Source organism: Urocitellus parryii, chromosome 10 (assembly GCF_045843805.1).
Source record: "Urocitellus parryii isolate mUroPar1 chromosome 10, mUroPar1.hap1, whole genome shotgun sequence".
NCBI classification, from domain to species: Eukaryota; Metazoa; Chordata; class Mammalia; order Rodentia; family Sciuridae; genus Urocitellus; species Urocitellus parryii.
Window position 1 is genome coordinate 68,518,491 of NC_135540.1, and position 72,089 is coordinate 68,590,579.

The 72,089-nt window shown below is 36.6% G+C and overlaps 1 protein-coding gene across 1 annotated transcript; it reads right to left on the bottom strand.

The window, feature by feature from the left end:
• Positions 1-10,314: 10,314 nt before the first annotated feature.
• On the bottom strand, positions 10,315-57,971 carry LOC144257156 (broad substrate specificity ATP-binding cassette transporter ABCG2-like). The gene is made up of 15 exons (XM_077803119.1): positions 57,781-57,971; positions 53,423-53,482; positions 35,172-35,286; positions 34,441-34,590; positions 33,400-33,536; positions 30,752-30,903; positions 29,313-29,417; positions 28,494-28,738; positions 23,932-24,014; positions 19,045-19,134; positions 17,757-17,881; positions 15,670-15,824; positions 13,394-13,483; positions 12,293-12,378; positions 10,315-10,462 (listed from the first exon to the last, which is right to left on the bottom strand). Exons 1-15 carry the CDS (start codon positions 57,969-57,971, stop codon positions 10,315-10,317), a joined length of 1,932 nt encoding a protein of 643 aa, XP_077659245.1.
• Between the last annotated feature and the right edge of the window lie 14,118 nt (positions 57,972-72,089).

The following is a 72,089-nucleotide window of genomic DNA, read 5'->3' on the forward strand; positions in this document are numbered from 1 at the left end:
TTAGGGTTCCAATACCTCTCTTTTGAGGGAAGGACAATGTTAACAGATCCAAATATCAACAATATACCACCTATAAGCAATTTGTTGCTATTAAGACATTTACAATTTGGTCACAATGTACAGAAATGTTGAATTTTATTATTATCTATAATATAATCAGTAGGGTTGTAAAAGGATTTACAGTTTCTGATGGTGAACAATGAACCTCAGTGGTGAGGCATAGGATGATATGATAAGGAGGCAGGATGTGAGGATACAGAGTTAGTATATCTTAGAAAGTATGAAAGAGAAGTCTAATGAAGAGGGTTAGTAGCAAGAGAATAGACAGGAAATAATCTGGGGTAGACAAATATGTGGGAAGACAATAGAGTACATAAAACAAACACACATATGTATTAAAAAATAAAGGATGTTTAAATGGTTTTAAAAAAGAATATGCAACACAAGTATAATATACTTTTCAGATAGCTCAGTCTTCAAAGTTCTTAGTTTCATGTATGTTGGGGATGTGAGGGCAGGAAATGGGTGGGGGTGGGGAAGCAAAAGAGAGAAAATAAATCTGGAAGGAAGAAACCAAGATTGTTAATTGTTTTGGTTGGAGACTAGTATCTTTCCTGCTTCCCTTCTCATCCAATAGGTGGGCTTGTCTGTTGTTAGGTGGTCTCACTGCCCTCAGTACTGTGAAGGTAATCAGGGTGGGAAGGCTGGTCCTGGTGTAGGGCACCTGGAAATGAGTTGTGGCACCCACCAGTCCCTGAAGGGAGACTGAACCTCAAGGGTCTCTTTTTGAATCTGCTCATATGACTTGAGTACCTGGTCCTATCTCCCCCTCTTGTCTGAAGATTTTCCAGTTTCTGGTCTCTCTGTTAGTCTCCAAACTGTTGCACCCTCTCAATCTGCCTTAATAATTCCCAATTAAGGAAACTGTCTCAATGGGCTCCATTGGATGGTGTCCTGGTCACATTGTGCACCCGTCCCACTGAGAACTGTTTTGTGTTGGGCAGTTATTATGCCACGTTACTGGCCACTGGGGATTGGAGGGAGTTGGAAACCAGATACCTGGCCAGCTGGAGTTCCAATCTTGGAGCTACCCCCACTAAAGATGGCAAGGAAGGTGACCCAAGATGGAAGCGGGCTCTTTTCAGCACCAGGGTTTCAGGTCAGGTGGGGGAAGCCAGGTGGTGGTGTTGTACAATGTGTTCAGAGATGAGTTCTGTGGCATGCAGTATTGTGATTTGGGCTGTCTTCCGAGCCTGTGAGATGTCCCAAGTGTAGGTGGACTACTGCAGGTAGGGGAATATGGCAGTGGCTGCCATGTGGCAAGATTAAGGTGACTGGGGGAGCCCCATGTTGGTAGATGGAGGTCCTCAGGGGAGAGGTGGCTGGAGTCCCTGTGGGTGGACAGACGCTGAGTATCCTTCATGGGAGCGGAGCAGTGTCTGGGAGTTCTGCACTGGTGCTGATGCCATGATCCTGCTAAGGCATCTGCAAGCCCTGCATGGGCTAGTAGTTGGGAGTTGGGTGCTGGGAATTGGGAGGGGAGTCTTGCTCTAATGCTGAGGCCTGGAGCCCTGTGCTCTAGTTAAGACCCAGGTCACAGATTGACACAGAATGTTGTCTCCCCTTGGCCTGCAATCTTGGATGGTGACATTGTGTTTTTAATTACTCTCTTTTGCCACTATGAGCAAGCCTGTTCATTTAAAAATGGATAATCCCTCTACATATACATCCTGTCTTTTGCACAATTTTTTACTCATTAAAATATAATGTAATCCCTCATAATCTTACCAGACTAAACTTGGTTGAACAAGCACATCATACCCTTATGGCATGCCTCTTAAAACAGAAACAAAAAAATGGGACCTAGCCTCTCTCTCAGGTAATGCACTCAACATGCAATACAAAGATAATACTCACAATTGGTCATCTGCCTTGGATAGGCATTCTACTCCCAAACAACTGTTGCCAAAAATTTATGTAAAATACAGGGATCCACCAAATGCAGGATGGCAAGACCCTATGCTTCTGATAACATGGGAAAAAAGGGATATGCTGTTGTGCTTACACCAATAGGTTCTGTTTGGATTCCAGCCTCATGTATGAGACCTGTCAATCATGATTGGCATCAGAGATTTCATAACCTGATTCCCATGTTTCATTTGACCTTGGAGGAGGATTTCCCCAAACAAAATGATAATCATTCTCCTCGAAAGAGAAAGAACACTAGAAAAGGACCCTGAGATACTCAACCTCCAGTGACTTGGAGGGATAGAAAATCATTAACAGTCTCAGCCCAACAGCTTTTGACTCAATTGAGTTGGAATGTACTTTGAAAAATTTGGTTACTGTTTTTTTTTTCTAAACTTACACAAAACTCTGTGAATGTTTTGATCCTTATTATAATGTTGTCTTGCTGTTGTATATACTCTAGCTGTGGTAAATTCAGTAAAATCAGACTCTTTAATGTCTAGAGCCCACTATAATATCTGGGTTCACCCAGCTGAAATTGTTAATTAATCTGAGATTTGTGTTCACCAAGACATTGATGTGGAAAGTATATTGGGCTCCTATCTTCTTCCTGTGTGCTGCTTTGCACAAAAAATTATGAATATGACAATGTCCTCCAAAATAGGTATCCAAAAGCTCATATCCTACAGAGATTCTTATAATTTGGGAAGCCCTCAACATGCCAAGCCTTCCATGCTATGATGTTACTTACACCCACTGTTGCCTTAATTGCAACTGACACTTGTGCGGAGTTTCACAACTGTATATGCAAATGTGTTTCTTTGGGAAAGCCCCATTTAACTGTACCAAGGTGGAGCTCAATATGTATAGATATTTCATATCCATACATACCTTACCATACATACATACATACATACCCTTACCACCAGGATGGTTCTTGTGGAACATATACCTTCAATTATATCCCTGCTAATAAGTCTCATGTTACCCATCGTTGCATAGCAGATTGATTGTGTTTCTGCCATCCTCACAGGATTTGTTAGGCTACCATCCTGCACAACACATCCAAAAAAGAATATTCCCTTTAATAAAAATTGTGATGATTCAGTAAGGCTTCTCTCTAAGACAGAATTTGCTGCTTTGACATTTTCCAGGTTGGGCATCCCTGGACTGACTGTTGAGGCTTACAAAACATTCATGAAATTGGCCTGTGTTATGGTAGAAAATGTCAATCATATGTCTAGGACAATCACCATGTTAAATGAAGAGCAAAAGCAATACTGTCAAGCCATTTTTGACACTTGTGCTGCAATTGATTATTTATTATTGTTACTTCATAGAGGCTGTAGTGAATTTAACAATATGTGTTGCTTTAACCTAAGTGATAATAGTAAATCTATTTCAAAGGACTTAAATTACCTTAAAAACTTTATTGAAAAGATCCAACAAGATGATAGAGGCTTAAATTTATTGGACTGGTAGCTTCATGGTTACCCAATTTTATTAGATTAAACAACTATTCATAAGTGGGTATTTACTAATACTGGGATTGTTATGTAGTGCTTATTTCTGTCAATCCCTACCCTATTTTTTTGCCTCCACCAATATTAAAGAGAAAACAAGTGTTATTTATCCCAAAGGCCATACAACAAAAAAGGGGAGCTGTAGAGTTCTGACCATGGAAATATATCAGTCAACATTCCTCTGGTGAGCAAACTTCTGAGAGGTAACAGGTGCTCTCTTTCCCATGGTTGGAATATTTTGCAGTCTTTCCCAGGTACTCTTGAGATAACCAATGTGTGCTTGGCCAGAGCACATGTCTAATGAAAGCAAAACATCTTATACTGTGATCAAATGTAACATATTGATATAAATAAAGCCAGCAGCTCAGACAAGCAGCCCTTTTACCACTTAGTCTTTGTTGCCTCTGCATCTTGCTTCTTTCTCCTTTTGCTTTCCTTCCAAGAAGGAATGTCTTGCATATTTCCATCTGAAAAACAAGAGGTTTGGGTATTTCTCTCTGGCCTGATTCCTGTTTATTGTGGATGCTCATGGAGTTTTATTCCTGCAATTTCCAGCTACTTGCACAAGAGTTAGCTTCCTTTAGATTTGGAGAAGGCCTGAAAGGAGAAAAGTAGAAAGTGGTGTGGTTCAGGCTTAAGGAGAGATAGTATCAGAATGAGCTCAGCCCACATGGAACTGCCCACCACAGTTGCAACCAAAAGTGGAGGTGTCCAGAAGAGAAATGACAGTACCAACAGTACTCACTTTTTCCCACCCCTGACATCATTCAGATCCACTCAATTATGTTAAGTCCTTTCTGCAATATTTGAGACACTAATTGTAATTTCTAGAAAATAGCACAGAGGGTTCATGGAACTAGCTGGTTTCTATTGTTGCTGCTAGTGACAGGCTCTGATCACAAATCTTCTCTCCTATGCCTTTCTTTCTAGAAGGTCCTCATTCTTTGCCAGTACTTCAGCTCTACTAAGTTGCTTGCCTGGCACAGTGATCCACACCTTTAAACCTAAGGGCTTAGAGTCTAGGCTCATATGCCCCTACCAGCATGAGGAACAAGTTTCCTCTACAAACTGTATCCATTGTGTGACAGTAACTAGAGCCTTCCAGGTGACAGGGATGACCAGTATTATAATATTTTTTTTTGCTGCTGTTCTAGCAGTATGGAAATCTCAAAGTGACTAAGTGACAGACACTGTCAGATTCCATAGAACCTCTCCTTTATTTCCAGGTGTCCCTGTCCCCTGACTCTTTAGAATTCAGAACCCCTAATATAGGAGGTCCTAAATCTACAGAGACACAAGTATAAGTTATAAAAATTATAATATTATGGAATGTTAATGGAAATAATATTATGAGAGGGAAATATTGCTTGATTCATCAACCTGAGTATTCCAACTATTGGAAAAAAAAAACTATTGATTTAATGTAGAGGCCTACAAGCTTACATAAACAGATTGTAAATATTTTAGGCTTTGTAGGTTATAATGTTCTTTATCAAAACCATTTTGCTATTGCAGACAATACAAAAACATTTTCGGAAAGGTAATACCTCCATAAGTATCTAATGCCCAAGATAGTCTATACATATACATATAAGAAAAAATATATACATATAAGAAAAAATTCTGTTATTGCATGTAATCAACTTGCCAGGAAGTTGAAAGATAATCTGGTCTCCAAAGGTCAGGATTATACTAAGAACTTGGTGTCACCCCCTGCTATTTCAAGCTCAAGCATCAGATGTGGTCATGAGCTCATCAACCTTGGTGAGAGCCCAGCATCATAGTACCTGTGAAAGTTCCATTCCTGCCACCTTGACATTCTGTCATAAATACCATTGAACAAGCACTGGAGTAGGCCAAAGATATTTCATAAATGAATGTTGCTACTTTTTACATCTATGGATGCAATAAATGTTAATAAAATTAAAACTTAAAGATCGTGGAGGATGAATTCAAAGACAAGGAAAGAGGTATATATACTTACATTTCAACATCATTTTTCCAAATATCTCTCTTCAGAAATTTTTCCCCTTCTTCCCTCTCACCCCCAACACACAAGGAATCTTCCATGGCCTCAGTTTACTTGAAGTCATGCTTGACAACCTGACAAGAGTACCTGAACTATAAATAGCAACTAGCATTCATTTATTCTGTGGTTTATTGTGTTCCATTAACAAAATCAACTGGTCCATGCATTCTATATTAAATCTTACATCTAATAAAATGTAAAAAATATTTATAAGAATATATGCATTCTTAAGTAACTTTTCAAGAAGTAACATTTTGTTATTTATCTTATGAAAAATAAACTAACACTTTAAAAATGTTGTTGTAATGAATTTTATTATGTATTTTAATATAATAAAAATATAAAAAGGCAAAATTAAAATAAAAGAGAGGACAAATATAAAATAATATGTTTACATTCTTATTAATTGAAAACATAAGCATTAATAATTCTGTTTTTTCAAGTAGGCATATTTTGTGAATATTTCTAGTAGGCATATTTCTCTCTACTGAAGATGTTTGAACATAGGTATCTGTGAGTGAGGCATGATTATATATTAAAAGACTGAGTCAAAACCAGTAAAATTGGTGGCTATGCACTGCTACAGAACAAAATAGAAAGAACACAAAGGTAGTGGATACCATACCTATGGGGATCTTAATATGTATCATTCTAGGATACTTTGGCAAGTGAAGAATGGTCCTAAAGAGTATCTCACAATAGATGTAAGCCTAACACAAGAAAACAAAAAATATGAAAAACAAACTAACACAACACCCCTAAAGTTCAGCAGCTGACCCCAAAGATATTAAAGTGGATGACATATCAGATGATAAATTTAAGAGAATAATTATAAAAATGATCAATGAATTCCAAGAAAACACGGAAAAACAAATGAAGAAATGAAAGAAGCCAGTACAGAATATGAATGAGAAATTTAATAAGGAGATAGAATTTTTGAAAAAGAACCAAACAGAAATCTTAGAAATAAAAGACACAATAAATTATATAGTGTGTGCAGTTGAAAGCCTCTCTAATAGTGCAGAACATGCTGAAGACATAATATCAAAGTTAGAAGACAAAGTGGCCAGCCTTCAACATTCAGACAGCATTATAGGAAAAACAAAAAATATAACTATGATCAGAATATACAAGAACTCTAGGACAACATGAAGAAACCAAATTTAAGAATCACTGAAACTGAGGAGTACTGTGAGATGCAGGCTAGTGGAATAAATAAAGTTTTTATGGAAATAATAAAAGAAAATTTTCCAAACCTTCAAAGTGAGATGCACATCCAGCTACAGGAGGCATGTAGAAAAGATTAAAAAAATTAACAACCCCTCTATGACACATTATAATAAAAATGCCTAATGCACAAAACAAGGATAGACTTATAAAAGCTTCAAGAGGAAAATGTCACTTCACATTTGGATGCAAATCTATCAGAATAACTTCTGATTTCTCAGCACTCACTCTATAATGGAATCTTCCATGGTCTCAGTTTTCTTGAAATCATGCTTGATAACCTGACAAGAGTACCTGAACTATAAACAGCAACTAGCATTCATTTATTCTGTGGTTTATTGTGTTCCATTAACAAAAATAAACCACTATAACTTGGAACAATATGTTGGAATATGTTCCAAGTCTGAAAGAAAATAACTACAAACCAAGACTTCTATATCCAGCAAAACTACTATTCCAAATCAAAGACAAAAGTAAAAGAATTCCTGACTACAAAATCCAGCACTACAGAACTTACTTAAGGAAATACTCCACATAGAAGTAATAAAAAACAAGCCTCAGAGCTCACAAAAGAACAAATCTCATTGAATAGTTTAGTGAAGGAGAAATGGGACCAAATTAAACATTAGAGATAAGTCAAAATGGAAGGAATTAATAAATATATCTGTACAATAATACTGAATGTAAATGGTTTCAACTCTGCAATTAAAAGACACAAGTTGGGGAAACGGATTAAAATGTTGCTTGCAAGATTTGTCCCTTACAGGCAAAAATAGCCATAACAAAAAAATGGAATTGATATACCATGCAAATAGAATCCAAAAACAAGTAGAAGTGGATACTCTCATATCTGACAAACCAGATTTTACCACAAAATTAATTAGAAGAGACAAAGAAGGTCACTTTTTATTAATAAAAATAACAATCCAACAAGATGTAACAAAAATAAATATTTATATGCAAAATGTGGGTGCAACTAGTTAGACAGAAAAGACACCGCTGAAATTGAAGCCCCAGACCGACCCCATATCATAAAACTTGGTGATCTGAACACACCTCTCTCCCAATTAGATAGGTCATTCATATATTAACTCAGTAAGACTCTTTGGACCTAACAGATCATCTATAGAATATTTCAATGGATCTAACAGATGGACCTAACAGATCATCTACAGAATATTTCATTCAACAACAGCTAAATACAGTTTCTTTTCAGAATCTTAGGGAATCTTGTCCAAAGTAGACTACATTTTAGGCCATCAAGCAAATCTCAGCAATACAAAAACAAATTTGATATATTTTTGCATCTTATCAGATTATAATGGAATGAAATTAGAAATACACATGACAAAAGCCTAGAGAGGCTGTAGAAGAAAACACCAATTCCAAAAACAGTAGAAGGAAGGAAATAAATTAAGATCAGAGCCAAAATCAATAAACTTGAGAATAAAAAAAAAACATACAAAGGATCAATATAAAAAATCTATTCTTTAAAAAGCTAAATAAGATTGATAAGCCCTTAGCCAAGCTAACCAAAAGGAAAACAGAGAAAACCTAAATTAATAAAATTAGAGATAAAAGGAGAAATCACTATAAACTTTTCAGAAATCTAGCAAATCATCAGAGACTATTTTGAAACTATATACTCTAACTGAAAATTATAAATGAATACATTTCTAAACAAATACAATGTGCCAAAACTGAATCAAGAGGACATAGAAAACCTAAACAGACCAATAACTTGTAATAAGATACAAGTACTAATAAAAAGCTTTCCAACAAAGAAAGCTCAGAACCACATGGATTCTACCATTGTTTGTAGATGGTATGATCCTATAACTGAAAGATCGAATTCTACCAAATCTGAGAAGAACTTATGCCAATATTCCTCAAAGTATTGCATAAAATAGAAGTGATGAAACACTTCTGAATTAATTCTATGAGGCTAGTCTCTTACTCATACCAAAATTAGATAAGGACACATCAAGCCAAGAAAACTATAGACCAATATCTCTGTGAACCTAGATGCAGCAATACTTAATAAAACATTAGCACATTGTGTTCAACATATTAATTGTACACCATGATCAAGTTATTTTTATTCTAGAGATGCAAGGATTCCATCTTCATGAAGAACTCAATAGATGTAGAGAAGGCCCTTGACACAATTCAGCACCCATTCATGATAAACACATTGAAGAATATAAGGATCAAAGGAACCTACCTCAATATCAAAGCCTATCTTTGAAAAATTCAAATACAACCTCATAGTAAATGGGGAAAACTTAAAAGCATTTCCTTTAAAGTCTGGCACCATACAAGAATGTCCACTCTCACCACTCCTATTTGATATAGTGCTAGACATTCTAGCCTAGCCACAGCAATTTGGCAAGAGAAGGAAATAAAAGTGATAAAACTAGGAAAGAAAGAAGTTAAAATATCACTGTTTGTAGGTGGTATGATACTATACCTAGAAGATCCCAAAACTCCATCAAACGACTGCTAGAGGTAACAAATTTGGCCAAATAACAGGTTACAAAGTCAGTATACGAAAATAAATAACTTTCCTGTATAAAAACATTTTCATAATACTGGTAAATACTTCCTCATTCCTGGTAAAGGCAGCTTGGGGAGATAAATGAGATATACAAGTGGCAGGGGGACCTTGTGTAGATGGGGGGACCTTGTATAATTATCTAAGTACAACTTATTAAACCACAAGTGTAACGTTTTCAGAGCTGAGAGGACCTTGGATATGACAAAATCTGGTTCTGGTGAGTTCTTCAGGGAGATGTCTCTTCAGGTGCTGCTGTGGTGGGCAAGGCAGGGCCAGACATGTAGCATAGCAAGTCTCCACAGGAGATTTGGATGCAACCTGATTATACACCACTGAACCATGCCAGGAAGTGAAGTGACTTCAGAGCAGAATGTCCCAGAAATGACACAAGAGTCATGTCTCCAGACCCCTGGTCCTCTACCACCTGTAGCCCAAAGCACCCAGCCAAGACTCCTAAGCTCTAACAATTCCATTAGGTAAGTATCAGTAAATTCCATCAAAGACATGTTTTTCAGTCATCATGACTTTTCTTATCCCAGAATAATACTGGTTTTTCTAACATATTTTAGATTTAATACTTCCCATAAAGCATTCATACATCTGTTACTAAACAATGGCAGATTAGAGATTCATAGCCTATTAAAACTGGAGGACTATCAACTGGCTTATTCATTTTGAAGATCAGAAAACTGATACCAGAGACATTAGTAACCTGACAAGCATTTCTAGAATTTAATTTTCCTTTTTTTGTCAATAAAATAGACTATGTTTTTTCTTCCTGGTCTGTAGAGATGAACTAGTATGCAATGCATAATATTAGTAATTTTTGACTTGGGTTCTTTTGTGTATAATGCAGTCTATTGGATTTTTCTGAATGTTTCTATTGAAAATAATTGTTGCTATATAACAGTGTAGTGGCAGCTGACCACAAGACCACAAAAAGTCTTCATCACATACTTAAAATAAATCCTTTTGAAGCGAGGGCAATTCATAGTAAATTAAAGGGGAACTTAAGGATATTTTTTAAGAAATACCAGTTTTAAGTAGGTAATTGTGAGGAAGATAATAATCATACAAGTCAAACTCAGGAGATTCTTCCATAAGCCCCAAAGTGAGATATCGATGCCTTGGATTGTCAAGAGTTCTTCACCAGTACATCTGAAATTCAATAAAACAATCTAAATTCCTAGCATCTGTCAAATTTTACTGAATACATTCCCTTTTCTTTTGTTAAAGAAACCTATAGTTTAACCAAATCATTAGGAGTTAGCCTTTCATATATAATAGCTAAAAGTCATTAAGTGCTTAAATTTTGCTACTATGCCAAGCAACTTGCACCTAATAGCTTAGTTATATCTTAAAACAATCCAAGGGGATATAGATATACACATTTAAAAGAGGAGGGGAGTAGACTTAACAAACTTGACCAAGCCTACAAAGATACACTGTGGAGCAAATTTCTAGCTTCTTTTATTTACAAATCTATAGTACTGCTGTCTTCAAAGGAAATATCTCATCTGATACACTTTCACTTACTTCTAATGGGACACCTTCAGTTTTACCTAATGACACCTATGACCCTTGCTAAGATGATCAAAGCTCCACACAGTTCTGCTCACCCACAAGACAGCCATCCTAAAAACATAGGCTAAGTATTGTAAAACTAGGACAAAGGGGAAGCAAGAGTTTCCAGCCAGAGTCATGTCTGTTGGCTCTTTGACCAAGACTGTGAAGAGCATCACAGATATTCAGCTCTAGAATGTCACCTGCAGTCCCAGGAATCAGACTTAGGGCTGAAGTACCAGCTGGAGCACAGCAGGAAGCACCATTCCTGCCACTGGTAGAAAAGCATGTGATACTAAAAACACCTAGTGTAGCTACAATAATCAACAGCTGCCATTTATGTGCTATTGTTCCATGTTTTGGAATTTAGCAGTTATAAAAACATCTGTGACCTCTCTTTGCTGTAAGAGGAGCTTCATCCTTCCTCTTGTGAGGATAGGGTCCATGTAAGCATGAAGCCTGTGGTGGCTCTTCCTTATTTGTTCCCACTTTCCCTGTCTACTTTATTCTGACAAGCAGCCTTGCACAAATTTTGTGTTACAAAAATGCCATGCCCAGATCAAACAAAAGAGAGTAGAAAGGTAAGGAAAAGTCCTCTTCACAGATTTTCTGGTTGGTATAGAATTATTTCTATACTATTTGAAATATCCAGGAGAGTTTTAGTATTCTAGCATTCTCATTCTCTCTCTCTTTTATTAACTTAAGCATCAAAGTCAAATCATTTTCAATCATTGAAAAAGTAAGCATTATCAAAAATTTGAAGCAAGATACTTTAATTTTTTTAATGACATTATATGAAAATAAGACTTCCTTCTCAATTTACTGAAATAATGTTTTTTTTTCTTTAAAGGGTATTTCCTTTAATAGGTAGTATTCAGTTTACACACACACACACACACAGAGAGAGAGAGAGAGAGAGAGAAACAAAAACAAAAACTGAGCAGCCTTTGATTTCACTACAGCTCCAACATATGTGAACAAAGGGAAGAGCCAGGACCTGGGGGACAATGTTCATTCCCTTGATGCTATCACTGCCCTGTTAGTTCTTACTGCTATCCACAGGCTAGGCTCATAGATACTATATAATCCATTCAGTCCAGAGATTATGAACCCTTGCTAAATTATTGAAACACCCATTTCAACTTCAAATGTTCTGAAAAATAAGAATTCAATCTCATAATCAAAACATTAAAATAATTTTTCAAAAGGGTGAATACAAACATTTCTCCACATTTAATACAACATTGACTGTAGTGGAATACAAGTACAGCATGTTCACATGCACTAGTATACAAGGTCTCACTTTATGAGTGGGAAAACTTACATTCAGAAAGATTCATTGAGCTTGGGCTCTAAACCCAGGGCACTTTCTATATCTTATCATACTGGTAAGAAATCTCATTATGACATGGAATGGAAACTTACATCACATAGCTGGCACAGCCACTGATTTCTGTTGCATTGAGTTCTGGACAGAAGTTTTGTCCCAAAAATTCATTATGCTGCAAAGCCTATATAAGGGGGACAATACAAGATAAAAGGTTGTGAATTTCAAAAGTGTCCAGGTACATAAGTGCATACCCATAATCCCAGATGGTGGGGAAACTCAGGCAGGAGGATGGCAAGTTCCAAGATAACCTGGGCAACTGAAGGTAAGGAGACTTGTCTTAAAAAATAAAAAGTGCTGGGGAAGTAGCTCAGTGGTAGGGTGCTTGCCCGGTATGCACAGGACTCTAGGTTAAACTCTTACTGAAAAAAGAAAAAGTTGCCAAAGAATTATCACAATTATGTCCTCAAGCTTAATCTCCATTACTGTTTCTAAAAACATACCAAGTCTTACATTCACAGCCTTTTTCACAGCATAGCGGCTAATATATTTGCCCTGGTAATCAAGAGGCCTAGGTCAGAGATGTTGCTTCTCATTGTAAAAAAGCGAGATCTCTGGCTATATAAGCCAAGCTTCCTTCTTCTCATTCAATTTTATGATCCCATAAAAACCAAAATTAAAATAATATGATAGTGCTTAGTGAACATTGTCAGTTTATAATAACAATGTTATTATAAATGACAGTTTATAATAACAATGTTTCCTCAGTTGTTTTCATCAAAAACTAGTTGTAATGATGGGAGTTAGAAATTTGGTTATATTGTGTTGAGACACAGCTTCCTTTGGAGCTGATTAACTTGCCAATATGGCTCTGGGTATTAGACAGTCTTCTTATTCTCTTTAAATTCAGCTTTTATTATTAACAATGTGCTCCAGTCTCCCTTCCTCCTAATGATTCCCTTATTGGACTAAAAAACAAAATATGTATTTCATTTATTAGTCAATTTTTTCTATTTACTAGATTTCTCCCCACACTTCATCTTCCTCAAACAGTGAAAAAACTGGGAAAACCCCAGGTGCCTTCCAGAAAGACAATTCCTGGATGGGAGAGGTTCATAGCCCATAGCCATAGATTTGGTTTTATTTTCATTGTTCTCACTTTGGGAACTCTGTCACAATGGCAGATAAGGACATTTTACCGTATACCCATAATGAGGAATACTCAAGTATTCAAGCCAGGATAGCCAAGGTGTCATGGTTCCAAAATTCACTGAAATACCCAACAAAACCTACAAAAAGCAAAACCAAGTGTCAATCAGTTCAGTGTTTTTATGAGGAACTCTAGATAAGACCCTACACAAGAACTCTACAACCTTCAAAACATTTCTGCTAGGACCTACTCTTTCTTGAAATATCTTCCACTTACTCTTAAATACTGATTTTGGTCCTTTACATGTATATACCTCTGTATAGCTAAGGCAGTTTATGATATTTAGTGAAGAACAATATACCTGTAATCAATATTATGTATTCTACTTATTTCAGGAGATTCTTTATTATCAAGACTCTGTCCTTAAATTTCTATGCAACTGTATACAAAGGAAGATTAAGTAGTAAGTTCATCCCTTGGTATCCAAAAGGAATTAGTTCCAGGAGCCCCCAGCAAATCCCATCCACAGATATCAAAATCTGACAATGCTTTTATCTATTATTTCTAAAATAGCATAACCTTTGCATAGAACCCTGCATATCTTTTATGTTTAAATACGTACATTCTGTATATTTTAAATCATTTACATATTTCTTTTGATACATAATACAAGTCAACCATCAAGGAAAAAAATTATACTTTATAGTGTTGGAACCAATGACAAGAAAAGAAAAAGTGTATATATTCAGAGACAAGTTTTGTATTGAAAAATTCTGATTAATGATTGGTTGAATCTTTGGATGTGGAACCCATGGACATGAAAGGCTGATGGTACTGACAACTTAAATTGTACCACCATTATCTTCCCCCTTCATGAACCTGGACATCTAGAACAAAAACCAGAAGAATCCTGAGCATCACATGCTCCTCTCTACTTCTACACAATAATAAGATTTATCTTTTACAAGGGTTTGCATTTTGTGCCCATGCTATCGGAATTATTTAGGATTCAAAATGCTTGCATAAATACTCCAAAGACCTAACACAAAAAAAGAAAGAAAAAAAGAAAGAGTAACATGCTGAAGTTCAGCAGAACATGCAGTCAATACTTCCATTTTAAGCTACCATAAAACAGTCTCATGGTGGAAATGCCAGGAAAAACTGCTAGAGATAAACAAGAGACAGCTATGAGGTTCACATAACACTTATCCTAACTGGTGTGAAGTGCACTGGGATATGCAGAACAATGACTATGTAGAAGTGTGTCTGCATATGTTCAGACTGGACCTAACTAAGTGTTTAGCATATAAGTCAGCATCTCTGAGTTAAATGTGGTTTTATGACTGATTTTTTTATTTCCATATAGAATTCTTTACACAACAATTAGTCAAAGCATCAAATCAAACAAAAGTTCTTCATTTATTGAATGAGGTATTATTTGCAGTATGACGGTATAGAAACTGTAATCAAGATTTATCCCTTTCTCAATGATATACATTGTAGTTGCCAAATTCATAAATGGAAGAATTAAACTTTGGCACAAGATTATGCTAAATATGTATCATTGGAAGATATCTCCTCCTCCTGAACAGAAAAGATGTGTGTATTAATCGTTGATGCAATTGGGAGAAGGTTGGTAACTAATTATATGCTGATTCATCATATTGAGTGCAAAATTTAAGGCATATAAGATTAAAACTAAGTAAACATTAAAAACAATCAAAAGATGTACAGGAATATGTTGATATAGATCATCCAGGAACCCACAAGGGAGGGAACCTAGCACTGTGGACTTTGGATTTTCCAGTGCCTTCAATACTTCTTTTCAAAATATAAGAGGTACTCCAGTTAGACTTCTCATGCCACACACTGTTAAACTCCTCAAGGATCTTCACTTTCATCTTGAAGCCTACATAATCCAACAAATCATCTCTGCTGATTACAGAGCTGGCAATTCTCTTAACACCAGCATGAAGGTCAGGCACAGAACTTGTTGTTCTAATGAGGGAATTGGCCAATCATAATTCTTATGGGTTTTGAGTTTCCAGTTTACCAAGGTTTCATAATATGCCACCCAGAAGTATTTTAAAAAGCTCATTAGTGAGTATATGGTTAAAAGTTATAGTAACAAAATTAGGATACTAGCACAAAAAACTGGATAAGGGCCAGGAGGAAAGCAGCACATTCTCTAATATCAACTGCATGGCCTCGAGAAAACATTGGAGTCCTGTACAAAGTCCTAAAAGCAGGTTTTACAGGACAAGTGAAGAAGCAGGAAGGAACATGGTACAGATTCCCTCTCAAAGCAGTACAATTCGCACTCACCATCATAATCCCCAAATAGACATTCACAAAAATTGTCTCTAGGTCCATCGTCTTCTCACCTGCTCCCAGGACAAGTGCCATGGTACCAGTGGCATAAGCCACTAGCAAAACAATAAACATCAGCATGAAGAAAGCACCCACATCTGGTTTCAACACTTAGAAGGAAAAGAAAGGGTCAGTCCAGCTTCCTAGGTCACCTTGTATTTGAGATTGTTTATTTTGCAAATAACACTAAACATTCTGAAAAACTAATATCAGAATGAAAAATGTCACTTACTCTCCAACTATCATTAGTGTTTCCTTCCATGTAACCACATGAAGTTATCACACAATTTTCTTTTTTTTACATTTACTGCAGAAATACTTTTCTATGTAACATCTATGCTCCTTTATGTGAAACAATGCACAATTTCTGAGTTGCTGAGCCAGAGAGATATAGGCAACACAAATGGACCAAATTCTACTGTCACAGGAAATTTCTCAAGAGCACATTTAAGTAAACTGACATCTCCACATTGTTTATTGTTTTTTTTATAAATGCATTAGTGAAGAAACTGGGATCAGAATTCTATGATGCCACAGTGGGAGGAAAAGGGGAAGTAGTATGGACTGAACAAGAGCAAATTAAATTCTATGATTGTATAATTATGTCTACATGAACCGCAATATTATTTATAATGATAAGGTACTAATAAGACATTAAAAAATACCTGGGGTAAGGAAAAATGCTCCTATAACCTGAGTCCTTCTAGACAGTCTGATTGAAAATGGGCTAAATTAAGTTTCCTAAAGTACTCTATAAATTATACTGAGCTAATGATCTGGGTTATCCCATCTGAGGGTTTTGGAACAGTTGCAAGAACACTGATCAGAAGCCTGGGGGTCTAGATTTCATGATTAATTCTTTTTTTCTTTTTCTGGGGTACCAAGGATTAAACTCAGTGGCACTCCACCACTGAGCCACATCCCCAGCCCTATTTTTATTTTATTTAGATATAGGGTCTCACTGAGTTGCTTAGTGCCTCAGTTTTCTTGAGGCTGGCTTTGAATTCATGATCCTCCTCCCTCAGCCTCCCAAGCCACTGGGATTAGGACACTAGCACAAAAGACTGGATAAGGGCCAATCACACCATGCCCTGATTGATGAATTCTTTATCACACACCTGATTTTCTAAATGGAAGGCTTAAACTCTATCAGTGGTTCTTATCCTGTACTATGCTGTTACAAACAGATATTTCTTGTGTGTGTGTGTGTGTGTGTGTGTGTGTGTGTGTGTGTGTGTGTAAGGGGGTGGTGGAAATTCTGATATAGTACCTGAAGTGAAGCCTGAGCCTAATGCACAAAGGAATCTGTCTACAGCCATCAAATACGTATTTTTATTAAATGAATAAACACCAAAGTTACCAACTTTGTTTCTATGACTAGAGAAGAAGAGAGAGAAAGAATATGTGTGTATATTGATTTTTTAATTCCTCCCATTATATCCCTTTACATAAGGATATTACCAATCTGTATTTTATCTCTACAGAGATATATGTAGATACAGAGAAAATGTTGATAGATAAGCCATATCTTAGCTCCTCTGGCATAGCCACAAATAGTTATATAAATTTATTTCATATTTGTATATGACATATCTCTCAGTAAACTGCAGTTTTATAAATTGTTTTAAATTTGGCTGGCCCAATCATAGGGTGCATACTTGGAATCCCAAGTGTCTGGGAAGCTGGGGCAGGAGGATCCCAAGTTCAAAGTAGGCCTGAGCAATTTATCAGGACTCCATATCTAAACAAAATAAAAATAAAATGGCTGGTGATGTAGTGGAGTGGTATAGCACTTGCCTCTCATATTCACACTATGGGTTCGAGTCCTAGTAGCAATTAAAAAAAATGGTTGGGAAAACAACTTGACAACAATGCCATTGATAAACAGTTATTTTAGAGAGTGAACAATGTGTACATGTACTTCCATAGCTTACATACAGCTTGGTTTGTAGTTTTAATAACCATGAAACTGCTCACAGAGAGAAATGAGCATCACCTCATATGCAAGACTAAAGACACATCTTCTTCATCTTGCTACTTACGTAACATGAAGTATAGTACAGAAGTAAATAAAATAGTTGGAAACAACCTCCTGGGTATTAATTCAGCTAACAGTTCTCCAAAAAAATAAGGCAACACTCTGTAGTATCCACTGATGTGCTCATGTCTGGGGAGGAAAGAAAAAGCTTGCCACACACTCCAGATTAGTTCACGAAGACTCAGCCCAGAAGAGGTGATGCTCTGCAGACTCCTGCTGCCACCAGATCTGACACTGCACCTGCCCACAGGATCTAGTCTGATTTCCCACACCCTTCTCCACCTCAGGTACAGCCTCCCTGGGGCATCAGCCCCCATACTCTTGCTGTGCCCCTCTCTCATGAAGCACCCCCCCTGCTGCCACCCACTCTGACCCATATCAACCCTCCAGGGACAGAGTCTGCACCTCCTCACTCTCCTCAGAGATTCTGTTTCTCTTCTGAGGCTAGCTGTGCCTGAGAAGTGAGGAGCTAATCCCAGTGTAACAGAAGCTTCTCTTCTCCCCACTTTGAGTATAAAGGCCCCAGTGCACCTGAAGACTTTTAAAAACTCTTTATTTCTATTCTCAGGTTAAAAGCAGAAAAAGCCTTCTTCTCAATGATCACACGTCCAACATGCAGCTATGTCAGCTACCAAATCCTCATCTTTCCTCTTCCTAACATCTTTCTCCCATAATTCCAAATGCTTCTACCAGTGTCCTTATTTTTTCCCTCTCTGAGGATTCCTATCCTTGGCATATAAGTATAGGCAAATCTCTTTCATTTTTGAAAAATAAAAGAGATAAAATCAGTCTGCTTCTTACTGTAAGGCTGCCCTCTGAGTCTTTCTACTCCTCCATCCACTGAGGGCTAAACTAAGTCACATTCTTTGCCAATTTTATTTCCCATTTCTTATTTGCTGGTGATACTATCACTTACTTCCAAGCACCTGAAATTTTTTTTGCAAGTGTCACAATGACCTGTTATTCCCTAAAATATAAAGATACTTTTTACTTTGTTCATTGTTTGCTTTTTATGCAGCATTGGGATTGGTTGCTCATATCAAACCAAAAAACTCTCTTTCCTTTAGTGTCTGGATCCACATACTTTTAATTTTTTTACTCTCCTATAAGTGCATTTTCTCAGTTAATATTGGTAATCCCAAGCGGGTATCTCCAAAGTTCACACTGTGCATGGTAAGTATACACAAGTTATGGCAATCTCCAAGATCATATCCTTGTCCTCATTCTGGAAGTGACCTGACTGACCAACAGCTAGCTACCAATGTCCCTTTCTGAAACAGAGAGCTACTCACTTAAACAGTTTCTTTTGGAGCTCAAAGATCTCCCCAGCAGTCACACTGCTGAAACACTGGAAGACAATCAGCACATAGAGTGCCCAGGCCCTGCCAGGACAGAAAAGGAACAAAAGTAAATGGTAAACTCAATGTCATCAGCTCAGTTTTCTACCCACAAACTCTTTCCACAAATGACATAACATTAAATAAATTTTTTTTTCTTTAAAACATTTAGACATGTTCTGGTTAAAACTGAGAGGAAAGCATGTACTCATGAGGTCTTTCCCCATTTCTGTATCCCCACCATGGTGCCCCTGAAATTCCATATTATAGCCCTATTTGCAATTCATGGTCTTAGCTTACTGTGAGCTGAATTGTGTTTTTAAAAATTGATATGTGGAGGCAATCACCCCCAATATGAGGGTATCAGGAAGTAGGTGACTTAGGAAACAATAAGGTTAGATGAGGTCATGACAGTAGAAACCCCAAAATGTGATTAGAGTCCTTATAAGAAGAAACATCACATCATGCTCTACCATAAGAGGGTACAGAGTGAAGGTTGCTACCTGCAAGCCAGGAAGAGACCTTCATAGGAGAATGACCCTGCTGGAATGGAACCCTGAGCTCAAATTTCCATATTCGAGAATTTGAGAGAAAATAAATTTATGTTGTTTAAGCCACCATGTCTAAAGCATTTAATCATGGAATCTTGAGCTAATTCATAGGTTACAGAAATACTACCACCTTCAATTTAAGAAAAATGATATTTTTCCCAATGTATATTTGGAAGATCAATAAAGACCCAAAGTGTTAAAAAATTCACTTAGCCAGTTTGGTTTTCAAGTGGAGTAAAGAAAAAAAAAGGAAAACATGTGGAAGGAAAATGTCAGACAGCAGAGGGAACCCACATTATCTCTATACAACAGACACCTGACCATCAGCAAAGTCTTGACAGTTAGCCTTGACACGGGACAAGCACCCTCCTACCAGGCTTCCAAAGTGCTTAGAAAATAAATCAAACTGATCCTGATTCATGAAAAAAAATTGTGCACCTGTGTGAAAAGGTAGACTTTTAATGCTTCTTTTTAGCAAATTAATTGAGGTTTAAAAAAGAAAATGTCCAGTTAATCTACACTTTGATGGATTTATGGATGTCATGAAAGCAACCACAAGTACTTCAAATGTGAATGGGCTGCACTTCACAACCAAACAGTTTAATTAATATTGAGGATGTTAGTTGCAACTTTTTTTTTAAAAAAAGAGGTGATGTGACACATCATTTAAATAACAAAAACAAGAGAACATATTTAAAATTGTAATCCAAGTGAAGAACCCCAGTTACTCTAAGGTAAAAAATAAGAGTCTGTAGACAATAATTTTACATGAAGAAATAAGTATATAGGCTATTTTAAATGTAAATATTTATATAATGATTAAAAGGAGTAAAAATCATCCAGGCCTAGTAGAAAAGCAGCTACATAACTTTTGATACAGGACTAAACCTAATGTCAAGTTGAAACCTAATTTGAGAAATGAGGGACATAATAAGATTCAGTTTAATTTGTTGTTACATCTAACAGTACAGTAAAGTTAATGATTCTGAAAAAAGGAGACTATGAATTTCCTTCTAAAACATAAGATACTTTATTTTATATTAAAGATTTTTTTTTTACTTTTAGGGAACTTCATTGATTAAAATTCTTTCCAAGTTGGTAAGCCACATCTATATTATCTATTTATCTGATTTATTTAAAATTTTTAATGATAAGTTCACAAAATTATACTTCCATGTTTACAGGTACAAAGGTATAGTTCAGGAAACATAATGTAAAATCATTAAATTGAGCTAATTAAGGTAATATCCACACCTCAAATATTTATCATTTTTATGGTAAGAACATTTGAAATTAATTCTCAGAAATTTTGAAATATATATTAGTATTTACTATATTCATCACATTGTATAATGCATCTCCAAGGAAAAGAAAAACCCTTATTCTGCCTGAGACTTTGTACACGTGACTATCTTCTTCTTGTTTTTCCTATCCCTCTTCCTTTGGCAACCACCATTCTACTCTTTGCTTCTAACAGTTCAATTTATTTAGAATATTTTGTTATCAGCTTACATTCATGATGTTAGGAATGCCAAAATTTATTTCTTAGAGCTGAACAGTACTCCATTGTGTATACACATCTCACTTTTCCTTATCCTTTTCCCTTTAGTTGAGAATGGACACTTAGATTGAGCGCAAATACCTCTGGGAGTGCAAATATCTCTTCAACAAACTGATTTCAACTATTTCATGTCAATACCTAGAACTGATATCCAATTATTTTAAAATACTTCCTAATTCATTTAATAGTCACCACAACATTGTACGATGATGAAGTCAAAGAAACTCTCAGTCCACACAGGATTGAGACCTAGTTCCTCAATTACACAGATTATAGAGAGTGCAAAGACAGTGCTTGATTCCAAAGAAGAACTAAACCATTGGCCTCCCTGACAATTTCAAATGATGAGGCACTGATATTAAGCCCTGAAGAAAGCATTAAGAATTTGGTTCCAGAAACGAAACTGAAACATTGTTTTCTAAAAAAAAAATGAATCATTAATCACCCAAGACAGATTACACAAGCTACACACAGAGTCTATTTTCTCACAGTCCGAGTTTTTATTTAAAAAAATAGCAATAAACTTAAGGCAAAATAAAATTAAAAGAAGGAAATTGTCCAATTTCTCCAGAAAACATCTGAAAAAATTACTGTATTTCTCTGGAGTTTTCTAGTACTTTAATGCCTTGCTTTTTAGTTTGTCTTTAAGTTTCCAATTAAGCATAGATTTCTCAATATTTCTCCTAAATGCTTTCAGGGATATAATAGACAGGAGCACAGTCTTTGGTCCTATTGGATTAAGAAATGGAATCTACACAGGGTACAAACCAAATATTAGCATATTTGGAAATGACCCAGAGATCTAAGCCTCTAAGGATGGTAAAATTATGATATAACTTGGGAAAAAAAATCTCTGTATAATCATATTGCAGAGAAACACTACCTGATTCCACACACAAGAAAACTTATTTTTGCATGAGGAAAAACTTATTTTTGCATGATGTTTAGCCAGGTGCAATGATGCACATATGCAATCACAGCTACTGGGGAGACTGAGGCTGGAGGACAACAAGTTTGAGACCAGCTTAGGCATCATAGTGAACCTTTCTCAAAATAAAAAAAATAAATAGTTCTGGGCGTGTAGTTCAGTAGTAGAGTACCTGTGGATTTAGTCCCTAGTGGAGGAGGAGGAGGAGGAGGAGGAGGAGGAGGAGGAGGAGGAGGAGGAGGAAAGAAAGAGGAGGGGGCTGGGGAGAGGAAAGAAAAAAGAGAATTGACTTTTATGTTTATTCTTTCTTTCAAAAATAATCAGCCTTTAATAGACATCAAAAAAGACTTGATATAACCTTTCTCAAGTGTCCTCAGTAGTAAAATGGGGATAAGACCATGTACCACTCTGGCTCTTGGGAGGGGTACCTAAGGTACTTAAAGTTGTGAATACCAAGCATGGAGTTCAATGTCTAGGAAGAAGTGGTTTGCATACATGAATTATGATGAGAACCCTGAGTTCTGTGGTGTTGCTAAGCACCTATGCTATGAACATGACATAGCCACTAAAATGTCTCATCCTAAAATGATATTTTTGAAGGCACATTGTAATTAAACTAGATAATGATCACAACACTAAGATAAGTGTTATAAAACAGAAAAATAATTTAAAAAGATAGGAAAAGCTGATTCCTACAAATCTAACCTACACTCCCAAATCAAATGAATTATAAAACCATGAAGGAAATTAGCTCACATGTAACAAATGTCAACAAACAAGACTACATCGAATTTAAAAATATTTGTGTACCAAATGCACTATCAAAAAGGTAAAAGCGAACCTACACAATGGAAGAAAATATTTGCAAATCACATATTCAAAAAGGAATTAATTCAATTTTAAAATGAACAAAGGACATTTTACCAAAAATCCAGCAGATATGTATTATTTAGAAAAGGAAAAATTAACAACTTTTGGTAAGAACATGGTGAAATTGGAACCCTTGTTTGCTACTGATAAGAATGTAAAATGGTGCAGCACAGAGAAAGACAGAAGGCAGAGCCTCAAAAAATTAGCAGAATTACCATGTGGCCCAGCCATTGTATTTCTGAGTATCTATCACAAAGAACTGAAAATAGGGACTCAAAGAGATATTTATAAACCCATAGCAACATTATTCATAATAGCTAAAAGTTGGAAGCAACTCAAATTTGCATGAACTGATGAATAGATAAACAAAATGAAGTATATAGATATTACAATGGAGTATTATTTAGCCTTAAAAAGAAAAAAATCCCAATACATGCTACAACTTGGAGGAATCTTGAAGATATTATGCTAAAGGAAATAGGTCAATCATCAAAAGACAAATATTACAGGAGTACAATATATAATAAGGTTCTTAGTCAAATTCAGAGACACAGAATTGAATAGTATCAGGCAGAAGTGAATTTTGGGAATTACTGATTTATGGAGATTCCATTTGGGAAAATGAATACAATAATCTGGAGTTGGATGGTGGTGGTAGCTGCAAAATGGGAATATATTTGATACCACCCAACTATCAACTTCAGAATGATGAAAAGGGTATAAAATTTTAATTGTTTAGTTCACTACTTCATACATACATACATACATACATCTATAAAAATAACTCTTTCATTCAGTCTTTAATGCACTAACTCATCCTACCACAATAAAACAGTGGCATTTATTTACCATAAATTCAAATATTTAAAGGATGTTCATAAGCTTGAAAACAGTAACAGCATTTTCTCAAATTGATATCTATATTTACTTACCTATTCTGGACTTCAGTACAATCATCTTTTAGCATAAGGAAAGTGGTACCTCCAACCAGTCCCAGAATGAATTTGGCAAACATCTTATCAAAAAGAAAAATGGAAATAATTTCAATTTGAGGTAAAATTTTCACACATCATTTATTATTACAAGATATATGGCTACATAATCAAATCTCTCCATTGAAATCAACACTTTAAATGACTTGGCCAGAGTCCCTGGGAAAATAAACAACGTACATTATTAGACTACTTTCTAAATAAATTTAAAATTATCTGTTGTTTGGAAAACTGATGAGACAACAGATAAGATGATTGGGCAAACTAAGATTTCTGTCAGGGTCTAACAAGCTTTCCTGGATTAGGGACAGTTGAGGTCCTGAACCCACAAATGCCATACAGGGTAAAAGAGTCAAGCACACACTAGGGAAGTCATTTTTAGGAAAAAAAAAAAAAAACACTAAAGTCCAAGTGGATAAAGTTTTATACTTAAATGAATTCTCAATTTTTGTGTCCATGAACATGCATAGTTTCATGCTTTAAGAAGTTCAGATGAAAACAAGACATCTTTACTCTGATGATTAGAAATAAATTAAATTTCAAGGCTGGGAATGTAGCTCAGGAGTACATTGCTTGCCTAACATGCATAAGCCAATGGATTTCATTCCCAGCACCATAAAATTAACAAGTCATAAAATTTTAAAATCATATACAAACAATTTCTAGCAATGGAATTTTGTACAAAAAAGGAAGAAGGGTGAGCAGGATCCTTCCACTTCACCTCTGGTAAGACCCCATTTGTATGAGAAAGTACTTTGTCACTGTCACCAAATCACTCAGCCAGCTCTCTCTGGGGGCACCCAAGTGCTTCTATTATTACCTCCTCCACCTCCTCCATCACTGCTTGCCTTCAACCTCAGCCACTGAGGCCTACAGTCAACATGTCCCAACTGAGAGGCCCATCCCCACCCCCCAGGCCTCACCTACCTTCACCTATTCTGTCTGTGTGAATGGCTCCCAAAGAGCCATCACTTTTGTTTTTATGATAAAAAGTTTTAAAAGGATGCCTCAATTAGAAAAGGCTTAAGGGTAATGTATCCAATGTGGTATTTCCTAATGCAGGAATGGTCAGAGGTAAAAGGATTGGTTTATGAGAGCTGGAACTTCATCAGTGGTTTGATCAACTTGATGGATTAATAATTTATAGGCAGGTGGGAATGACTAGAGAAAGTAGGTGACTAGAGACAAGCTCTTGGGATTATATCTTGTTCCTGGCTCCACCTCTGCTCTGCCCCCCACTTCCCAGCCACCAATGGCTGAGTAGCTTTCCTCCACTATGCCCTCCCACTACAATATGCTGCCTCATTTTGGGCCCAAAATAATGGAATTGGCTGAAAATGTAATGAACCTCTAAAGCTAAGCCCACAATAACTTTTTCTCTTCTAATTTATTCTTGTCAGTTATTTCAGTCACTGTGATGAAAAGCAGATGAACAGTTATAATAGAATTTATTGAAATAACTATAATTATTATTATTCATGGGAAAATTATAAAAATTATAGAAAAATATTAATCTAAAGAAAACAAAATATCCCACTATTTATCTTGAAAACTTCAAACCTGAAAATAAAATCTTAATATTACAATAGTTTCAAATCATAAAGTGTCCTGTAACAGACATTCTAGATAAGAAGCAAGCCAAAGTAGAAAAATGGACTCATAATCAGAAAAGATTGGTTTGTGAAGACCACAGCCTAGAAGAATATTATTTAAATGTTTTCTTTGCAAGATGTCTGTAAACATCCCTTTGCTAATAATAGAGAAATCCTGAAGAAAACTCCATTCTGCATATCTTCATTACTTTCAGAATAGACTCTCTTTCATGTCAGCAGAGCAATGTTCCAAATCAATGTCTATTGCTCTGCCAACATGCAGCATGAACATGTATATGAGTCTGTATTTTCATATGGTATACTTTAGAATATTTAGTGTTTCAAACTAGACTATGCATTTTTTGTTTCTTAGCATTCAGACATGACATTTTATACAGAATGTTATTATTGGAATGTTTCTTAAAAGTTTCAAAGCTTTTAAACTATATTTTAGTCACTTTCAAACACATTGACAAATCTCTGAATACTGTAATCATGTTATACTTTTATGAGGTGTCCATGTGTAATTTTTCTTGTATGAAGAAAAAGCAAACCAGTAGGCAAACTAAATATTGCAAAATTGGGCAAAGGATACTCTATGAGTTTTGTACATGTGGCTTCTGTTTTTAACAGAAGGATAAAAAAATAGATTCCTGAACAAAGTTTTTTTGTTTTTGTTTTTGATTAAATGTGTTTAACCAACATTTCTCAAGGTGTGTTCTGAGGGATGTTTTTTTTTGTTTGTTTTCACTAATAAACCAAAGGCTTAATATTCTAATGGAAAAAATGATTGTCTCAAAAATTAATGATAAAGACCTTCAAATTGATTAGATCAGAAAATCTTTGGCACATTAAATAAACTCTAAATCTTCTTATACAGATAATCAGTTCATTCCAAGATGTTCCAAATAAATGCAACTTCTGGTTACAAAGCAAGTCTGAATCATGTATGTAACTAGTTCAACTCAAACTAGGGCTCTGAGAGAACAGACACAAGATATTATAAACAGAGAATCAGAAAAACATTTTCACAACTCCATGTTCAAAACTTAGGAACCTAAAAAAAAAAAATAGAATTTTAAAAACCCTAGGCCAATAAACTGCAGCCTAGAGGCCATAATAGGGTCAGCACCTATTTTTGCTCTGAGCAAAAGTTAGAATGGTTTTTATATTTTTAAAGAGTTGGCAAAAAAATAGGTGAAGAATAATATTTCTCACTATATGAAATTTACTAGATATTCAATGTTTATGAATAATGTTTCATCAGAACACAGCCAGGTTCATTTGCTTATGCTGTTTTCACATTAAATGACAGGGTTGTCTATCTGAGATAAAGACCATGTTGGTCTGCAAAGTCTAAAATAATTACCATCTAGCTCTTGACTAAAAGAGTTTTCCTACTCCTACACCAAACTCCAGTATTTAACAAACTTAACAAAAGTTGTCCCACTAAGCTTGGGAGCTACAAGTTTCAACTCTTATTCTAGAAACCACTGTTCTCTTAACCTTGCTGGAATTGCCTTTGTGGAACAGAGTTTACTGATGAGGCAAATGGGCTGAACATGCAAACTGGAGGCTCTAGGCCTGCTGCTTGCACCTTAAGGAAGCCCAGGAAATGGTGCTGCACCCACACACATACACACACACACACACACACACACACACACGACACACACACACACACACACACGACACACACACACACACACACAAACACACACACACACACGACACACACAAACACACACACACAGAAAAAAAATAAGAAGCCTAGGACTGAAACAAAGCACAATTTACATAATTCGGGTACATTGCAAATAGCTGTGCTCTTATCATTCCTGCCCAAACTAGCTACCACATATGTGTTTTGGACAAGACACTTATAAACCAATTTAGAGGTAAGTAATTCAAAGAAAAGCCCAAATCACAGGGAAGAATCAACTCATTATATCACATCACTGTTTGAAAATGGGTAACTCAGGTTGATAGATCTAATACACCTAACATGCTCCAAATGACATCAAATATATTCTCAAAAAAGAAAACTGTACCCTTGACTGACAGGACATGAAAGTGTTCATGTTCCGACAGAAATGCCAAATCACAAGGATCAAAATATTTGGAAAAATTGACAGTATAATTCAAAAGTCATCTAGACCCTCAGATATAGTTGGAAAGTGATAATACTTCTATATGACAATTATGGTGCACAAGTAGCCACCAGTATTTCTTAGAACCAACCACATAATATCTTTCAGCACTCAACAGAGACTCCATGAATGATAATAAAAATAATACCCCCCCAAAACTAGTAACATTGATTTCCTTATATAAATGATGAACCAATGTCTGGAAGAACTAGTGTTTTGTGTGAGACAGAGATTAAAAGTAAAAACAACAATAACAACAAAACCTTCAAGAGTGATAATCAACAACCACACTAGAGCCAAACAAAAGAAAAAAGGAGCATCTTCTCATCTTAGTTAAGAGAGGTAATGAGAGAATAAATAGCCTTGTTAGGTCTGGCGGTGCACACCTGTAATCCCAGCAACTAGGGAGATTGAAGCTGGAAGATCACAAGTTCAAGGCCAGACTCAAAATTTTAGTGAGATCCTGTATCAATTTTTTTTAATGTAAAGGACTGGAATACAGCTCAGTGGTAGAGCAACCATGGGTCCAACCCCCAGTTCTGCAAAAACAAAAAACCAAAGAAAACAACAAAAACAGCTATCTATATGTAAAAATGTATGTTTTACTTGTTCTACTGACAATTTTTATATATCAAATGGAGTGGGGATGACAAGTAAATGGAATTGTACATAGAAGATACACATAATCCTGATAGAGACTATATCAGAACCAAATTGTTCCCACATTAGTATAAAAGAGCACAAGAGTCTGGTAGGTTACCTGAGGAATAGTGACCCTGGGGAAACCTAGAAGGTTTTTGGATGCACGCCAGAGAATCCATCTGAACTGATAGCAGAAGGAGGTGACGTGAGTGATCTCCTTAAAGCCTGAGCTCCTCTTCTGTCCATCTGAGAGCTCCTGTAATATAGCTTTTGTGTTTCTGTAGAAGGAGGAGTTGGTATAAAATTCAGCTAATGTGTCTACGACTGGCTTTTCTCTCTTGGAAATCTGTTTGACCCCGTTAGCTTTGGAATAAAATGGATAAAGAAGGGAAGTGTTATTAACAGATAACAGCTGATTTAACCTATTTTTATGTGACCCATTTCTTGGATAACACCTTAATTCTAAAGCTTGAATATATAAAAATCACAATTGTTGCCATTGCTTCACACTTTAATAAATATGCTTAATTGACCTGACTTCTGTCATAATCTTATGGATACAGAAAACTGACATCTTCCTAACTATTGGGACTCTAGTTCTTAATGTAGAAATCTTACCACAGTTATGATTCTTAATATAAAATCTGGTCCTTGCTTTCTACTATGTGCAAATGTATTAGGTGCCAAATTTCTTATTTTAAAAGCATATTTATTTTTAATGGAAACACACTTTACAACTCACAGTATCATATAAATATACATTAATAATTTAGATAAAAATACAGCACTCATGGAAACAAAGTCTGTTGACTTGTATCAGAACAAAACATTAATGTGAATTCAAAAGCAATGTTTAATGAACCAGTAGATTTCTAAGCTTTCACCAAATCAGGCAAAAATTTAAGAGAATCTAGGAGATTTTAGGAGATTCACATACCTTCACTGTCTTCTTCCTTTCTATTTAATACCACAGCAGAGAAGTCTCTCTTAAGCACATCCACAAAGAAGTATCCAGGGTTGTTGTAGGGCTCACACTGGTAGCCTATGAAAGAAAACCAAAGAACACAACCTGATGGTCTTGGGAACAAACTAGGATCACCTCCAGAGAGTGATGGAGGTGAGGCTAGAAAAAAGTAGAATCTAACAAATTCTCCTTCATCTTCTTACTCATTTCTCCGCTAATTTGACTCTTCAGAACATTTGACATTAGTCCTTATTCATCATAAATCATGAAACCAAAGAACCATTAAAATGCCCTGGTGCTTATCAGGACTTCTTCATAAATCTAAAGCTAGGTTCAAGGAAAAAAAATATTAAATTCCTGGGGTCACTATGCTCAGTTCACCTGGAAAATCCTGTAATGACTCTATGCATGTCATCAGTGATTGCTTCTCTTCCATTTAATACAGAGGTCCAAATGATCACCTCTCAAACTGCCATAATTCCAAATAGATGGGAAATATCCAAAGCAGCATTATCAAGAGAAGGTGACCAGAATAGCACACTTGGGCTCTTACCTCAAATTCTTGTGGCACAATCATCTAAACTTTGTCTAAGGTCTGACTCCTAAGCTCATCTACTCTGGATTCCACAAACTCATGAATGCTTCATCATTTTTAAATAATAGACATTAAATAAAAATTAAGAAAACTATCTAGTGAATATTTAAACTGCATTTGGGATCATAGAGAAACATCTATAATCATATCCAAATCTCTAAAATAAAGTAGATCACACAATCCATTTAAAAAATCACATAATTCAACCTGAAATACAAAGAAGCAGGTAGGCCAGAAATTTTGGTGCATCAAAGTCATATTTAGAACCAGCCACTCTAATGACTAGCAGGTCACTCAAATACATTCAGGGCCTAAATCTGCAATCTAATCTTACTAGAAAATAAAGTAACATGCCAATGAGCCCTCATGAAGGTAGAGCATGATCATATGTCAGAAGCAAAGCTGAAAAACCACAATCTGCTATATGGTCAAGATGAAGATAATGTTGGGCCTTTCAATAAATATTCAATTTATGGAATAACTGGCTGTTGGTCAAACCAGTTAATCATAGACCTTTTAGGGAAAGATCACTATAACTGTGAAGCAGAACAAAAGTTTAGTAGAAACACTCACATGCACACACACACACACACACACACACACTCAAATACAAAAAGGAGAAAGACCTACAGAACAAGCAAGTGCTGCAAAATGAAGCAAAATTTTGGTGCCCAAAATTTAGCACCAAACTGACTGAAGAAGCTTTACAGTGTTGGAACCCAATCTATACAGAGATCAAGCAGCACTCCTGCTTACCCCTCTGCTCTTTCCAGGAGTCTATAAAAGAAGGATCTAGTGCATGAAAATGTCACCATACCTGCTAATTTGAAGTACTCCAAAGCCTCCTGTGCAGGACCATGGTACATTAGTTTTCCTGAGGCCAATAAGGTGAGGCTGTCAAACAGCTTGAAAATGGAATAGCGAGGCTGATGAATGGTGAAGATGATTGTTCTTCCCTGCTTAGAAATGCTAAGTTAAAAAAGGAAAACTATTAGCCATTAAATATCTGATTCTTGCACTTCTTGCACACATATGCATACACATACACAAAAAACCTTATAAAATCATAAAAGGTATTATACTTATTGTATTTTCCAAAAAAACACAGAAGTATATTTATATATGTACATATATGTGTATACATACACATTCATATTGTGTATTTCCTAGGTCTGTCTATTAAAGATCTAGAAGCAATGTCCCATAACTAGCAGTGAAGTCACTAAAAAAAACATATCTTAGTTTCTAAATATTAACTACAGCAGATGGAACCAGGGACCCTATAAAAAACATCTCACATAGGAAAAGTACATGATGAGCCTAGAACATTATAGTGACCATAAAGTAAAGAAATGCTAGAATGATTTAGAAGATGTCAAAAGCAAAGTAAAGCCACATTAAAGAGGCTTACACTGGTCAAATCAGGACAAATTTGGTCATCAAAACAGTGAACACCAGGTTTAATATATTGAGTCCAATGGGAAATGAATAATGAAGGAGAGAAACCTCTTCCTTCTGAAGAATATCAACTAGGACAAGGGCAAGCATTATTTGTGTGTGCTAAAACTGTTGGGGGAGAGATTTGATAAGGACAGAATGTTGACATAAAAACTGAATACCCTTCCCAACAGAACAGTAATCAACTACACAGGAAAGAAATAATAACTTCCCATCAGAGAAGTCCAACAGCCACCACTATGATCAGCTGATGGTGGTTCTCATCATTAGAGATGGGTGAAGCCTCAAGTACATCATGCAGAGGAACTACCTCATTTCATAGTCTGAATCTGCAGGTAGAACACAAGTATGGCCCCAGGCCAGGATCACCCCTTCAACTAGCTAAGAATTCAAAGGACATGACAGACAGGGAGGCTGAGGAACTCTCCAAGGTTAGAAAAAATGAAAAAAGAAAAAAATTGCATATTTCTATAAAGGGTCCAGAGGCAAAAAAAAAAAAAAAAAAAAAGAAACTGACTTCAGGGAGACCTGGTGACATCTGACTGAAGTCCAGGGACTGCACAGTGGTAAAGCCATAATTGTTGACTTCCTTCTTGGGAAATGGCATTGTAGCAGGTCCTTGCCTCTTGGACTTGCCCTTGGAGGTGCTTAGGGGTGGGGCATGATGTCAGAAAAGTTATAGGAAGAGAGAGCAGAGTTGGAGGAAGAAGCAGGAAATGTACTAAAATGTAATAGCTGGGGAGTTTAGGTGATAGAGATGAGATTTCTCAGTACTCTTCTTGAAGTTTTTCTGTCAATTTTCAACTAATCTTTTGTTCATTATAAGATGTGCAAAATTTAACTTTGAATGTTTCCTATAAATATTAACACCATAGCCTCCTTTCTTGATTGAAGAAAATGACATTTTATTTGTCTCCTTTTACTTCATTCTTTTGTTCAGTAGTCTTTCTCCCAATCTTCACACCCCAGGTTCACTTTCTGAGCAGATCCTATTGATTCCACCTTCAAAACAGATCAAACCCATATTCTTCTCACCTCCTCACCATAAGCATCCTGGTCCAGGCCCCATCATGCCTGAGTTCCTCCCTGGTGTCCTTCACTCTCCCTGGACTGTCTGCACAGCCTTCCCCACAGCCATTGCTCTGCTCTGACCTTTCATGACACTCCCAAATTCTCTAGAAACAGGAAAAGCCATGTCTTACAGTGGACAATGAAATCTATATAACCTGCCACCAGTCTACCTCTACCTCGCCTTATATTCTAACTGTGATGGGCTGAACTGTGGCTTCCCGAAACATGAATGTTGAAGTCCTAACTGCCAGTACCTCAGAATGTGGCTACATTTGGAGATGAAATCTTCTCAGAGGCCATTAAGGTTAAATTAGGTCACCGAGGGTCCTTGTCTGATAGTCAAGAGGAGATTAGGACACAAACAGAGAGAAAGAAGATGGCCACCTATAAGCCAATTTTCCTTCCTCAGAGTAAACAATCCTATGGACACTTTGATTTAAAGTTAAAATCTCCGGAGTTGAAAGAAAAGTGATTTCTGTTGCTCAGCCCCCACCCTGTGGTCTTGCTATAGCAGTACAGTGGCCAACCTCCACTCTCTTTGGTCACTGGTTTCTTTCCCTCTGGTTTTTCTGATGGTCCACAGGCATCAGGCATTTTTTGCCTCAGAGTCACTGGCTGGTCCTTCCAACCAGGATTCTTCTGCATATATATACCAGCTCTTGCTCACTGTGTCCCTGCAGTTCTCGTGTCACATGCTTGTGGTCTTCCCTAACCTCCCGGCTCTTTAAAACAGCTTTCCACCCACCACCAAGACTTGCCTTCCCTAATATTTTGTTTCATAATATTGATAATACTTCTTTGTTAATTGACTATTTCCCTCTAACAAAGAATGAAATTTTGCTGTTCATGTTGGAATTCCCTACAGCAGGAATATCAGGTACATAGAAGTAATCAGATATTAAATAAATGAAAGAAAATTGTTCCCAATGAAATTACCTTTTCAGGAATGAAAGGACAGAAATTGCTATGCTTGAGTATAAACCAGTTGTGGGTTCATCCAAGAACAAGATGGAAGGATCACTAATCAGCTCCATTGCTATACAGGTCCTTTTTCTTGCTCCACAACATATAATCTAAAATACAGATTATTACATTATCAACAAGAATGGTCATGGTCACTATAATTAGTGTACTAACCTGTGCCAGCCCTACTAGAAATACTTAATCTTGTTATCTTAATTCTTCTGAACAGTAACTAAATGGAACCCTGGGAGAAAGACAAGTTTTTCTCTTTCACAAAATGAATAAATGAAGCTCAGGGAAGAGATGTCAAGTGGCTGGAGTTGATACAAGTTACTTTCTACATTTTTTCTTATTCTTGTCCACAATTGTGCTTCCCAGTCCTAAAAGATCCTGACATATAAGAATCTAAAAATAAATATTGATAGAAGAAAGGAAGAATGGAGAAAGTAAGGGTTTGAGAGAAAAAAACTTCCAAAGAAAAGCTATAGAATACTACCTTGATCACTACAAAAGTTAGAAGTAAATACTAATAAATATACTAAATATAGTTATGGAAGCCAAATTACCCCATAATGAGACATAGCAAAAGTCCTTGGAATTTCATCTTTTATCATTTCTAGAAAAATATCTCAATAGAGCAATGGAACAAAATTCATCAGAGGAAGAAAGGAAGTAAAACAGCTAAAAGGGGAAGAACAAAATGGGAAGAACAGTCAGTGCAAAGACATCAAATTTGCCTGACTTAACAATGAGGGTGGGCAGACCATAGAAATGCCCATGTGAGGAGCACCCTCTACACTGGAACATAATCCCTTCCTGGGATTCACCCATGATTAAGATTGTTTCTCCAGCTTCATTTCCACCTTCATATTATAGAACCAGTCATTTCCCCCATCACTACAGAAAACATCCACTGTGAGCACACACATTCTAGGAAACTTCTGATTAAGGTTACATTGTTGATCCAGGGAGGTCCTCTTTCCTGACTGACTCTATCGGGTTTTTTCACATTACCTTAGAATCAGCCACTGTTCTCAGGCCTAACTCTTGAATGACCTTGTTAACCTGTTCCTTTCTTTCATTATTCGTCATAGTTGGAAGCTGAAGAGCCGCTGAAAACTGTAAGTTTTCTCTCACCATCAGGGTGTCCATCACAGGATTGCTCTGAATGCAAATGGTATTTCATTAAGGCACAGTGAGTTTTTTCCTAAGACCACCCTTACAGTGAATGTAACTTAGTCCATAAAAATAACAAAGCCAAGGTAAAGTTATAGCTGATGGTAAACTTTCAGCTCCACAAATTGCAGAGCTTCACGTACAGAAAACTGCAGAGCCTAAAGGAAGCATTTCATCCCTATCTGCACACCGAGACGAAGCAAGAGTGAGTATGCTCACTATATCCAGACACTTCCAGATTGTTTAGTATAAAGATTTAACAAATGCATCTTCTGGGGGGAAGGAGAAAGGTGCAATAAGGGCAAAATGGGAGAAGAAGAGACAATTTTGGAATAATACAACAGCCAGAAATGACACCACTACCTTACAGGGGTCATATTCAAGGTCCTCTCAGTCTTTTAATTTAATCCCACCCTCAGTCTTATAGGAGATTATGAAAAGCTGGTAAAAAGAAAGGTGGTTCATGAATCATGTCTTATATTCAATTGGAAGCATGGTAAACTACAAGCCAAGGATCTTGCATATATAGAAATAGGGGGAAGCTAAAAGGCAAATCCACTAATTCTTACTTGTGCCACATAACCTGAATGATGTGGGAAATTGGCTGGTCGAGGGGCTCCATTTACCAAAACTTCTCCAGATAATCCACGTGGATCTTTCCTTGCAGCTAAGACATCCAACAACCTATAAAAGGATATATATTTTGTGGGTCATTTTCTTCCTGCATACAGCCCATATCCATCAGCTTCTCTGGATTGAAATGTTGTGCAAATTGAAAAATGAACTAGTCAGGAAGTCTGTGGTTCAACTAAAATTTTGCATATACATATATGTGTGTATATATATATATATATATATATATACATGTGAATACATTTATATTTTCACCTTCCTTTTCATTATAATTTATGATAACACCCAAAAAATAAGACAAATTTGGCTTATTCAACAAAGACCTCCAAAATGACTTTCCTGACTGAAGATCTTGGTGGATCTAACCCAGGCAATATATTCCTGTCTCTAAGAATGATGTCTTCAATTATACCTTTAGCTCCATCTCCCCACATTTTATATCATGCCCTACCTTTTTCTCCTCATTAGCTCATAATATGACCAACAGAAGAATGTCAATCATAAATTTGACCTAATAAGACTTTCTGGTCCTTGGAATGGAATAAATCTACAAACTAGCCCAACTGTATGTTATCCCCAGCACCTAAGACCATATTGCACATGCACAGCAAAGGCTCAATCAACACTTATTCCATAAATGGATTTTTAAAGCACACTGAAACTGCACAGAAAAGTCTTGCTTATACTTTCTGTTATACTCATGAAGATTTGCCTCCACTTGTTAATCCCCTGATGGCATTGAGACCACGTTTCATGGGACCAATGTAAGCATAAATATATACAGATATATTGCTACATTTTGAACAAAGTTCAATTGAGGTCTGCATTGAATACACTCAAGGAAGCATACTGATTAAATTTCAGACAGAAAATAAGAACAATATCAATGAAGAAAAAGGATTATTGAACAAAAGTCTAGTATACAAAGGATGTCAATCACTAGTCAGGACCTATAAGAAAGAAGACTCAGGCATCTCTCAATTCCTTTAATTTGTTTTGTGATCCATTTATTTCTTTTGGAAAACAACACATCTGATGATCAAAGTTTCTTCAATTTAGCCTGGGGATACAGCTCAGCAGTAGACCCAGTGCTAAGCATGTAGGATTCCTGAGTTTCATCACCAGCAGAACAACAACAAAAGTTATTTGAAATAACTAACAGATTCTCCTAAAGCCTCACTGTTCCACTTACACCTGGTTACACTCTGTAAAGTACATATCAGCATCTGAGAGATGTTTAAACACCAGCATTTTCCAATAGCCTCAACTGTAATATATTCAAGTTCTACTCGATTAACTTGAATATATTACAGTTGATATTCATAGAATATCAATGGTAATGGTCTCATTAGTAATACCTAACCAGACTGAAGAACAATGTATCTTAAGTAGAAATTCAAAATCTAGAATGAAGTACTCCAGAGGATAAGAAAGCATGACAGGTGCTTAAAACTTAAGAAAGATGTTTACTGATTAGAAAAGCAAACACAAACACAGAACAAACTGCAAAAGGCTCAGTTTAAAATTTGGAGACATCACTCCAACATGGGATGTCTTTTAAGGATGTCCAGGCCAGAATAGTATGTTTCAAACAATCTGGATGAGGGAGGTTACTGAATATTCAGATAGAGCAAGAAGAAGGGAAAAAATACAGCAGAACCACCATGGGTTACACAGGTTTGATAAAACAGAGCCTGGCTTACCCATGGAGAATTTGTAAGTAAGTCAAGATGTATTGCACAAAGAAAATAGTATCAGTGCAAGATCCAAGCTGACAGTTACTTTGTTCTCAGGTAATGATTTCCACAGAGGTAAATCCTATGATTTCACAACTGTCATTAGTGTGAACTTCCCAGTGCCATTGCCCCACAGTGCTTATATCCAAAAGGGCCTCAGCACTGACTGTTTGAACTGTCACAAATATTCTGTGAACCAGTGGGAGTTGAGGTGAAAGGTACATTTTGCTTTGCTCATTAACTGAGGTACCTCTCCTTGAAACATCAAAGACAGTGAGAATTCCATAAAGCTGAAGCAAGCTATAACACAAAGAAATCTCTCATTGTTTTTGTGTGACCTTTTCTTTCCTAAGGAAAAAATATACAAGTGATTGGGCAATCTGTGAACACCAAGGTATGTGTTTTCAGAGCTGCATTGTAGGATTTACACTGTCACATACAATTTTAAAGTTTAACATCTTGACAATTATGATAATTTAAAACCTATATGGAAGTTCTTTGTCAGTAATTTTCCAACCCTTTACCTTCTCTCCAATAATGATCATAACTCCCCCTACCTCAGTCAAGCATTGTCTCAATTTACAGTGACAACTGTAAATAAAGACACATTCTTGTCACTCCTATCTTTCTAGCTTTCTCCTTCCAATAAAGCATTATAATTAACAGGTATCTCTCTTATTCTCGATGGTTTTAAACATTTGGACAGAGCTATATTGGTTTAGATCGTTTAGAGTTCATTAGATACATCCCAGAGAAGCTCAGAGGGCCTTTAGTCCTGAGTACAGAAAGGGTAAGTTTGGGAGAAATTATTATTTTGTGTTTAAGGTGATCAAATTCCAAAAATCCTTGATGTGTCTAAAAGCAGAGCTCCAAAAAGAACTCAGTTGTCATAAATCCCTCCCCTTAGGAATAATTAGGAAAGAATAACTCACACCACAGACATTTTCACAAAACTATCACATCTCACATCTATCCTCCTAAGGATCCATTCAGCTAAATGTCATAGTATTCCATTTCATGCTGCTCTGCCACTGCAGCTTACTTTGAAAGTAATGCTTTTTCCCTTCCTCTTTTTTCTCTGTCCTTCCCTAACCACAGAGGAAGCAAAATTAACCTTCTTCCTGTCCAAAGCTGAGTTTTCTGTACTTTGGCTCACAGGCCAACAGCAATGAAGGAATCCAGTCTTCAGGGCTAGCACTGGAGGATCTAAGAAGTGGCTACCTCTCAAGGCTACAAATGAATTTTGACTCCTTAAATGGCAAAGCTGGAGAGTAGTCTTTATGTTCCCCCTCTAAAATCCCTGTCCTGTGTATCTAGCCTAACAATATAATTTCTTTTTCCTTTTTATGAAAACATTTTCCTTATTATTGGATAAGCATCAGGAATAAGGACAGAGCTCTCAGTATCAAAGTGACTTGTTTTCCCATATGTGCCCTTCTCTTGGCATACTACTTTGAGTCATACTTCTCTTTGAATCTAAGATTAAGTTATCTTACTAATCATATTAAAGTATATAGTTAGGCAGACACAAACAGGGAGTTGGGGGAGCAAAAATAGGGCTCACTCCATCTCAAGTGACAAAACTTCACATTGGGTGACAGAGAACCCTACTCATAAACAATTTCTTTCATAGCCAGATGTTACCTCCTTAAAACTAAAAGGAACTGGATGGAATCATATTAAGGGACTTTCCAGCCTGTGAGAATGCATAGGACATTGAGTCTCTGTCCTTTGGATGTCTCTGATTCACTGTAATATTATTTACATTGTGATTTTAATTTCCCCATGGCTTTCCCTTAATTACTAATGAAAAAATTTCTGACATGGCAGAGTTGATGGAAGCCCACTGAGTCAAGGCAGGAAGTGACTGTAACCACATCAAAGGAAAAATTTATGGGATACGAGGCTTCATGGGGTGACAGCCTATAAAAACCCACAATTCAGAAGAAAAAAGGCTAAGCCCCCCCCTCCTAGGACAGCCTACTTTACATTCTCTGAAGTGTACTTTCACTTTCATTTCATTAAATAAGCCCTTTGTACTTGCTTATTCTTGCACTACAAAACATTGTCAGCAAAATATTTCATGAGGAAGAAATGAAGAAGAAGAAGAAGAAGAAGAAGAAGAAGAAGAAGGAGGAGGAGGAGGAGGAGGAGGAGGAGGAGGAGGAGGAACAAAGAGAAGAACTACATTAAAGGATAGGTCAATATAAGAAGAAACAAAGTCAAGTTAAAAACCAAAAATGAACCAAAATGACTAGAAACACAAATCATATCTCAATACTAACCCTAAATGTTAATATCCTGAACTCATCAATCAAGAGACAAAGACTGGCATATAGAATTACAAAAAAAGGCCCAATAATATGTTGTCTTCAAGAGACTCATCTCCTAGGAAAAGACATCCACAGACTGAAGGTGAGATGTTGAGAAACAACATATCACTCACATGGACTTCGAACACAATAAGAAATTTTCTGGTGGAGTTTTCAGTAGTGTTGGTCTTGAAATTTCTCTTTTCATCATAAATTTTAGTAATTTGATTTTTCTCTCTCTTTATCTTAATTTGTGTATCTAAGAGTTTATCAGTTTTATTTGTTTTTTTTCAAAGAAAATTAGACAGATAAAAGAAATTAAAGGGGTATAAATAAGAAAAGAAGTACTCAAATGGTCACTGCTTGCTGATGACATGATTCTATACTTAGAAGACTCACAAAACTCCACCAGAAAACTTCTAGAACTAATAGATGAATTTAGCAAAGTGCCAGGATATAAAATCAATGCCCCTAAATCAAATGCATTTTTATACAAGTGATGAATCCACTTCAAGAGAAATTAGGAAAACTATTCCATCCATAAAAGTCTCAAAAAAATTAAAATACTTGGGAATCAATCTAACAAATGAGGTGAAAGATCTCTACAATTAAAACTATGGAACATTAAAGAAAGAAATTGACATAGACCTTAGAAGATGAAAAGATCTTTTACGCTCTCAGATAGGCAGAAATTAATATTGTCAAAATGGACATACCAGTAAAAGTTTTTGCATATTTAATGCAATTGTGATTAAAATCCCCATGACATCCTTTATAGAACTAGCAAAAGCAAGCTTTAAATTCATGTGGAAAAATAAAAATCCCAGAATAGCCAAAGCAATCCTTAGCAAGAAAATTGAAGCAGGAGGTATCAAAATACCAGATCTTAAACTATAATAACAGAGCAATAGTAACAAAAATGTCATGGCATTGGAACCAAAATAGACATGTAGATCAATAATATAAAATAGATAACACAGAGACCAACCCACATAAATACAGTTATCTCATACAAAGGTGCCAAAAACATACATTGGAGAAAAGATGGCCTATTCAACAAATAGTGATGGGAAAACTGGAAATCCATATGTAATAAAATGAAATTAAACTTCTATCCCTCACCCTACATAAAAATCAATTCAAAGTAGATCAAAGACAGAGTCACTAGAACAGAGATGCTGTGCCTAGTAGAAGAAAATATAGGCCCAAACAGAGATGCTGTGCCTAGTAGAAGAAAACATAGGCCCAGATCTTCATTATGTCTGAATAGGACCTGAATCTCTTAACAAGATTACTAAAGCACAAGAGGTAAAATTAAAAATCAATATATAGGATGGATTCAAACTAAAAAGCTTCTCCTTAGCAAAGGAAACAATCAAAAACATGAAGAGAGAGAGTGTACAGAATGGGAGAAAATCTTTACCACACACATCTCAGAGCACTAATCTCAAGGGGATATATATATATATATATATATATATATATATATATATATACACACACATACATATACATACACACATACACACACACATATAGATAGATATAGATTGATATATATATATATAGATAGATAGATAGATAGATATAGATAGAGATATATAGAGATATAGATATAGATATGTATGTCCAAGAAACTTAAAACAAATAATCTAGTTAATACATGGGCTAAGGAATTTAACAGACACCTCACAGAAAAGGAAATACAATCAATCAACAACTTAGGAAAATGTTTATCATCTCTATCAATTATAGAAATGCAAATCAAAATATCTCTAAGATTTTATTTCAATCTAGTCATAATGGCAATTATCAAGAATACAAGGAGGAGTTGGGGTTATAGCTCAGTGGTAGGGTGCTCACGCAGCACTTGTGAGGCACTGGGTTTGATCCTCAGCACCACTTTAAAGTAAATAAAAGTAAAGGTATTGTGACCATCTACAACTAAAGGAAAATAAATAAATAATAAGAATACAAGCAATAACAATTATTGGCAAGGATGTGGGGAGAAAAGTACACACATACATTGCTGAAGGACTGCAAATTGGTGCAACTACTCTGAACAGTGGTATGGAGATTCCTCAGAAAACTTGAAATGGAACCACCATTTGACCCAGCTATCCCACTCCTCAGTTCATACCCAAAAGACTTAAAATCAGCATAATATAGTGGTGAAGCCACATGAATGTTTATTGAAGTTCAATTCACAATAGCTAAACTATGGAATCAACCTAGATGCCCTTCAACAGATGAATGAATAAAGAAAATGTGGTTACATATACATGATGGAATACTACTCAGCCTTAAAGAGGAATGAAATTATAGCTTTTGAAGGTAAACAGATATAACTAGAGAATATCATGCTAAGTGAAATAATCCAATCCCCCCAAAACCAAAGGCTGAATGTTTTCTCTCATAAGCAGGTGCTGATCCATAGTGGGGGAATGATGGGTAGGGAAGAATGAACAAATTTTGGGTAGTGCAGAGTGAAATGAGGTTAGGCGAGGGACTGTAGAGATGGGAAGGTCAGTAGAACGAGACAGACATTATTATTCTATATACACGTATTATTATACTACTGTTGTATCTCTACACCAGTACAGCCAGAAGAATAAGAAGTTGTGCTCCATTTGTGTACAAATTATCAAAATGCATTCCACTGTCATGTGTGACTAATTAGAACAAATTAAATAAGTAAAAAAATAGAAAAGATTCATTGGTGGAGAAGGAAGTGCCACTACACAACGACTGATTTTGTGAGCTAAGTCTGAAACTGTAGAGGTTAGGAAGCACCAGATAGAGGTATAGAACTTGACAAAGTTAAAAATTATGAGTTTTCTTCTATCCACAAAGTACACAACAAATTACTTACAATAATATGATTCTTTATTTGTCAAAAGAGGTCTACCAAAAGACTCCAAAAAGCATTATTTATCGTATGTATTGCAGCTTAACATAATATGATGTGTCAGGGTAAAAAGTACCTGTGCTGGGAGGGTTTCAAGAGACAGAATAGAACAGGTTGCTCTCATGTCTGCTGTGTGGTGTGAAACCAAGTAAGCAGACAGTCATCTTCTCAGAAATATAGGTGAAAAAAAGCAGGGAAACTTTATTGGAATTTAATACTGATAACTCAAAGAAGATCAGGGACTGAGGAAGTTGGATATGACATTAAGAAAGAAAAAAAAGAAAAAAAGGGAAGAAATCTCCAATACTACAGCTGCTACTGCTGCCAGAGGTAACAGCCAGAGTGGTCCCTCTGCAAGCACAGTGGAGGGAACCCACATTTTTAGGACTGAGGCATGTCTGGATTCAGAGAGATTAGAGATCAAAGATACTACCCAACTAAAATAAAAGGCACACTGCACAATAGTCTTGTATGGGAAAGAAACTGCATCTCTCCTAGCATAGGGAGGACAGAGAAAGGAACAATTTTGAAGCTGAAGCACAGGGACCAGCACCTAAGGAAGCTGAGTCCTGGCAAACCTTGGTCTGGCCCAAAACAAAGGCCAGGCAAACCCACACTTTATGATTTAGAGTGTGCCTAAGTGACTAGGAGAAATTAATCATGGAGATTCACACAGGGGACAACTGGTCATAGGAATGTACCCAGCTCTCACTCTCCTCCTCCCCCTCTAATCTGGCTGCTTTCAGGACCAGCTGGGAGAGACACACCTGGACAGGATTTCAGAGGGTGGGAGTGTGAAATACTGAATCTGGAGACTAAACCCAAGACCACAAAAATTGAGGTCCATGGGTGAAGTAGTGGACTAAAAAGTGGCTCCTCTATCACAGGAGTGGAAACCAGGGGAGACCTTGGAATGCAGTCTTCCAAGGTAGATTGTCTACTGCTAGGATCTGGAGGTTCCCTGATTTTGAATCTTCAGAACAATTGTCATCTAGTAAAGAGCCTGGAGCCTAGCTAAGCCTAAACCACCCTTCCAGCAGTTCCATCTATGGAATGACTTCTTTCACCCTAGCAATCCCACCCTGAGGGTAGAGCAAACATCACAATCCAGACAACCCTACTTCACTGCTGAGAAGGAAAGCTAAGAATCTTCTGAACTCCAGTGAAAATAATTCTTTAATTTTTTATTGAGATTTTTTTTTCTTTTTTCTTTTTTCTGCTCAATTGTGGCCTGAATGATTCATGGATATTTATACATATTCATTTTTGTTTGTTTTTTTCTCATTTCTACCATTTTTGAAACTAGTTATTTTTTATGGATAAATGTTTTTAGGACTAAGAAGTTTAATTAGCATATTTCACCTTTGTTTTGTATCTTATTTTTATTTTTAATTTTTAAAAGTTTCATTTTATATATTTTTATCCCACTTATGTTTTTTCCCTTGAATATCTGTCCTTTCTTCTAAGAAAAGCCTCAATTTTATATTGCACCTTTCCTTAATTTTTACTTTACCCTCTTTCCTCCTCCCTCATAAGCATCACATCCTATATCACTTCTGTTATCTCCCTGTCTACCATTTGAAGTTGTAAACCATTTGGCATATTTTCTGTTTTTATTGTTGGCACTTACTGATCATGTTATTTGTGTTTATTGTAACAATGTTGTAGAGGTTATAGTCATCAATATTTGGCTTAATGCTGTATATTGTTTGCATTTGTTGTTGTTATTATTTGTCTCCCTCTAAACTGTAAGGTACTGGAAACCTTCAGGGACACTGTAAGTCTTCTGGATAGAAACTCTACTGTCTTACTGATAGATGGGTAGACACACACACAACATGAAAAACAAGGGAACAAATAATCCCAAAGAAACCAAGCTACTTCAATAACAGAATCCATCACTACCACAGTGGAAGAAATATCTGAGAAGAAGTTTAGAATATACATAGTTCAACTAATCTGTGAGGTAAAGGACTATGTAAGGAGAGGAATAAAAGATGACTTCAATGAAGAGATTGAGATTGAAAAAATTAAGCAGAAATCCTTAAAATGGAAGAATCAATAAGCAAAATTAAAAATTCAATGGAAAACATCATCAACAGACTAGATTACTTGAAAGAGCATTCCGGACAATGAAGACAAAATATATAGTCTAGAAAATAAAGTTGACCATGGAAAAAAGATGTTAAGAGACCATGAACAGCACTTCCATAAAATATGGGACAACATGAAAAGACAAAACTCAAGATTTATTGAATAGATGATGAGTCAGGGATACAAACCAAAGAAACTCACAGTCTTTTCAATAAAATAATATCAGAAAATTTCCCAAACCTAAAGAATGGAATGGAAAATCATATAGAGGAGGCTTACAAGACCCCAAATATACAAAATTACAGAAGACCCACACCAAGTCACATTATTACAAAAATGCCTAACATACAGAATAAGGATAGAATTTTAAAGATTGCCAGAGAAAAATCACAAGCCATGTTTAAAGATAAACTAATGTGGATCTCAGCTGATTTCTCAACCCAGACCCTCAAAGATAGGAGGTCTTAGAATAATATATACCAACCTCTGAAAGAAAATGGATGCCAGCCAAGAATACTATACCCAGCAAAATTAAGCTTCAGATTTGATGACAAAATAAAAAAAAATTCCATGATGAACAAAAGTTAAAAAACTTCACAACTAGAAAGCGTGTTTTACAAAACACACTCAATAAAATATTTCCCAAAAACTAAATAAAAAAGAAACGTGACAAACAGCAAAGGAAGGGAATACACTAGAAGAAAAATCAAAGAGGAAACTAATTCAAATTAAAAACCAGAAATAAGTCAAAATGTCCAGAAATAAAAGTCATGTCTTAATAATAACATTGAATGTAAATGGCCTAAACTCATCAATCAAAAGACATAGACTGTCAAATTGGGTTTAAGAAAAGACCCAAGAGTAGGCTGTCTCCAAGAAACTTATAGGCAAAGACATCCACAAACTCAAGGTAAAAGAATGGGGGGGAAACATATCATTCACATAGATCTCATAAAGAAGCATAGGTTTCTATCCTCATATCACATGAAGTGGTTTTAAGCCAAAGCTAATCAAAAGGGACAAAAAAGGCCATTCATAGGGCTTAAGGGAATTATACATCAACAAGTCATAACATTTATAAATATTTATGCCCTAAACAATGGACTATCTATGTGCATTTAAAAAAGAAACTTCTCAATTTTAAGAATCAAATAAACCACAACACAAAAATAGTACTGGGTAACTTTAAAACAATTCTCTCACCACTGAATAGATCCTACAACAAAAACTAAATTAAAAAGGTAAAAAACTAAAAAATACAATTAACATTTAGATGTAGCAGACATAAATAGAATATTTCTTCCATCAATGACTGAATAAACTTTCTCCTCAGTAGCACATGGATCCTTCTCTAAAATAGACCATATCTTAGGCCACAAAGCCTCTTAGCAAATACAAAATCAATAGAGATAATTCCTTGAATTCTATTAGAACATAATGGAATAAAATTATAAATCAATGATAAAATGAAAAATGGAAACTATTCTAACACCTGGAGACTAACTATATGTCACTAGATGACAAATGGATAACAGAAAAAATCAGGAAAAAAATTAAAAACAATACTTAGAGACACATGAAAATAGTGATACAATGTATCAAAATCTCTAGACACTATTAAGGTAGTACTAAGAGAAAAGATCATTGTATTGTGAGCATTCTTTAAAATAATAGTCAACAAATAAATAACCTAACATGTCTACAATCCCTAGAAAAAGAAAAAAATCAATATGAAAAGCAGAAAAGACAGAAAATAATTAAAATCAGAGCTGACATCAATAATATTGAAACAAAAAATTACCAAAAAATGTTGGTTCTTTGAAGAAAATAATATTGTTAAACACTTAGCTAAGCTAATGATGTGAGAGAAAATTCAAATTACTAAAATTTAAAATGAAAAAGGAAATATCAAAATAGACACTACTAAAATACAGATGATAATCAGAAACTATTTTGAAAATTTGTACTCTAAAAAATTATAAAATCTTGAAGACATTGTAAAATTTCTAGAGACATAAGACCTATAAAATTGAACCAGGAAGCTATGGTAAATGGCGTCATTTTCTTAGTTTCTCTTCCAGAGGATTTGTCGCTAATGTAAAGAAATGCCTTTGATTTATGGGTGTTGATTTTATATCCTGCTACTTTGTTAAATTCATTTATTAGTTCTAGAAGTTTTCTGGTGGATTTTTTTTATTCTCTAGGTATAGAATCATGTTATTAGTAAATAGTGATAGTTGAGTTCTTCTTTTCCTATCTATATCCCTTTAATTTCTTCCATCTGTGTAATTGCTCTGTCTAGAGTTTTTAAAACTATATTAAATAGAAGTGGTGAGAGAGGGCATCCTTGTCTTCTTCCAGTTTTTAGAGGGAATGCTATCAATTTTCTCCATTTAGGATAATGCTGGCTTTTGGCTTACCATAGATAGCTTTTACAATGTTGAGATATGTTCCCATTATCCCTAGTTTTTCTAGTGTTTTGAACATGAAGATGTGCTGTATTTTGTTGAATGCTTTTTATGCATCTATTGAGATGATCATGTGATTTTTATCTTTAAGTCTTTTGATGTGGTGAATTACATTTATTGATTTCCATATGTTGAACCAACCTTGCATCCCTGGAATGAAACCCACTTGTTCATTCAAAAGCATATTATTTAGTGTCCAGGTGTTGTAGTAGCTTCTTTTTTAATTTTATCATTGATTTCTAATTTTATTCTATTATGATCTAATAGAATGCAGGGTAGCAACTCTGTTTTTTTTTTGTAATTTCTAAGAGTTGCTTTGTGGCATAGTATATTGTCCATTTTAGAGAAGGATCCATGCTCTGCTGAAAAGAAAGTGTTTCTATCATTGATGGATGAAATATTCTATATATGTCAGTTAAGTCTAAGTCATTGATTGTATTATTGAGTTCCATAGTTTCTTTGTTTAGCTTTTGTTTGGAAGATCTATCCAGTGGTGAAATAGGTGTTAAAGTCACCCAGAATTATTGTGTTGTGGTCTACTTGATTCTTGAAATTGATAATAGTTTGTTTGATGAATGTAGATGCCCCATTGTTTGGGAAATATATATTTATAATTGTTATGTCTTGTTGATATATGCTTCCCTTAAGCAGAATGTTGTATTCTTTTTTATACCTTTTGGTTAACTTTGGCTTGGAAGTATGGAGGTTCCTTGGAAAACTTGTAATGGAACCACATTTGATCCGGCTATCTCACTCCTCAGATTATATCCAAAAGACTTAAAAGCAGCATACTACAGTGATGCAACTACATTAATGTTTATAGCAGAAGAATTCACAATAGCTAAATTGTGAAATCAACCTAGATGTCCTTCAATAGGCAAATAAATAAAGCAACTGCAATATATATATATATATATATATATATATATATATATATATATACAATGGGATATTATTAAGCATTAAAAGATAATAAAATCATGGCATTTGCAGGTAAATGGATGGAGCTGAAGAATATCGTGATAAGTGAAGTAAGCCAATCCCCAAAAAACAAGTACTGAATGTTTTCTCTGATATGGGGATGCTGATTAATAATGGGGATGGAGGAGGAGCATGAGAGGAATGGAGGAACTTTAGATAGGGTACAAGGGAGGGAGGGAGGGGTAGGGCAGGGGTATGGGCAGAAAAGATGGTGGAATGAAATGGACATCATTACCCTAAATATATGTTTGAAAACACAAATGGTGTGACTCTACTTTGTGTACAACCAGAGACATGAAAATTTGTGTTATATATGTGTGGTATGAATTCAAATGCATTCTGCTATCATGTATAAAAATTAGAATAAATGAATAAATTTTTAAAAATTGAACCAGGAAGACATAGAAGACTTAAACAGATCAATTTCAACCAATACAAATAAAAACACAATCAGAAGCCTACAAGCTAAGAAAAGCCCAGAATCAGATGGATTATCAGCCAAGTTTTACTTGATCTTCACAGAAGAACTAACACCAATACTCCTCAAGTTATTCCATGAAATAGAAAAGGAGGGAATGTTTCTAAACTCATTCTATCAAGCTAGTTATCACCCTATTACCAAAACTAGACAATGACATATCAAGGAAATAAAACTTCAGACCAATATCCCTGGTGAACATAGATATAAAAATTTTCAACAAAACTCTGGCAAATCACATAAAAAAACATTTTAAAGATAGTACACCATTATCAAGTGGGGTTCATCCCAAGTATGGTTCAAAATATGAAAATCAATAAATGCAATTTACCATATCAATAGGCTTAAAGTCATGAATCACCTGCTTATTTCAACAGATGCAGAAATCATTTGACAAAATATAGCATACAATACATTCTAGCTCAAAACACCAAAATTACTAAGGGTAGTAGGAACAAACCTCAACTTTGTAAAAGCAAGATGTATTAAACCCAAGTCCAACATCATTCTAAATGGAGAAAAACTGAAAGCATTCCTTCTAAAAACTGGAACAAGATAGGAATGCCCTCTTTCACTATTTCTGCAACATAGTCCTGAAAATGCTAGTCAGAGCAATTAGAATAAAAAAATTAAAGGGATACAAATAGAAAAAGAAGAGCTCACACTAGCCTCATTTGCTAATGATATGATTCTATATATAAAAGACTCACAAAACTCCACTAAAAACTTCTAGAATTCATAAATTTAGCAAAGTTGCAGGATATAAAATTAACACACATAAATGAATTGAATTTCTATACATCAGTGATGAATCAACTGAAAGAGAAATCAGGATAACTCTCTCATTCACAATAGTCCCCCAAAACAAAATACTTGGAACCATATCTAACAAAAGAGGTAAAAGACCTTTAAAATTAAACTATAGAACTCTAAGGAAAAAAATTAATGAAGACATTTAAAGAAGGAAAGTTATCCCATGTTCTTGGATAGACAGAATTAATATAGTTCAAAATTGCAATACTATGAAAAGGGCTATACACATTTAATATACTTCCCATGAAAATTTCAATAATGTTCTTCAGAGAAATAGGAAAAGTATTCACAAAATTCATTTATAAAAATAAAAGGTCCAGGGCTGGGGATGTGGCTCAAGCGGTAGCGTGCTCGCCTGGCATGCGTACACCCCGGGTTCGATCCTCAGCATCACATACAAACAAAGATGTTGTGTCCGCCGAAAACTAAAAAATAAATATTAAAAAATTCTCTCTCTCTCTCTAAAAAAAAAATAAATAAAAGGCCCCAAATAGCCAAAGTAATCCTCAGCAAGTAAAGTGAAGCAGGAGATATCACAACACCAGAACTTAAATTATATTACAGAACTACATTAACAAAAAACAGCATGGTATTATCACCAAAACAGATGTAAAGACAAATGGTACACAACAGAAAACACAGAGACAAATCCACATAAATATAGTTATCTCATACTAGACAAAGGCAACATAAACATACAATGGAGAAAATATAGCCTCTTCAATAAATGGTGCTGGGAAAACTGGAAATTTATCTATAACAAAATAAAATTAGACCCCTATCTCTCACCTAGCACAAAACGCAACTCAAAGTTAATCAAGGACCTAGACATTAAACCAGAGACCCTGCATCTACTAGAGGAAAATATAGGCCCAAATCTCCATCATGTCCTCTTAGTAACAAAGGCATTCCTGTATATCAGCGACAAATCCTCTGAAACGGAAATGAGGACAACTACTCCATTCACAATATCCCCCCAAAAAATAAAATACTTGGGAATCAACCTAACAAAAGAGGTGAAAGATTTATACAATGAAAATTACAGAACCCTAAAGAAAGACATAGAAGAAGACCTTAGAAGATGGAAAAATATACCCTGCTCATGGATAGGCAGAACTAACATCATCAAAATGGCGATATTACCAAAAGTCCTATATAAGTTCAATGCAATGCCAATCAAAATCCCAACAGCATATCTTGTAGAAATCGATAAAAGAATCATGAAATTCATATGGAATAATAAAAGACCCAGAATAGCAAAAACAATACTAAGCAGGAAGTGTGAATCAGGCGGTATAGCGATACCAGACTTCAAACTATACTACAGAGCAATAGTTACAAAAACAGCATGGTACTGGTACCAAAACAGGCGGGTGGACCAATGGTACAGAATAGAGGACACAGTAACCAATCCACAAAACTACAACTATCTTATTTTTGATAAAGGGGCTAAAAGCATGCAATGGAGGAAGGATAGCATCTTCAACAAATGGTGCTGGGAAAACTGGAAATCCATTTGCACCAAAATGAATCTGAATCCCTATCTCTCGCCGTGCACAAAAGTTAACTCAAAATGGATCAAGGAGCTTGATATCAAATCAGAGACATGGCATCTGATAGAAGAAAAAGTTGGTTATGATCTACACGCTGTGGGATCGGGCTCCAAATTCCTCAATAGGACACCCATAGTGCTAGAGTTAACAAATAGAATCAACAAATGGGACTTACTCAAACTAAAAAAGTTTTTTCTCAGCAAAAGAAACAATAAGAGAGATAAACAGGGAGCCTACATCCTGGGAACAAATCTTTACTCCACACACTTCAGATAGAGCCCTAATAACCAGAATATACAAAGAACTCAAAAAATTAGACAATAAGATAACAAATAACCCAATCAATAAATGGGCAAAGGACCTGAACAGACACTTCTCAGAGGAGGACATACAATCAATCATTAAGTACATGAAAAAATGCTCACCATCGCTAGCAGTCAGAGAAATGCAAATCAAAACTACCCTAAGATACCATCTCACTCCAGTAAGACTGGCAGCCATTAGAAAGTCAAACAACAATAAGTGCTGGAGAGGATGCGGGGAAAAGGGCACTCTTGTTCATTGCTGGTGGGACTGCAAATTGGTGCAGCCAATTTGGAAAGCAGTATGGAGATTTCTTGGAAAGCTGGGAATGGAACCACCATTTGACCCAGCTATTCCCCTTCTCGGTCTATTCCCTAAAGCCCTAACAAGAGCATGCTACAGGGACACTGCTACATCGATGTTCATAGCAGCTCAATTCACAATAGCAAGACTGTGGAACCAGCCTAGATGCCCTTCAATAGATGAATGGATAAAAAAAATGTGGCATTTATATACTATGGAGTATTACTCTGCATTAAAAAATGACAAAATCATAGAATTTGGAGGGAAATGGATGGCATTAGAGCAGATTATGCTAAGTGAAGCTAGTCAATCTTTAAAAAACAAATACCAAATGACTCCTTTGATATAAGGGGAGTAAACAAGGACAGGGTAGGGACGAAGAGCTTGAGAAGAAGATTTACATTAAATAGGGATGAGAGGTGGGAGGGAAAGGGAGTGAGAAGGGAAATTGCATGGAAATGGAAGGCGATCCTCAGGGTTATACAAAATGTCATATAAGAGGAAAGGAGGGGCAAGACAAGATAATACAAATGGAAGAAATGATTTACAGTAGAAGGGGTAGAGAGAGAAAAGGGGAGGGGAGGGGAGGGGAGGGGGGATAGTAGAGAATAGGACAGACAGCAGAATACATCAGACACTAGAAAGGCAATATGTCAATCAATGGAAGGGAAACTGATGTGATACAGCAATTTGTATACGGGGTAAAAGCGGGAGTTCATAATCCACGTGAATCAACCGTGTAATATGATGTATTAAGAACTATGTAATGTTATGAACGACCAATAAAAAAAAAAATTCCTCAATAAGACTCCTAAAGCCCAAGAAATAAAATTAAAAAATAATAAATGGTATAGTATCAAACTAAAAAGTGTCTTCAAATTAAAGAAAACAATCAAAAATATAAAGAGAGAGCCTATAGAATGGGGAAAAAATCTTTGCCACATGCACCTCAGATAGAGTAGTAAACTTCAGGATGTATAAAGAACTCAAAAAACTGAACAGCATAAAAACAAATAACCCAATCAATAAATGGGCTAAGGAACTGAACAGATACTTCACACAGAAGAAGAAATAGGATCAGTCAATAAATACATGAGAAAAAGTTCAACATCACTAGTAATTAGAGAAATGCACTGAGATTTCATTTCACTGTAGTCAAAATAGCAATTATCAAGAATGCAAAAACCAATACATGTTGGTGAGAATGTGAGGAAAAGGGCACACTCAGACAATGCTGGTGGGACTGCAAATTGGTGCAACCATTCTGGAAAGCATTATGAAGATTTTTCAGAAAACATGGAATGGAACCACCATTTGACACAGTTATTTCCATTCCTTGGCATATATCCAAAAGACTTAAAATCACATAGTATAGTGATGCAGCCATATCAATGTTTATTGCAGCTCAATTCACAATAGCTATGCTATGGAAGCAACTTAGGTGCCTTTCCTCACTGTATCACTCAGTCATAAAGAAGAATGAAATTATGGCATTTGCCAGTAAATGGATGGAAATTGAGATTATTATACTAAGTGAAATAAGCCAATCCCAAAAAGACAAAGGCTAAATGTTATCTCTGATATGCAGGTGTTGACTCAGAATAAGTGGAGGAGGGGTGGGTGGGCATTCACCAGATTGGACAGGACACATTGGGGAAAGGGAGAGGGGATGAGAATAAAAAAGACAGTTGAATGAATTAGAAATAACTTTCCTATGTTCATATATGAATACACAACCAGTATATCTCCACATCATGTACAACCACATATAATGTAATTATACTCCATGTATATATGATATGTCAAATATATTCTACTGTCATGTGTAACTAAAATTTAAAAAAAATTAAAAATATATTACTGGCTTCTGCAGTATAAACTTCCCAAATGACCCTCACCTTGATGGTCCCAACACAGGTAATAGGCTCCTTTATCTCTGATGCATGTGTTCACTGAAATATTTACCTCCTTTTCTAAACTTTTAATATTATTCCCTTATCTTTCCTCCTCATTAGCTAATAACAGGGACTATATGTTAATCATTTTATCATGTCATGCTAGTAAAGCTAAATTTAATAAGATTTTCTGGTTCTAGGATTAAAACCATAAGCTATTCCAAAGGCAAATTATCCACAGGATTTAGGCCCAGACAGGACATGAACAGAAAATGCATGTGATTTGTAAAAGCACACTGAAATGGCACCCAAAAGACTTATTTATGCTTTCTTCAGTACTCACACAGATTTGCCTCCACCTGAGGGTCCCATGATGGCATTAAGGCCAGGTTTCATGATCCCACTGTAAACACAAAAACATATTGGTATATTATTTCAATTTTTAAAGAGTTCTATAGATTTAGGGTCGGCAATGAATATATTCATTGAAAGCTGATGAAATTGCAGACAGATAGCAAGCATCAAATCTTAAAGAAAAAAATCATAGATTAAAAGTAGTCTAGAATACACAGGATATAAATCACTAGTCAGGACATATAAGGAAAATGCCTCAGAATTCTAAAACTTTCTTTCATTTATTCTTGAAACTGCTAATCCTAGTGTGAAACAATACATTCATGTCCAAAGTTTATGAAATAAATAGCAAATTCACATGAATACTCTTCATTACTCTTACTCCTCTTATTCAGAAGCTGAATAATGTTTTATGATCAGCCTCTTCAAATACTCTCACCTGCTTCCCAGTCAAGTTAGACACAATGAATGAACCAGTGATTTGTTGACTCTCAGCAGTAGTGTTCTCACTTTAAAAAAATCTAATCAGAACAAAAATCAACACATATTAAGTAAAAATAAAAGATGGGATAAAGCATTCCAGAATATAAGAAACCATAACCTGTTCTTTATATTTAAGAAAAACATCGTGCTAATAAAAAAAAAAAGCAAAACACATTCCAGGATAGATGATTTACTGCTTTGTTAGAGTCTGATAAATGGACTGAAAAATGTTCATTAGTAGATGTCCCTGTAGCATGGATGTCCTTTAGGGATGTACAGGTACAAAATAGACACAAAGAATGAAATGGAGGAAGGACAACTAAGGGGAGGGACAATGTAGGTGTATAGTAATGATGAAATAGCAGCCTGACTTCACCCATTCAAAAATCTGGTGGCTATGCCAGTTTGTCTTTAGAATTGGAACATACAACAAGCTGTGTTGTTCTACAGTAGAATCAGTATCTATTCCTAGTTCAAGATCAAATCTGACAGCTATATGTCCTTACATAGGATTCCCAGGGAGGTCTATCCTATTACTGCCCAGCTGCCATGAGTAACGAATGTCCTAGTACAACTGCCACTTCAACATTCACATCCATGAAGACTTCAGCATTCATGGCCTATGACATTTGATGTGTCTCCCAATGATACTAGGGTTGCTGGAGACTGACTTGAAATGTGATTTTCACTTTGCTCATTAACTGAAAAACATCTCACTCAATCACTGGACGACTCTAATGAGAGTGTGGTAAACCAGGAGCAAGCTTTGACACAGAAAAATCTTAATCTTTTGGTAACACTCCTCCCCCAGGTTAAAGACATGTTAATGACTGGGTATGTCTGGAGGTATAGATCATTGTTAGAATGGATTATTAGCATGCATGGAGTCTTGGGTTCAATCATTAGCAATCTTCCAAATTCAAAAAGCTTGCATAAACTCTCAAAGTGCATTTTTCTACAGTTCTTCATGCATCTTCTTTATTAATACCCAGCAACTACTTCTAATGTGACCAGAAAAAGCTCTGTGATTCTCTAAGTCTTCCTTGACTGGAAAACTTCTCAGGCTTTTAAGATACATACTCAAGGAAGGAGCAAGCCATCATGAAAGATTCAACCAGAAACTGAATGTGAATATGTTAAGGCAAAGCATTTCAAACGCACCCTTGTTTGGCTTCCTTTGACACTAAACCCTAATATTACAGAAACAGCAGTAGTGTAGAATCCCAAATGCCACAGTTCAAATGTGGAGCAATGGCTAATTCCACATCCATTTAGGCAACATAATCATGACCTATCTATTTTGTATGAACAAGATTCTCTTCTAGGTGGGAGAGTGCTAAGACTAAATCAAGAAAACAAAGTCCTAGCCCCCTACAGTACACATTCTAGTCCAGAGATCAGTACCCTGCAGTTGGTCATATATTTTCTATTTTCATAAACATTGTGATTGGACAAAGCTATCCTCATTGGTCTAAGTAGAGTCTAGAGCTGCTTTCATGCTACAATTACAGTTAAGACCATCAACTATGGTCCACCAATCCTTGGCCTCCCCACCCTCCCTCTGCTCTTTTCTTACCCCTCACAAGCCATTCCCAACTTATTTTCTTCTTTCAGTATGTTCATGCAGAGGTTCTCCCTCCTCATAGATCTATTACACTTTACTAGATAATGGTCCACCCTTTGGCCATGTTTTGTTTATGGTCAGAGTAGGTAAATGCCATTCCTAGGACAAGTCAACCTCCCTGTACACACACACACACACACACACACACACACACACAGAGTTTTTTCACTTTCTCAGTCTTCATTCACCTGGCCCTCCTATTCAGGGTGAGGGGCTTCTATTCTGTCCTTGAGTACTTTGATTGATCACAGCAATTAATGCAGGGAAACAGCTCTGGTTTTCAGACTCTTCGTTAGACAACAAAATTTCCAAGAACACAGGCCATATCTCTGTAACTAGTATCTTATACAATACCAGGCACATACTAGGAACCCAACATTTATTGAATAAGTGAATCTCCACCTTAGTCTATTGAGTCCCTAGTCAACAAGCTGGAAGGGATAAGAGACGTAAATGAACCCTCAAATTGTGTGTGTTTTATATCTATTCAACCTGCCCATATTGAAAGCATGGTACCTTCTATCTCTTTCATCAAAATCTGTATGAACAACTACTTCTTAATTATTGTGTTTCACAAAAGTCTTGTTAGCTTTTCATAAATCAAGTATATCTTGATTTATGTAGCAAAAGATCAAAGACTTCCATCCACCATTCCTCTCCTAGTCTGGATTTCTTAACCAACACAGTAGAGACACAAGAAGTAGGCAAGACAGCAGGTGTTGCTGCATAGACAAAGTTCTAATCCTGCACAGCAGCCTTGGCCTCAGCCCAGTTGGGCCTCAGATCCTGTCCATTTCTCTCCCACCCATGCATGCCTCAACATTTTCTACACTATCTTGTCTTCCCTTGCCCTCTGGAGAAAGTTGGTTGTCATTAACTAAAAATTGTACAGTCACAAAAAAATATCAAGAAAACAGAACATATGTCTAATTTCATATAGATTTGCCTCATCAAGCCTTGATCTGACTTAAAGTACTCTTTTATAACCACTTCCCAATCTTGAAGAGCCAGTAAAAAGTTTATGCTTTGACTAGGAAGACTTATTTCCATTATTACACAACTAGAACTCATAGGCCATGGTCTCTGAGAAAAGCCAAATTCACATTCTGACATCATAGAGGGGAAGCAGAGGCTCAAAAGTATCAGAAAAGTATTGACAACTGTAATGACCAGCATCTGTGAAAAACTCATGGAGGTACCTTGTAGTGATAGGTTACATTGAAACACTCATCTCCCTCCACTCTAGGTCCAACTTCAACATCACATTTTGAATTCTGAATTTGTTATTGGATGAAAAGAATAAAAATAAAATAATAATTTCTAGGTTACTTTAAAAACTACATAACAAGATACTCTTCTAGGTGGGATTCAATTAGCTTATAGGGATCTTATATTCTACCTGTCTTTATTAGAGTAAGCAATAAGTAAATTATTATAGTCTGTGAACAACTATAAATAGACCATTCATTTTAAAAACAGGTCTATTTGAAAAGAAAAGTATTTTCATGATATACTGTCATTTCAATCTCCTTGCTTCTAGAACATAAAGTGTACAAGTACCTAAAACTCATTCGTCTCTGAATCACGTTCGAGTAGTGAAATAGAAACACACTCTTTTTCAGAGTTGGGAAAGATCAGAGCTACAATTATATATCCACAATCAAAATGCAATAAACTAGTCTGGTGCAGTGGCACATGCCTGTAATCCCAGCAGCTCTGGAGGAAGGAGGATCAAGAGTTTCAGGCCAGCCTTGGCAACTTAGTGAGGCCCTAAGGAACTCAGTGACACCCTGTCTGCAAATAAATTGCAAAAATAAAGTTGGTGGGGGACAAAGCTGGAGATGTGGCTCAGTGGTTAAGTGTCCCATGGTTAAATTCACAGTACAAAAAAAAAATAAACAATGAACTATACCACCAGACCTCTTTCCACCAAAAACATGGCTTATGCATTAAAAACTAAATGGCACATTAATTGTTCAGTTTCTCAAACAAAGATTGATGCACATGACAGAAACACTTTTAGGAATGTTGTGACAGTTAAGTTCCTTTCAGAGCTAAGCATACACTTAAGTGTTTCAATTATTTCAGTCCTAGGTTAGCCAAAAGAAATGAAAACATTTCTCAATATGTCTAAATTAATATTTGAACACAAATATTCATAGCAGTTTGTTGGTAATAGCCAAAACATGAAGTTCACTGTAGGTCAATAAAGTGGTCCTTTAAAATGTTCATGCACATACTTGATATCTGATAGTTTCTTGCTCTTGATTGTTTTCAAAGTAAATAGACAGCCTCTCTTCTCTTTTACTTCATAACAGATGTTGTGAAAACTTAACACAGGCCCTTTCTGTTCACTGAAGCTCATCCCAGGGAGGACATCAGAGTTGCGTTGGGGCATGGAGATTAAAACTGGGTCATTATTGGAAGACATCTGGAGAGTTCTGTCTTTCTGTATAGGGGAAATCAATAGAAATTTCATAGTTAAGGTAAATTAGATTTTAAACACCAGATAACAACACATGAACACATTTAAATCAAGCTTCATTTAAACTGTGCTACAGTGAGTAGGTTCCTTTCTAAAGAACAGCCTAAATCACTGTGATAAGAACATGTGACTGCATAACCAATGTGATTCTATGTAGGGTTTGGAAATGTACATGGAAATGTACAGGAAAACATTCTCCTAGTGAGAAAACACCAGGTGGGTAAGAGGCACCTTGTTAGAATGCCCTGCAATCTCTCTTAGGATCTAGTAATATAATTAATAATATGCAATGTCTACCTGGTGTGGCAATGCCCTGGATGCCTCTGTGTTAGAGCCTCATCAAGCCTTGACCTTGATTGTAGGCACATAGCTCCTGGGAATAAAGGAACTTGTTTGCTAGGTAACTAAAATTTTAACCAAGCTCTGTTGTTGCTGGAGCTGCCTGCCTAACAGTAACTTCAGACAATAGACTTTCTTGAGAACTGCACAAACCTTCTAACATTGCATAATGCAGCTATGAAATGTAACTGCAGAATAAGTAATCTTACTGATACTCTAAATAATAATGTGGTTATGGTACTAAAGGCCTAATGTAACCTATTGGTATAAATAAACGTGGCCACTTGGACAAGGAGCTGTTCTGCCACTTTCCTACCTCTGCACCTTGTCTTTGTGTTTCCCTTTATTATTTCTTCACAATTCTACAATATATACACTCAGATAAATGAGAAATTATATCCCATCTATGTATACTATATCAAAGTGCATAAATTCAGTCTACTGCCATGTATACCTAATTAAAACAAATTTAAAAAAAAATCAACCTTAGAATCTATAATGGGAGGCAGATACAAAGTAGAATACCTACACTCCAATTAGATGTCACTTTCCCAAATTAAAGTGTCCTAAAATGTAAACAGTATGAAAATTATTCAAAACCTAGGAAGGAAGAAAAAGGCCCATGATTGTTAGTCTTGTCTGGCTTGTAAATCATATGATACAACTTCAATTCAAGAACAGCCTACATGCTCATCATGCAGCTCAATTTTTAAAAAATATTGGAGTTTAGAATATTGTTAATACCAAAAGGAGCTTAGTCAAGCAGTCAGGGGCTAGAGAGATTTTTCTGAATTTATAGTTTCAAATTGTACAACTCTGTTGTGCACCTTCAATCAGCTAAAAAGGTAAACTCTAACACTGTTTTGTACTGACAGTATTATTTCTTTATTGGGCAAACATATGAAAATGACCAAGTAAATCAAATCAATAGTTAAACAGCTCAATGCTTTAAAGAAAAATTGAATATTAAGTTAACAAGTGAAGTTACAAATGTTTCATTAAACAAGTTACAAAAGGCTCCTTAAATAGATTCAGAGTTAGAGCAGGTGCTGAACTGAGCTTGTTAAATAAGTTTGAAATGCTAACTGCAATAATTCTAGTTTTCATTTTTAAGGCCAAAGTCACCCATAAAGTACTTGCTCTCTGCCTATGGTGGACCAGCTGTTCCAAACTGATCATCCTTCTGAGAATAACCATAGAAGGATACAGAACATGAAAACGAGTATGTGAGGAGTTTTCTGGTGAGAGCAACGAAGCCACAGGGACTAAGGAACCAAAATCTCAGTAAGCAGAGATCAGCTCTGGGCTTGATATATCATATTTCACATTTTGATTCAAGCATCCACCAATATTAACTCTCCTTATCTTCACACATTTGAGAACAGGCAACAGTTTTATCTTAACCGACCCATGCAGGACTCCCCACCAGACCTGGAATTAGTTGCACCCCCACATCATTTTCTGAAAAAAAAAAAAAAAAAAACATTCTGTAAGAACAGTTTTTATTTCCTCTCAAATCAAACTGCCAATAGTACAAACTCTGTTTGAGCAGTGTGCTCTTGTCTAACAAAATGTGCACCGGATACCCACACACCTTTCCTGTTACACAAATTTGCTTACTTAATAATAGTTCAAGTGACCAAGGGCACCAGTCTCAGGATATAAAGCATGGATATGGAGAGCAAAAGGAGCCAGCTTGATCTTCCACACATGCCCTGAAGCAGAGCTTCCACTGAACAAGGACACCAAGCATCTCTACTGCTGTGGAAACCCTCAAGCATTTTCCCCAGCTCCCCTGGTTTTTCCCTGTTTTCCCTGCCTGCCGCTTCCCGAGCTTGCCTTCTCACTGAAAGACTGAGTGCCTCCCCTTCCCTCCTGTGCTCTGGGGCTGAGGTCTGTGCTGACCCAGGACATTGCATGCAACTGCCGCAGAGCGGTCCCTGGACCAGAATGCCCCTAATGCTGCCACTGCTCTCTGGATCTGGCACTCACCACCAGCTGTGCCTGGGAAGAGGCGAAAGCACAGTTCAAGGCCGCTCATGAGCTGTACTGATAGGAAGCTGCCTGGATGCTGCTTCGCCTCAAGAGGCTCAGGTTGCTGGGCCAGAATGCCAGAGGCCTCCTGTGTCCTGAGGTCTGGCTCCACAGGTCAGGGCGGGGGCAGAAGGCAAAAGGCTTGGCGCTGCCTGACAGACAGGGATAAGCCCCAGCGCCCTAAGCCTTGAGATTGCATGGTATGTGACCCCCGCCCCCCTCCCGTGGAGTCTATGAAATGGAAAAGACTGTCCCTGACCACTAAGGACAGATCAAAAAACATCACCTCTGTTTTTGTTTTTTGTTTTTCTTTTTTCCTGCAAATGAATAGAAGCAATTCGCTCTGATATCTGTGGGTACTTCCCGGGCTGATGGACACCTCCTGTGGCTTGGATGTGTTTGCGACTGTTACCAGGCTCTGTGAGTACTCTCTAAAAATACATTTTATTCAGTTTCATTTTAAACCAAAATTAGAATAAATTGTTCATAGCTACTCTTAGTGACTGTTGTGGTCTTTGAAACATTTCAAACATGAGATCTATTTATTTAAAAAGGAAAAAGTAAATGTGAAATTGAGATAAAGCATAAATAACAGAAACAGGATTATAGGTTGTATAGAGCATTTTGGAGTGACATAATATAAATAAGTCAGAGTGCTGGGGATAAAGCTTAATGATAGAGGTATTACAACCAAGGTGTATCCCTTGTACATAGATTAAAAAAAAAAAACATATACCAAAAAATTCTATGTAGAAAATAGTTGGACGAAAAAATCGAAATATTTGTTGTAGGAAATAACATGAGTATCTTTTTTTTCCCTTCTTCCTCTATTTTAGAGTAGTTTTATTTACATTTGTTTTAATGCAAAGATACAAATTTTATAATAAAAATCATTATTTTTATAGGTAAAATCAATTGATAAAATGCTTAGAGTCATACCTTCACCCAAAACAGGGTCAAAGAAGTTTTCACCTTATTTTTCATCTAATTTATAAAATACTTTAGTTTTTTGTTTGTTTGTTTTATGTTTTAATTGTCGTTTGTTTTGTTCTTGTTGTTGTTTTTGATATGCCAGTAATTCCTTAGGTAAATGGAGGGGTCTTTGTGAAAGCTTCTGCCTTATGTGTGGAAGTACTGAATGGAAGGACTTCTGCTTCCAGTATTTTTTCTAGGTTAACACCCTACATCCAACTCTGTGCTTACCTTATTTTATGGCTTGGATCTTTAGTGTCCCTGGAACAGCTCATGTGTTAATGCAGGAATGTTCAGAAGTGAAATGTTATGAGAGCTGCAATCTAATTAGCAGATATTCTTTTGAAGGAGTAATAATTTAAATGGGTTACTGGGTAATAACAGCAGGCCAATGGTACCACAGTCTGGCTAGGCACAAATAAGCAGGAGGTTGAGCCACTTATAGATTCAAGCAAGAACTAACTTTATTTTTGAACTCAAGGGAATGCCACCCACGCAACCCTCCAGGAACTCAGCCTCTGGGAGCTCCAGGGGAACTCAATCAACCCACGGGAACTCTCTAGGAACTCTGCTAGAGCTCAACCAGAACTGGAACTTGGGAGAACTCAAATATAGCGGGCACCAGAGGCAGCAGGAACCGCCCCTTCTGGCAAAATGCCAGGCACCATCCTGACCTGGCCATGGCTCTCAACACAATGGGTCATATTGGGAGGAAGAGGCAGGTCATGAAGGATGTGCCCTGAGGATCATATCTTGTCTCTTGCTCCACCTCAATATCTCTTGCTCACCCTATCTTTCCATCTGTCTCTCTATTTAGTTAGCTAGCTATATAATATTTTACTCCATGCTTACTGGTTTCCAAGAACTGAGAAAATTTCCTCCCCCATGCCCTTCTGCCATGAGTTCTGCCTCACTTGAATCCATCCAAGTCTGTGCTTTGGGACTCTATGACTATAGAATTAACCTCTAAAAATGTCAACCCCAAATAAATGTTTCCTCCTCTAAGTATTCTTATCAGGGATCTTGGTCTTGGCAGAAACAAGCTACCACACCTTGGTTCAAAACAGTCTCAAGATCTCGATTCTTCAAAGGTCAGTCTGTTAGATCAGATGTCTGGAATAAGCTTGTTCAATAATGTAGACACAATCATGAAGGAGCACATTAGAATTAATGGGAAACAGGTAGCTGGGTTTAAAACTATCCGGAATTCACGGAAATATTAGGATTACTTAGTAGTAGTTTGATACTTGCCTAGTCTTCCCAGGTAAGTCAACACTTTCCTTTTATTCCCACAGTAAAAGTAAACATTTGGGAGTATGTACAGTGATAGATTGGCCCAAGGTCAACTTCTCTGCTTCTTGTGGCAAATCACAAGGGCTGCTACCACACTAAGGCATATAGGCTATCCTTAGAGATTATACCCAGCTGTTTTGAGAAATATTAAAGTCTTCTCTTACTACCTATATTTGGGGTTAACATGCCAAGATTGACTTCTTGTCTTACATGGGCAAAAAGGCCAATGGGCTTTCTAGTGTCCAGGAGACCTAGAACAGAAGAAGTGGTGGTTTTCCTTAGTGACTTGGAAGGCATTTGGCATTTTCTAGACAAACTGACAGAGGCTGTTTATATCATCCTTTGGGAGCTTCATAAAGAGAACTTGGCTATTACTGCAAAATTGGGGATGAGAATGAATCAAAATCTTGCCATCCTCTGGAATCCATGCCATTGTCTCCTGGTAGTAGCACTGTTAGTCTCACTAGTGCCCCTTTCTAGGTAGGGAGCAGACTTCCTTGCTTCCAAGGCAGCTCAAAATCCATATAATTTACAAATGGTTGAGAGATCTTGTCTTCTTTCTTGGAGACATTGTCCCTCACTTGGCTAAGAAATATATACTCAGAATCATGTTCTGCACTGAGATTTCTTGCGACTTACTAGTGAGAAAAGGTCAGGCAGTGGACAGTAGGAAAGGGACAGTAAATGTTGACAAGAGGGCATGCAGAAAAGCAGCCATTTTAACATGGCTGACATGTTATAAAACAGTTCCCATTTATCAGAAAGGACATATATTTCCATTTCACGGAAAACAACTGTGTAATACTTAATATAGCCCTCCTGTCTACCCCTCTCCCGCCACTATGTGCAGCACAAGTGAAATATCAAGAATCTATCAAGAGGAGCTTATCAACTTCTCCTTATATGCCTTTATTTATTTTTTGTCAACTTTAAATTTTTTTGTTATAAATGTCAGTAGAACATATTTGGTATATCATATATAGAGAGAGTATAACTTCCCATTCTTGTGGTTGTACATGATGTAGATTTATACTAATAGTGTATTCACATACAAACATAGGAATGCTATGTCCAATTCATTCTCACCTCCTCTCCCTTCCTCCAACTTGCCCTGTCCAATCTGGTGAACTACCCTCTAACCCCTGTCTATTGAGAGTCAGCAGCCTTTGTTTTTTGGAGATTGGCTTATTTCATATAGCATGATAGTCTCCAGTTCCATCCATTTTTGGCAAATACCATAATTTTATAATTTCTTCTGTATGGATGAGTAATATTCCGTCGTGTATATGTACCACATTTCTTCATCCATTCATTTACTAAAAGGCACCTAAGTTGGTTCCATAGCTTAGATATTGTGAATTGACCTGCTATAAATATTGATATAGCTGTGTCACTATAGTATGCTGATTTTAAGTCTTTTGTAATGGGATAACTGGGTCAAATGGTGGAGGAGTGGGATAATTGGATCAAATGGTAGTTCCAATCCAAGTTTTCTGAGTAATCTCCATACTGCTTTCCAGAGTAGCTGCACCATTTTGCAGTACCACCAGCAATATATGAGTGTACCTTTTCCCCAGATCCTCACAAACTTGTTATTGTTACTTGTGTTCTTGATAATTGCCATTTTAACCGGAGTGAGATGAAATTTCAGTGTAGTTTTAGCTTGCATTTCCCTAATTGCTGGTGATATTGAACATTTTTTCATATATTTCTTCCATGACAAATTGCCATAAACTTTGACTTAAAAACACAGAAATTTATTACCTTATATATCTGTGGGTCAGAAATCTGACATGAGTCTATCTATTGGGGTAGAATAAAGATGTCAACACTCTCTGTTTCTTTCTGGAACATTTCAACTTTTTTATAGGCTCTTTGCATTTCCTGGCTCATGGATTCATTCTCCCATCTTCAACGCCAGAAACATGGAATCTCTTTGACTTTGTCTCTCATCACTTATCTCTTTGAATCTTTTTTCTGTCATCATGTTCCACATCTGCTGATCCTTTTTAGATTCATCTGATAGCAGCCTTAATTTCACCTGTAACCTTAATTCCCTTTATTATAGCCTAACATACTCACATTCTGGGCATTCAGGCAAGAATGTGTTAGGGAGGCTAATATTCTGTTTAACTTGTGGAAAGGAGGAAAATGAAACTGCAGAAAATCACTCAGTTTCACTGAGTTGGTAGGAAGTTTATTTTAACTAGGGACATCTGAGATTCAGCACAGCTGATCAGGAAGAAGCTATTTTAGCACTTTTCTTATCTGCCTATATAGACAGAGCCTTCCGGGAGTGAAGCTGCTATAAATTCATTTATGGGAAACTTCACTGCCACGAAGGAGAATAACTAACTATGCCTGGATGAAAAACTGCATAACCAAACATTATCACAGACTATTACAATTTCCATCTGTTTCTCTAGAAGTCCATTTATTTCCCAAAATAACTTTCTTCACCTCCACCCTTTTCCATGTTAAGTTGATATATAAACTCCTATTTCTAGCTATCCAGAATCCTCCTTATGTGCATGATCCTACAGGCATATAGGTAAACCTTGTCCATTTTTCTGTTGAACCATTAATAGTAGATTAATTTGTAGGCTCCTCAGTTGAGTGAACATCTAGTGTTCAGCACTGAGTTGCCAGATATCCTGATATCTGATATTGAGTGAGACAAAGCAGGATCAGGGGAATTTTATGTTGTTTTAAAAAAACAATGCCCCCCGCCCAAATAAAAAAAAACATGTCCAGAGTGAGTATGCAGTCTCAGTCTGTAGAATTAACCCCTTAATCTTCACCTTCACACTGTTCAGATCTACCTGCTATCTACAATCATGAGCTAGCATCAGAGGTATTATCTTCAACAAAGTTAGTGGGAAACAAATCTTACTATTCTCAGCGAAGTGACTTCTTATGTTAGTGATTTTTAATGTCACCTGAAAGCAAAAAACTAAAATAAAGTGAATCAAGATTGAAAGGAAAGTGACCACAACACTCGGAGCAACAAAAAGATCTTTATTGCAGCAGTGCAACAAAGAGAAAAGAAGGAAGGAAAGACAGAGAGAGAGAGAAAGAAGAGATGAACTGGGAGAGAGCAAGAGCAAGAGAGAGACAGAGAGCGTGCGCAAGAAAGATAAAGAGAGAGAGAGCAAGAGAGAGAGAGGAAGAGAGAGAGAGCAAGAGAGAGGGGGGGCTGGCAGGAGGGAGTTTTTATAGCCCAAATCTAATGGGGCCTCTGGGTCTGCAAGCTGCCTTGTTGGCCCAAGGGGGGTTGAGTGCTCAGCCTTGAGCGGGACTTGACACAAACAGGTGATAAAGGACCAGATAGAGGGGGGTTTGAGTGCTTGGGCTATCTTGCAGCCAACATCTGTTCAGCCTGCCCTGCAGACAACACAGTTCAGCCTGCTCTGCACCCAACAAAGATCTCCCTCAGGTTCACAGAAACTTGCATGATCATCATGTTTTTGTACATCCAATATCAACTCTGTTTTTGTTTTCTTTTGGAGTTCCACTTTAACCAACTGGCTCATGCACATTTTAAGACCCAGAATCAGTTAAAACATCATTTCATTTTTTGAAAAACCATTGTGCATTCTCAAGTTTGTGTTTCTTATTTTTTCAAATTGAATTTTATCAATTTATTTTTTATTAAATTGAGTTTTAAGTACATGACAGCAGAATTCATTACAAATTTTATTACACATATAGAGCACAATTTTAATATCTCTGTATATAAAGTGTGTTCATGCCAATTCATGTCTTTATCATGTACTTTGTTTTTATTTTTATTTTTTTGCATTACAATTTTTATTACACATATATACCACAATTTTTTATATATCTGTTTGTATATAAAGTGGGTTGACACCCAATTTGTGTCTTCATAGATGTACTTTGGATAATGACATCCATCCACATTCCACCATCCTTGCTAATCCCCTGCCTCCTCCCTATCCTTCCCATCCCTCTGCCCTATCTAGAATTTATCTATTCCTCCCATGCTTCCCCTCCCTACCCCACTTTGAGTTAGCCTCTTTATATCAGAGAAAATATTTGGCATTTTTTGGGGGGGGATTGGTTAACTTCACTTAGTATTATCTTTTCCAATGCCATCCATTTACCTGCAAATGTCATGATTTTATTCTCTTTTATTGCTGAGTAATATTCCATTGTGTATATATGCCACTTTTTTTATCCTTTCATCTACTAAAGGGCATCTAGGTTAGCTCCACAGTTTAGCTATTGTAAATTGTGAATTGTGCTGCTATAAACATTGATGTGGCTGTGTCCCTGTAGTATGCTGTTTTTAAGTCCTTTGGGTATGGTCCAAGGGAGGGATCGCTGGATCAAATGGTGGTTCCATTCCCAGATTTCCAAGGAATCTCCATACTGCTTTCCATACTGGCTGCACCAATCTGCAGTCCCACCAGCAATGTGTGAGTGTACCTTTTTCCCCACATCCTCGTCAACACTAATTATTCTTTGTCTTCATAATAGCTGCCATTCTGACTGGAATGAGATGATATCTTAGAGTAGTTTTGATTTACGTTTCTCTGATTGCTAGAGATGATGAGCATTTTTTCATATATTTGTTGATTGATTGTATATCTTCTTCTTAGAGTGTCTGTTCAGGTCCTTGGCTGTTGGGGTTTTTAGCCCCTGTCTCCTCCTGACCAGAGGGAGAAGCCGGAAAAGCACACCCCGACCAGGAGGAGCCAAGAAAGGTAAAGGTTGCCTGGCCACCCACCCCAGCCCTCCCTCCCGGGAGGACAATCAGATGTGCCAGGGAGAACAGTCAAAGCAGGATCTTGTTTAATAAGGAAGTACACACAGCTTATAGCACAGGAGCCAATCAGAATAAAGGTCAGAGGGGTGGAGCAAGTTCACATGTACACCCACCCCATAGTCTGTAAGGGAAGGCACAAGCTGTCCACAAGGGCGGAAGGGTCCTGGACCTATCCTGAAGTGGTCACTGTCACCACCCACAGAACCGCCTCCTGGCTGATAGCCAGGAGCTGTCCCATCCACATGTGCAGCCTCAAGACCAAGAAGCAGGCAGCCACGCCCTACACTTGGCCCATTTGTTGATTGGGTTATTTATTTTTTTGTTGCTTAGCCTTTTGAGTTCTTTATATACCCTAGAGATTAGTGCTCTATCTGATGTGTGAGAGGTAAAAATTTACTTCCAGGATGTAGGCTCTCTGTTCACCTCACAAGTTATTTCTTTTGCTGAAAAGAAACTTGTTAGTTCTCTTCAATCCCATTTATTGATTCTTGGTATTAATTCTTGCACTGTAGAAGTCTTATTAAGGAAGTTGGAGCCTAAACCCACATGATGAAGATTAGGGCCTACTTTTTCTTCTGTTAGATGCAGAGTCTCTGGTTTAATTCCATAAAGAGGTGAAAGATCTATACAATGAAAAATATAGAACCCTAAGGAGAGAAATCAAAGAAGACCTTAGAAGATGGAAAGATCTACCTTGCTCTTGGATAGGCAGAATTAATATTATCAAAATGACTATACTACCAAAATCACTGTACAGATTTAATGCAATTCCAATAAAAATCCCAATGGCATTCCTCATAGAAATAAGCAAAGCAATCATGAAATTCATCTGGAAAAATAAGAGACCCAGAATAGCTAAAGCAATCCTTAGCAGGAAGAGCAAAGCAGGTGGCATCACTATACCAGTCCTTAAACTATTCCACAGAGCAATAGTAACAAAACAGCATGGTATTGGCACTAAAACAGACTAGTAGACCAATGGTACAGAATAGAGGACACAGAGATTAACCCATAAAATTACAATTATCTTATATTAGACAAAGGTGCCAAAAACATGCACTGGAGAAAAAAATAGCATCATCATCAAACAGTGCTGGGAAAACTGGAAATCCATATGGAACAAAATTAAATTAAACCCCTATCTCTTACCATGCACAAAACTTAACTCAAGTTTGTATTTCATACTCACTTTCAAATAAAACTGCCAGTGGTTCCAAAGTCATCTCCCAGGAGAAGTGTGCTCTTTTCTAATAAAATGTGCCCCCAGTATACCAAGCTTTCCTGTCACAAATTTATTCACAAGGCTTCCTATCCTTTCAAGTGAGCAAAGACTCTTGCCATGGGACACTTGTGCTCAGAGGCAATGTGTTAACAGTCTGAATAAACGTTGAGAAGAGTCAGCTGGAGCTTGCAAACATGCCCAGAAGCCACAACTTCCCTTGGATAAGGACACCATGAAAATCCTGAAGGGATTTTCCCAGCTCCCCAGGCTCCTTTCCCTTCTCCTCCTTCCACCCACCATTCCCTCCTCAGTAGAGGACAGAATGCCTCTCCTTTCCTCCTGCTCTTTTGGAATTCGGTCTGTGTAGACCCAGGGCACGTTGGCAGCCACAGCAGAGACCTTCCCTAGGACCAAGCACACAACTCGGGCACCCGCCTGTCCAGAAGCTGGGGAGCCAGCAGTGAGGAGGTGGCACCAGCGGTATAAATGTGGCTGGGACAAGCAGGGTTTAGCAGCAGTCCTCCTAGTGGTCACTCCAGCGCGGCTTGCTCCCCTTGATGTGGGAGAGGTGAGGAAAGGAGAAGACCCAGGCAGCTTGCCAGGCAGCCTTAAGCACCTAAGCCTGGGCACCTGAGGCCAATTAAGAAATACCTTCTTTGGTTGTTAAGTTCACAGGTAGCTAAGTCCTGCCAAATAGAGTACAATGGGGAAAATTATTAGGGGCTGGTAATCAGTCTGGAGTGTGTCAGATAGTACAGTAGAGAATGTAATAACAGTGTTCCCTGAATACTAGGCAGTAAGGCTACATGGTAAGAGTCCACCACACTGAATTTCAATACCCATAGCAATCTTTTAAGTCCACTTTTTTCATTGAACTATAATGTAGACTTTTAAAAGTCCAAGAAATAAAATTAGCTTTTTAAAATTTACAACATGAATACACCTGTACATCTGCCATGTTAAGGTCTGTAAACAAGTCAAAATAACACCTGGCATTTTGCCAGGGGAATGTTAGAGTTCCTAAACAAGTCTGGATGGTGCCTGGTAAAATGCCAGAGGGCGTGGTTTGAGAAGTAACAAAAGCAAGCCATTAAGTGTGGAGATTCCTTATTGGTTGACTGATGCATCTAGTTTATGCTAATTAAGACAAGCTGTGCAAAATGTATAAATACCTCTGTTGTCCTACAATAAACGGCTCCTACTCCTGCTGTATCAACATACACAAGTTATTCGTCACCCCCTGGTTATTTTGCTGCAGCCGGACTGCGGCACTGCCACCCAGACATTTGAAAAGAGCTTTAACAATTTGCCCAAAACTTCTCTCCTGCTCCTTCCTGGTTCTTATCCCATCCAAGCAGTGCCACCATTCTGAAATATATATTAGTTTTTGTGTTTTTAATTAGTTATTTATATAATTATTAACTTATGCATGCTAGAGATCACCATTGAGTTATATCTCCAACCTGTGGGAATTTTAATAAATCTTCTCTTTATTCTGAACTCTGTCCTTGGTTTCCCATGAAGCTCTCACCAAGTCCCTGGGGATCTTTTCATTGCCATATTCTCCTTTTTTAAAAATCTATGACTGAGCTTCCTGATGAGATATTTTACATACATCTCATCTCTGTCTTAAAACTGCTTCATGATCCCACCTGCCCAAACATGTTTTAGTCATAGTCTTTATCTGGGTGAATATTGCCATCACCTGCAAGAACATCTCACCCAAAGCTTGAGTGGCATCTGAAACACCTTCCCTTCCCTTTCTTACAACATTGTTCTACCTCTTTAGCACCTATCAAAAGTATCTTTTTTCATATAGCACTTGTTCTCATTTAAGCCCTCATCATTTTTTCCATGAATTATGCATTGTTTTTATTCATGTGACTCTTCAGTAACTTAACTGAAAACATATTTAGGGCCTAAATTTGTGAGGTAAGTGATGTAAAAGAATACAATTGGGGAACAGGGTTCCCCTATAGAGAAGACCTCTCAGAAGCCTTAAACAATAAAGGGAAATGTTCTGATGAGTGAGAACTACATAAATGAGCATCCTGAGGCAGGAAAACATTCAGAACATTCCAGAAGTTGAATTATAAGTTACTGGAAACTGCCATCCAATGAGAATGGAAAGGTAGTCATGGGTCAGATCCTAGATCAGATGGGCTTTCTACAGTGATTACAGAAGGAAGTAGAACTTTAAAGTACGAGAATGACACAACTTTAAATGATAAGATGACCACTGAATTCCATGTGGACCACATTGGATACAAGCCCCTCTCCCTATGCCCAGACTTTTAGGATTGCCAGGAATTACCTCTAGGTGCTCCTGATTCTGAAACTAGATGAATTAAGATTTATCTCCCATACCACTTCCAAAATAAACTTTAAAATCTTAAGATAATGGACTAGTATTTCACTACATAGCCTTTGCCTACTTGCTCAAAACTAACACTCTTGGGCTGGGGTTGTAGTGTTCGCCTAGCAAGTGCAAGGCCCTGGGTTCGATTCTCAGCACCATATAAAAATTAAATAAATAAATATTGAGTCCAACTACAACTAAAAAATAAATATTAAAAAAAATTTTAAAAACTGACGCTCTCTAAAAACATCTGGTACTTTAACCATATCAAACCATGTGTAAATTTTTTTTCTTTTTTTTCTTTTTAGATATACATGACAGCAGAGTGAATTTTGACGTATTATACATACATGGAGTAATGAAGCATAACTTATTCTAATTAGGATCCATTCTTATAGTTGAACATGATGTGAAGTTACACCATTCATGTATTCATATATGAACATAGGAAAATTATGTCTAATTTGTTCAACTCTCTATCCTATTCCCATTCCCCTTCCCCTCCCTGCATTCCCTTTTGCCCAATACAATGCACTTCTAATCTTCCCTCCCCATTCTACTTATTGTATAATAGCATCGAATGTAAGAGAGAAAATTTGGCCTTTGGTCTTTGGGGACTGACTTATTTCACTTACCATGATAGTCTCCAGTTCCATCCATTTACCAGCAAATGCCATCATCTCATTCTTCTTTGTGGCTCAGCAATTTTCCAGTGTGTGTGTGTGTGTGTGTGTGTGTGTGTGTGTGTGTGTGTGTATTATATTTTCCTTATTCATTCGTCTATTGAACAGCACCTAGGTTGGTTCCATAGCTTAGCTATTGTGATTTGTGTTGCTATAAACATTGATGTGGTTGTATCAGTGCAGTATGCTGGTAATATACTGATTTTAAGTCCTTCAGGTGTATGCAGAGGAAAGAGATAACTGGGTCAAATGGTGGTCTCTTTCCAAATTTTCTGAGGAATCTCCATACTGCTTTCTAGAGCAGGTGCAACAATTTGAAGTCCCACCAGCACTACATGAGTGTATTTTCCCCCACATCCTCACCAACATTTTT

Bases quoted from the DNA above. Each gene is read 5' to 3' on its own strand.
- LOC144257156 (XM_077803119.1), bottom strand. From the start codon at position 57,971: ATGTCTTCCAATAATGACCCAGTTTTAATCTCCATGCCCCAACGCAAC. The intron at 35,287-53,422 runs GTGAGTACTGAA...ATCCTTTTATAG, and splicing joins TCAGGTGGAGGCAAATCTGT to GTTGTTGGATGTCTTAGCTG. The intron at 30,904-33,399 runs GTAATTTCATTG...TTTTTAACTTAG, and splicing joins GTCCTTTCATTCCTGAAAAG to CATTTCTAAGCAGGGAAGAA.